This window comes from Amblyraja radiata, chromosome 15, assembly GCF_010909765.2.
Source record: "Amblyraja radiata isolate CabotCenter1 chromosome 15, sAmbRad1.1.pri, whole genome shotgun sequence".
Classification (NCBI taxonomy): domain Eukaryota; kingdom Metazoa; phylum Chordata; class Chondrichthyes; order Rajiformes; family Rajidae; genus Amblyraja; species Amblyraja radiata.
Genome location: NC_045970.1, coordinates 49,250,764 through 49,322,852, shown reverse-complemented (window position 1 = coordinate 49,322,852; position 72,089 = coordinate 49,250,764). Strand labels below are relative to the sequence as shown.

The 72,089-nt window shown below is 46.5% G+C and overlaps 3 protein-coding genes and 1 pseudogene across 3 annotated transcripts; 1 reads left to right on the top strand and 3 right to left on the bottom strand.

Moving 5' to 3' along the window:
- The window catches only part of LOC116981423, a 9,127-nt pseudogene extending 7,406 nt beyond the window's left edge, over positions 1-1,721 (top strand).
- A 15,710-nt stretch (positions 1,722-17,431) lies between these two features.
- On the bottom strand, positions 17,432-21,897 carry LOC116981421 (interferon-induced protein with tetratricopeptide repeats 5-like). Its single transcript, XM_033034476.1, has 2 exons — positions 20,510-21,897; positions 17,432-17,841 (listed from the first exon to the last, which is right to left on the bottom strand). The coding sequence occupies exon 1, from the start codon at positions 21,895-21,897 to the stop codon at positions 20,533-20,535; it is 1,365 nt and encodes a 454-aa protein (XP_032890367.1). The 3' UTR covers positions 17,432-17,841; positions 20,510-20,532.
- Positions 21,898-35,424: 13,527 nt separating this feature from the next.
- Positions 35,425-57,471, bottom strand: LOC116981366 (interferon-induced protein with tetratricopeptide repeats 5-like). The gene is made up of 3 exons (XM_033034377.1): positions 57,379-57,471; positions 49,030-50,487; positions 35,425-35,922 (listed from the first exon to the last, which is right to left on the bottom strand). Exons 1-2 carry the CDS (start codon positions 57,381-57,383, stop codon positions 49,053-49,055), a joined length of 1,440 nt encoding a protein of 479 aa, XP_032890268.1. The 5' UTR covers positions 57,384-57,471; the 3' UTR covers positions 35,425-35,922; positions 49,030-49,052.
- On the bottom strand, positions 37,660-44,124 carry LOC116981420 (interferon-induced protein with tetratricopeptide repeats 5-like). The gene is made up of 2 exons (XM_033034475.1): positions 44,120-44,124; positions 37,660-39,115 (listed from the first exon to the last, which is right to left on the bottom strand). The coding sequence occupies exons 1-2, from the start codon at positions 44,122-44,124 to the stop codon at positions 37,660-37,662; spliced, it is 1,461 nt and encodes a 486-aa protein (XP_032890366.1).
- Positions 57,472-72,089: the final 14,618 nt, after the last annotated feature.

The following is a 72,089-nucleotide window of genomic DNA, read 5'->3' as shown; positions in this document are numbered from 1 at the left end:
GATTCACCACTCTCTGTGTGAAAAATGTTTTTCTCATCAGTCAGAGTATAGAAGTTGGGAGGTCATGTTGCAGTTGTATAAGACGTTGGTGAGACCACATTTAGAATATTGTGTTCAGGTCTGGGCACCAAGTTACAGGATAGATATTGTCAAGCTTGAAAGGGTTCAGAAAAGGTTCACGAGGATGTTGCCAGGACTAGAGGGTGTGAGCTATAGGGAGAGGTTGTGTAGGCTGGGTCTCTACTGCATGGACGCAGGAGGATGAGGAGAGATCTTATCGGGGTATACAAAATCATGAGAGGAATAGATCGGGTAGATGCACAGAGTCGTTTGCCCAGAGTAGGGGAATCGAGGAGCAGGGGACATAGGTTCAAGGTGAAGGGGAAAAGAGTTAATAGGAATCTGAGGGGTAGCTTTTTCACACAAAGGGTGGTGGGTGTATGGAACATGCTGCCAGAGGAATTAGTTGAGGCTGGGACTATCCCATCGTTTACGAAACAGTTAGACAGGTACATGGATAGGACAGGTTTGGAGGGATATGGACCAAGCAGAGGCAAGTGGGACTAGTGTAGCTGGGACATTGTTGGGTGGTGTGGGTGACTTGGGCTGAAGGGCCCCACACTGTATCACTCCATGACTATGAATCTATGACTTATATTCAATGCTTGGACCTATGAAGGCAAGCATAGTATATGGTGACAGACACAAAAAGCTGAAGTAACTCAGTGGGTCAGGCAGCATCTCTGGAGAAAATGAATAGGTGACATTTCTGGTAAAGACCCTTCTTCAGAACTGAAACGTCACCTATTCCTTCTCTCCAGAGATGCTGCCTGACCCGCTGAGTCACCCCAGACTATTGTGTCTATCCTCGGTGTAAACCAGCATCTGCACTTTACTTCCTCATCTTACCGTACGCCTTCTTCAACACTCGATCTAATTGTGCGGCCACTTTCAGGGCGTTGTGGAGTTGGATGCCATGATTATTACAGAGTCTGACCAAGCTTGTGTGCGGTGCCTTAATGGAGACACTTGAATTGACATTTTGTTGATGATCTTCTGCAGGTTTGGTGCCCGTTTCTCTGACTGATCTACAGTGATCCCATCTCTCAACAAACCTTCACATTCAACCAAAGGTGGATCAGAGCTGCGTTGTGGAGGATGTGACGCCATTTCACGTGCGTCCGTTGCGATGGTCAGAATAGAGGCACCAGCAGTGATTTCCCAGCCCGTTACTCAATAGTCACAAATTCACCTGGACGTTAATTGTTTGTCCACTAAATTCTGGAGTTAAAAGTTTAGGATTAGGTTTATTGTTGTCACGTGTACTAAGATACACTGAAAAGCTTTGTTTTGCTTCCTATCCAAACGGATCAGAGAATACTGTACATAAGTACAGTCGTTAAACTCAAGTACAATAGATAGAGCAAAGGGGAGATTAGTTCAGTTTAGTTCATGGTCACGTGTACTGTTAAAGGTTTAGGATTAAGGTTTATGTTCATTATTGTCACGTATACCGGGGGACAATGCAGAGCTTTGTGTTGCATGCTATCGAAATATATCAGAGGCTTAAGGTGAGGTGGGGGGGGGGGAGTTAATGAGAACCTGAGGGGTGCAAAACTATAAAAGAGGGAGTTAGAACTGATTTTTGTGTGAGAAGCACCATCGATGATGTGCAATCTGATTTAGTTTCTAGGATATAATGCCGACAATTACGAGTTTCAACTTTTTTGTTGCAAGCGTTATGAACATTGGGGCACGTTTCATGATCAATATTGTTTAACATTCTGTAATATCAGAGTTTGTGCATTAAAGTAATGAATAAATCACTCATAAAATGCGACAATTCTAGTGCATCATTACGCGTCAACGGTGCAGTCTAAGTGGTTTTCTTGGTCCACACTAAGGTGAACAGGATCAGCTCCAGGGCATTCAAGGGGCTACACGGTTGGGTAGCGGTAATGTTGCTGCCTTACAGCACCAGAGGCCCGGGTTTGATCCTGACTACGGGTGCTGACTGTACGGAGTTTGTACGTTCTCTCAGTGACCGTGTGGGTTTTCTCTAGGTGCTCCGGTTTCCTCCCACACTCCAAAGTCATACAGGGTTGTAGGTTAATTGGCTTTAGTATGACGTAAAATTGTCCCTAGTGTGTAGGATAGTGTTAGTGCGCTAGGACTCGGTCGGCCGAAGGGCCTGTTTCCGCGCCGTATCTCTAAAGTCTAAAACTTGCACTTCAGCCTTGAGCCGATATTAATAAAGTTTACGCTTGTTCAATGGTTCTTTATTGTCACGTGTACCGAGGTACAGTGAAAACGTTTTTTTTGTATACAGCCCAGCAAGGTATTACTATATATAGAAGGCCAATCCTGGATTAAGTGCAAAGTGTACAGAAATAGTCGGAAAAATCGGAAAAAAATCAGAAAAAAATCATCAGCGTTTCCACTTTGGAAACGGCCAGTTCTCTGTTCTCCCTTCTGCCACTTCCGCTAGTGAATACAAAGTGACAAGTAAATGGATGAAGGGGTGCCAGTGGATGTAGTGTATCTAGACTTTCAGAAAGCCTTCGATAAGGTCCCGCACGGGAGACTGGTGACTAAAATTACAGCACATTGTATTGGGGGTAGGGTGTTGACATGGATAGAAAATTGGTTGGCAGACAGGAAGCAAAGAGTAGGAGTGAAAGGGATATATTTTCAGAATGGCAGGCAGTGGCGAGTGGAGTGCCGCAAGGCTCGGTGTTGGGGCCGCAACCAGCCCCAGCCCATGCTGAACGTTCCATCGTGTGATGTCACAATGCCCAATGCTCAAATACATTGTTGCCATAGTGACAGTACAGAGAAGGTTCACCAGACTGATTCCTGGAATGTCACGATTTTCATATGAAGAAAGACTGGATAGACTCGCCTTGTACTCGCTAGATTTTAGAAGATTGAGGGGGTATCTTATAGAAACGTATAAAATTCTTAAGGGGTTGGACAGGCTAGATGCAGGAAGATTGTTCCAGATGTTGGGGAAGACCAGAACAAGGGGTCACAGTTTAAGGATAAGGGGGAAATCCTTTAGGACAGAGATGAGAAAAACATTTTTTCACACAGAGAGTGGTGAATCTCTGGAATTCTCTGCCACAGAAGGTAGTTGAGGTCAGTTCATTGGCTATATTTAAGAGGGAGTTAGATGTGGCCCTTGTGGCTAAAGGGATCAGGGGGTATGGAGAGAAGGCAGGTACAGGATACTGAGTTGGATGATCAGCCATGATCATATTGAATGGTGGTGCAGGCTAGAAGGGCCGAATGGCCTACTCCTGCACTTAATTTCTATGTTTCTATGTTTCCCTCTCCTCACCCCTCGCCCACCTATCCCTCTCTCCCCCACCCCCCTTCCCACTCTACCACCACCCCCTTACCCCTACCCCTCTGTCCCTCTTTCACCACTCCCCCTACCCCTCCCTCCCCACTCTTCAACTTCTATCCCCTTACCCGATGCCTCTCCCTCCCCCACCCCTCTCTTTCCGCTCCATCCCCTCTCTCCCCACCCCTTCCCCTCTGTCCCTCTTCCAACCACTCCCCCGGCCCTCTTCTACCACTACGCCGCTACCCCTCTATCCCTCCCTCCCTCCCCCCCCCCACTCTTCCACTTCTCTCCCACTCTCTTCTCTCCCCCACTCCTCACCCCTCTCCATCCCTCTCTCCCCACCCCCTCCCCTTCCACTCTCTACCCCACCCCCTTCCCTCTCTCCCCCCACCCCCTTCACCCTATCCCTCTGTCCCATCTTCAGCACTCCCCTACCCCTCTCCTCCTCCCTCCCCACTCTTCCACTTCCTCTCCCCCTTCCCCTCCACTCTCCCTCCCCACTCTTTCCCCTCTCTCCCCCACCCCTCTCCCACTCCCTCCTCCCCATCTTCCCCATCCCCCCTCCCCCACATCTCTCTCCCCATCTCTCACCCCCTACCCCGCTCACATTTCCCTCCCAAATCTATCCCGTTTCCTCCTCCTCCTCTCCGCTCCCTCCCCGCTTCCCCCCCCCCCCCCCCCCCCCCCCCCCCGCAAACGCCGTTGGGGAAACAGACCCAACGGGTCTGCACTTGGTCTAGTTATATATTAAAACTCTCGCCCCATCCGTCCGACATCCGTCCGGCTGCCTTTCTGCCTTTCGATTCGTTCCCGCCGTGCGATGTCACAATGCCCGATGCTCTCAGACGTCCAATCGCGATGCCCGACACTCGCAGACGTCCAATCGGAATGGATCCATTTACATATACGGCTTTCGACCGCATTTCTTCCATTGATTCCCTGCAACTCCGAAACCGGACGCAGAATCGCCGACGTCTTTTCCATTTCGGTAGAGATTTCACTTTTCTTTCTAAGTGTCTGCTCCTCGTTACATTTCGTCGTGTTAAATTGCACGTTTTTAATCAAATCCTTCCCCCCCCCCCCCCCCAATATTTCAAAAATAAACTAGCTTCTCACCCATAGAATCAGCAACAGCCCCAGCCCCTGCTGAACGTTCCATCGTGTGATGTCACAATGCCCGATATTCACATATGTCCAATCGGAATGGAACCATTTACATATGCCTATGCAGGAGCCCCAGCCAATGGTGAACGTTCCATCGTGTGATGTCACAATGCCCAATGCTCAAAGACATCGTTGCCATAGTGACAGTACAGAGAAGTTTCACCAGACTGATTCCTGAGATGTCAGAACATTCATATGAGAAAAGGCTGGATAGACTCGGTTTGTACTCGCTAGATTTTAGAAGATTAAGGGGGTATCTTATAGAAACGTATAAAATTCTTAAGGGGTTGGACGGCCTAGATGCAGAAAGATTGTTCCGGATGTTGGTGTGAGATTCAAAATCAGTCACAAACTCTTCAGAGACAAAATCAAAGAAACAAGTTTTCCTTTATTACATTTCTGCGCAGAAAAGGGTGTCCCTCCTCTATCATCCTCTAGAGACACACAAAAATGGAGGTTGTATCTATCTTTTATACCTTTCTTCACTATGGTCAGTGCCTCATGTCTCCCCATTGAGCTTCGTCCAATCATAACATAAAGCCTACATTCCCACGAGAACATCCAGAAACGTCTCGGAACATCTCCTGATGTCAAAGGCTTCTGCTGGAGTTTTTATCTGTTACTTCTTTATCTAGAAGTTCCCTCTGTTCTGTATATTGTTACTTTCTTCTACCAGCAGTCTGGCTTCTGCTGACACCTTATTTCTTTCTAAGTTATATTTTTCAGAGTTCTAGTATAAATCAACCATCCCTATTAACCCTTCTCTCACAATCCACCATTTTTCTTTTTGCTACGCAACTCTTGATTTATACTATATCTTCCTTTTCTAGTGCTAGCAGCAGATTCTTCGCCTCCCTATCCTCCTCTCGCTAGTCATACTGTGTTCTGAAGGCCATCATGACGGTGCTGTTCTTTGTCAGGGCTGTCTCTATAAATCGCTGAGCCAGACCCCGTGCGCAGGGAATGATACAACATCCGAATAGGCACAAAGTCAATGGTTCCTTCCCTTCACGCTCAGTCCATGGGCTGATATTGTCCGGTGGGGCCTCCACAGGACCCTTAAATCGGCTTGCGTGTGTCCACCCTTTTTCTTTTTGTTCGTACTGCTGTCTCGGTGAATAATAACACAAGGTAGGGTCCAGTCCACCTAGGTTACAGCTTTTCTTCCTTCCATGATTTTACAAGATCCCAGTTCTCTGCTTTCACAGAATGGAGTGGCAAGTCGAGATCGGGACTCTGTGCCAGCAGCCCCTTGGTTTTTAATTCTGTAATAGAACGAGATACTGCCAGTAAATAGTTCCTTAAGAAAACATCACTACCCTCTATGTGTGGTGTTCCTTCTCTCTTTCCCCAAATATCTAACTCGTTCAACCTTTCTCTTATAATTATGCCTACCAAAATTATACACCATACTCCACAATTGACCTCACCAATACCTTGTACAATTTAACATTACAACCCAACTTCTATAAACAATGCTCTGATTTCAACTTCATTCCTCAATTCACAATCATTTACCATGTACGTCTAATTTGAATTGTCCTGCCAAGATGTATCACACTTATCAACATTAAATCCACCTGTCATGTTTCAACCCACTCTTCCAAATGACCTAAATCTCTCTGTACACTTTTAAAATCTACTTCATTATTCACAACACCACCTATCTTAGTATCATCTACATACTTCTTAATCTATCTTACCACACCAACATCCATTTTATTGATTCACATGACAAACAACAGTGGACCCAGCACACATCCCCGAGGTACCCCTCTAGTCATTGACCTCCAACCTGACAAACATCCATCCACCATTACTCTCCCTCATTTCCCATACAGCCACTTTTTAATCTATCTTGCTATTCCTTACTAACCTCTTCTTAACCAACCTTATTTCCTTATTGAACCTTGTCAAAGGCCTTACTGAAGTTCACCACTTTAACCTCATCAATTTCCCTAATAACCTCTTTTTTAAGGAAAAAAATCAAGATTAGTCAAATATCACAATCACAAATCCATGCTAATTCTTCCTAATCCTACCCTATTTATCCAAATCCCTATAATATTGCCTTTAGTATCCTTTCCATTATTTCCCACCACTGATGTCAAACAACGTTCTTGTTAAAACTCTACTCTTCTTTGTCCTCTTGTTCACTTACCTCAGGGCTATTATCTATTCGTACCTGCAGGACAGCCCTCATGTAATTATTGAAATTGTACTAGGTATCTCAACCTTCTAAACGAACATCGGTCGGTGATTTAGAAAACTCATACATACACCTTGTCTTCAGGTTTAAAGGGCCCTTCCTCCTGGTCCATCTCCGACAGCTTTTACTTTACCTGTTCATAAATAGACTTGTATATCATTATTAACTGTTTCATATACTTTTTTTTATTATTCGATCTGTAACTGTTCCAAACTCGGTCCCCTGCAGGGACTTCTCTATTGTGCCACCCACGGCTGGTTAGTTTGCATGCAACATTTCTTCAGTGCCAATGGAAGAGCATTACACAAATGTTCCATTTATTCTTTTCATCAAATGAAAACAATCCGTTGTCAAAGCTGATTTCTGTAGGTTTACCAAACCTCTTAATTACCTTATTCATCATAAACGACACTGTAGTGTTTATACCTAAATTGATTCAGACTTACCCTGGACATCTCTTCCAGATGCTGTTTCAGCTGCTTTGTCCGCATTTTAATTTAACTTCTTTGACATGTACTTTTTCCGTTTCACCATACAATTTCAACATATTTTCCAATCTAGTCTGAACTATATCCTGCCTTTCCCAAGGTCATCATCTGCTGTCTTATATTCTGAAGTATTTCTCTCTCTCTCTCTCTTTACTTGTGGAACAAACCAACAAATTGTCCACATCAGCAAATACCTTCTAAGGGTATAACCATATAACCATTACTGCACGGAAACAGGCCATCTCGATCCTTCTAGTCCGTACCGAACACGTATTCTCCCCTAGTCCCATATACCTGCACTGAGACCATAACCCTCCATTCCTTTTCCGTCCATATAACTATCCAATTTATTTTTAAATGATAAAATCGAACCTGCCTCCACCACCTTCACTGGAAGCTCATACCACACAGCTACCACTCTCTGAGTAAAGAAGTTCCCCCTCAACTTTCAACTCTGCCTTTCCCATCTAATTTAAAAAACCTACCTCATCCTAGCCTTTCTTGACATCCTTCCTTAAATCCCTTCCTCTCTCTTGGGGACCCCAGTCCTGTTAGGGCTTATCATCTCCAGATTAATTTCACTCCTGATAGGACTTTGAGGAAAAGTTCCCCAAGACATGTATTATTGACATGTAATTCTCTGGCCCCGCTTGGTTCCGTCATAAGACTCACTTGTGTCAGTTCATCACTTATTTCAGTCTTTTCAACCAGGGGCTTTGTTCATTGACATTGACCGCAGAGACCAACTGTTTACTGATTCTGCTTGACTTTAAGAAGAATGGCTTCCACCACAATAGTTCATAATATAACGTTCATCAACTGGTTGCCTTCTATTTCTTGCTCATTTTCAACTCTCCACCTTTTCATTCCCCTTTGTTCCTTGGGGTTCACCTTAAGTGGGTAACATTTGCTGAGGGGCCTGCATACCCTCGTTCATGACGGCATCCAACCAGAAGATGGCGCTGTGGCCGGTAGTCAGGCTGCAGTAACAGCAGCTGACCTAACGGTGGCGCTGTTGCCGGTAAGTTTGTGAGCGGCGGCCATGTTTGTAGTCTATTGCTGGTCATTGTAACAATTTACATAGTGGTTCCCACCACTTCACCAATGGTGCCTTCAAATCTTCCATGGCCAACAATCGTCCCACGTTCTCCTCCTCCAAAGCCCTAATCCATTTTTTTTCCTTTTTTAAAAAAAATTTAGCCCTCTCAGTTCATGGGTGCTCCAAGAGATAATCTGTCGTCTCTTACTTCTGTTTCTCTGTCTGTCTCTCTCTCTCTCTGTCTGTGTCTGTGTCTGTCTCTCTCTCTCTCTCTCTTTCTCGACGCTGAATAGATTCAGGACTGGACATGGCCCCTGCTTGGCCAGCCTTCACAAATGGGGCAGCAGCCCAACCCCACGGTGTGCTTGTGGCACTCCCTTACAACACATCATTGAAGCATGCCTTCAACAAAGACTCAAAGGAGGACTTGTCACCCTTCACACAGCAGATCAAGAGGCAACTGCTTGGCTAAAGGATTTTGCATTTGCTAAATAAATAAAATCTCTCTCTCTCTGTCTGGCTGTCTCTCTGTCTGTGTTTCTCAACTTGAATGTCTACCATAAAACAACATAAAAGCTGGTCATGTTTCATCAATTAACTTATTTCCAGTTAACTTTACTGACAAGAAATCTAAAAGAACATCAAGAAACGATTTTTACAACTTCTCTTTTTCAGGTTACCAGGATACAAAGAGTTAATTTTTGCAGCTTGTTCGCAATCCCCCACGGCCCAAACACAGTGGGAATTCCCACCTCTGCCACGGGGCGTCTGTGTTCAATTTTACAACTTGCTCATTTTAACCATTTGTTCCAAACCGGTTTTCAAACAAATCACTTTGTTTCATTCTTACTTCAAATAGATTATTCAATTTATATTTTCTACCTGCCTGCACTGTTGTCCCCGGCCTTTGCCGTCTTCTATCACATCCCCCTTTCGCGGCCTCTGCCGTCTTCTTATCTGCTACTTTCGGGAGTAACTCCTTTATCATCCTGTCTCAGGAATTTTCCTGTCTCTCAGGAATTGATCTAACTGTTCTCGTCAGACCTAATGAATCTTCAAGGAGGCAAACTCCCTATTGATCTAACTGTTTTCGTCAGACCTAATGAATCTTCAAGGAGGCAAACTCCCTTCCCCCTCAGGGTCCTCTCCTAGGTACCTCCCTCGGGTCTAATTTCTACCGAACTTCTTATCTTCCCCTTCTGCCCTTTGACTCCCCGTCTTGTTGGCCGGGTGATTTTCGTCCACCCCAGCCCCTGTCTTCTCTTTCCCTTGGTTATTTTGGCCCCCTCCGGCTCTGCATTTTCCGTGGACATCTCCTGCCCATATGCAGCTCTGCATTTTCCGTGGACATCTCCTGCCCATATGCAGCTCTGCATTTTCCCCAACTGACTATACCTTATCATTGTTGGCTTCTCCAACCCCTGGGTATTTCCTGCCCTCCAGGGTCCAGCATTTGCCCCAACGGACTATTGGGCAGAATGCGGGGATTTGGCCCACAGCCTTTTCCCCTCCCTTCTGGGTTTGCCTTGCAGCCCCCTGAATCCTTCAGGGCGTCAACCACAAGGTCTTTACAATCGTCCAGGAAGTACTTTATTAGTCATTGTTCCTACCTGGGTCTGTGCACAGAAATTGCTCGATTGACTTTTCGCGATTTCCAACCACTCCCACACTATCACTTGTTTCACGTGTCTCTCTGTGTGGTCCTGGATACTACTGCTCAAACAGCTGGCGGCAAGCAAGGAGTCTGAGACTGCTGAAATCAGCAGGGTGCACCTTCCCTTCGTCCGTCTACTCCCGTCAGCTGGCTGGAGTAATTGATCCCGGAACCGAGCCCCCATCTGTGAGTTTCAAAATCAGTCACAAACTCTTCAGAGACAAAATCAAAGAAACAAGTTTTCCTTTATTACATTTCTGCGCAGAAAAGGGTGTCCCTCCTCTATCATCCTCTAGAGACACACAAAAATGGAGGTTGTATCTATCTTTTATACCTTTCTTCACTATGGTCAGTGCCTCATGTCTCCCCATCGAGCTTCGTCCAATCATAACATAAAGCCCACATTCCCACGAGAACATCCAGAAACGTCTCGGAACATCTCCTGATGTCAAAGGCTTCTGCTGGAGTTTTTATCTGTTACTTCTTTATCTAGAAGTTCCCTCTGTTCTGTATATTGTTACTTTCTTCTACCAGCAGTCTGGCTTCTGCTGACACCTTATTTCTTTCTAAGTTATATTTTTCAGAGTTCTAGTATAAATCAACCATCCCTATTAACCCTTCTCTCACATTGGGGAAGACCAGAACAAGGGGTCAAAGTTTAAGGATAAGGGAGAAAGCTGAATAGCCGAAATCTTTTCCATTTTGGTAGAGATTTCACTTATCTTTCTAAGTATCCGCACCTCATTACATTTCGTCGTGTTTAAGTGCACGTTTTTAAACAAATCTTTCTCCCCCCCCCACCCCCAAATATTTCGAAACTAAACTGGCTTCTCACCCACAGAAGCTGCAGCAGCCCCAGCCCCTGCTGAACATTCCATCGTGTGATGTCACAATGCCCAATGCTCACATATGTCCAATCGGAATGGATTCATTTACATATGCCAAGGATAAGGGGTAAATCTTTTACGACCGAGATGAGAAAAACATTTTTCACACAGAGAGTGGTGAATCTCTGGAATTCACTGGCACAGAAGGTAGTTGAGGCCCGTTCATTGGCTGTATTTAAGAGGGAGTTAGATGTGGCCCTTGTGGCTAAAGGGATCAGGGGGTATGGAGAGAAGGCAGGTACAGGATACTGAGTTGGATGATCAGCCACGATCATATTGAATGGTGGTGCAGGCTCGAAGGGCCGAATGGCCTACTCCTGCACTTAATTTCAATGGTTCTATGTTTCCCTCTCGTCACCCCTCTCCCTCTCCCACCCATCCCTCTCTCCCCCACCCCCTTCCCTCTCTACGCCACCCCCTTCCCTCTCTCCACCCGCCCCCTTCCTCCTACCCCTCTGTCCCTCTTCCATCACTCCCCCTACCCCTCTCCACCTCCCTCCCCACTCTTCCACCTCTCCCCCTTCCCCCTTCACTCTCCCTCCCCACTCTTTCCCCTCTTTCCCCCACCCCTCTGCCCCACCCTCCCTACTCCCCTACCTCCCCATCCTCCCCCTCCCCCACATCTCTCTCCCCATCCCCCTCTCTCACCCCCTACCCCGCTCTCCTTTCCCTCCCAAATCTGTCCCGTTTCCTCCACCTCCTCTCCCCTCCCTCCCCTCTTCACACCCCCCCTCCCCCCACCTGTGTGTTTGGGAGGTGGTTAATGTGAGTTTGATGCCGCAGCCCCCCCTCACCCCCCCCCTGCAAAACGCCGTTGGGGAAACAGACCCAACGGGTCTGCACTTGGTCTAGTGTTTCTATAAAATACCCTCTCATCCTTCTAAATTCCAGTGAATTTAAGCCCAGTCGACCTGTTCTTTCATCAGATGTCCGTCCCGCCATCCTGGGAATTAACCTGGTGAACCTACGCTGCACTCCCTCAAGTTAGCAATACTGCTAAACGAAGGTGCGTTTCGAAGGTGGGAGGAGATGAGGAGGTGGAAAAGGGAAATACTTAGGGTGCAGATTCCTCTCTCGGGCGGCACGGTGGCACAGCGGGTGGAGCTGCTGCCTCACAGCACCAGAGGCCTGGGTTCGACCCTGACTCTGGCGGCTGTCCGTGTGGAGTTTGCATGTTCTCCCTGTGACCGCATGGCTTTCCTCCGGGTTCATCCCACATTCCAACAACGAGCAGGTTTGTAGGTTAATTGGCTTCTGTAAATTCCCCAAATGTGTAGATAATGTGAAAGTGGGATGACATCGAACGATCGGTGGTCTCCATGGTATCGATGGGCCGAAGGGCCTGTTTCCAGGCTGTGTCTCTAGACCTAAGGCCCCATCCTCACCCCCTGCTTCCAACCAGAGATGACTCCCCTGGTCACCCTCATGCTCCTAGTAATCTCATGGAACATCATTGGCTTCTAACTAATTTTTCCTTCCAAGGAAATTTCATGCCACCTTTTTTAACCTAAATACTCTTCTCTAGCCTCTCCTTCCTCAAGCTGCTCACTGGACCGCTGTTGCCCATGACTTTGGAGATACAGTGCAGAAACAGGCTCTTCGGCCCACCGAGTCCGTGACGACCAGCATCCCCGTACACCAGCACTATCCAACACACACTAGGGACAATTTACAATTTTACCAAAGCCAATTAACCTACAAACCTGTATGTCTGTCGTGTGGGAAACCTATTGCATCTGGAGTTCCCACTGTGGGCTCCTGTGCATCGGCGAGACCAAGCGTAGACTCGGTGACCATCTACATAAGTTCTAGGAGCAGAATTAGGCCATTCGGTCCATCAAGTCTCCGCCATTCCATCAAGTCTGATCTATGTTTTTTGCTGAAGCGGCACGGTGGCGCAGCGGTAGAGTTGCTGCCTCACAGCGCCAGAGACCCGGGTTCGATCCTGACCACGGGTGCTCACTGTACGGAGTTTGTACGTTCTCCCCGTGACCTGTGTGGGTTTTCTCCGGTTGCTCCAGTTTCCTCCCACACTCCAAAGACGTACAGGTTGTAGGTTAATTGGCTTCAGTAAAAATGTAAATTGTCCCTAATATGTGTGCAGGATAGTGTTAGTGCGCTGGGACCGCTTGTCCGCGTGGGCTCGGTGGGCCGAAGGGCCTGTTTCGGTGCTGTATCTCTAAACTGAACTAAACTAAACGTACGCTTGGTCTGCCAAGGCCTACTGGATCTCTGGTTACTAATTGATTTAACTCCCCTCCCCATTCCCACACTGACCTTTCTGCCCTGGGCCTCCCCCATTGCCACAGTGAGAGCACAAGCAAACTGGAGGAAGAACACCTCATATTCCACTTGGGTAACTTACAAAAGTAATGGTACGAACAATGACTTGTCCAACTTTAGGTAACTCTATGAATCCTCCCCCACCCCCACGCAACCTCCACCACTTTCTTCCCCCCTTCTCCCTCTCCTGTGCCTCACAGACTCCCACCAATCTCCCTGTGTCTCCCTCGCACTCTCCACTGCACAGAAAGCTACTAGGACTTTGAAAATGGAGCCAAAACCTGGCGAACTCTGGTGTATGGTCTCAGTGGACTATTTCTGTACACTTTGTACTTAAATATAGTAATACTTTGCTGGGCTGTATGCAAAATTAGAATCTCACTGCACCTCATGTATGCAAAAATCTAATTTCACTGCAACACGTGAAAATACCACTGAAGTAGGGTAAACATTATTATCAGCGCTAAAGGCTGGAGTGCAGGTTTTAGACTTTAGACTTGAAAGTTTTTGAGCTGACACTGTTCACCGTAGAGTGGACCAAGAATACGACTTAGCCTCCAGCATTGACGCGGAATGATGCACCAAAGTGGTTGCATTTTATTACTGCTTTATTTATTATTTTAATGCTTTAGCTCTGATATTACAGCATGTTGTACAATATTGATCAGAAATGGTGGCGCAGCGGTAGAGTTACTGACTTACAGTGCCAGAGACCCGGGTTCGATCCCGATTACTGGTGCTGTCTGGAAGGAGTTATGCCCCTGTCCCACTTAGGAAACCTGAACGGAAACCTCTAGAGACTTTGCGACCCACCCAAGGTTTCCGTGTGGTTCCCGCAGGTTGCTGGTGGTTGCCGGAGGATGCAGGTAGTGGGAGCAGATCGGGAGACTGACAAAAACCTCCGGGAACCGCATGGAAACATTGTAATCATGTATTGTCTTTCCGCTGACTGGTTACCACGCAACAAAAGCTTTTCAATGCACCTCGCTACACGTGACAATAAACTAAACTGAACTAATCTCCCCTTTGCTCTATCTATTGTACTTGAGTTTAACGTCTGTACTTATGTACAGTATTCTCTGGTCTGTTTGGATAGGAAGCAAAACAAAGCTTTTCAGTGTATCTTAGTACACGTGACAACAATAAACTTAATCCTTATCCTTTTACCCCAGAATTTAGTGGACAAACAATTAACGTCCAGGTGAATTTTTGACCATTGGGTAACGGGCTGGGAAATCACTGCTGGTGCCTCTATTCTGACCATCGTATCGGACGCACGTGAAATGGCGTCACATCCTCCACAACGCAGCTCTGATCCACCTCTGGTTGAATGTGATGGTTTGTTGAGAGATGGGATCACTGTAGATCAGTCAGAGAAACGGGCACCAAACCTGCAGAAGATCATCAACAAAATGTCAATTCAAGTGTCTCCATTAAGGCACCGCACACAAGCTTGGTCAGACTCTGTAATAATCATGGCATCCAACTCCACAACGCCCTGAAAGTGGCCGCACAAGTAGATCGAGTGGTGAAGAAGGCGTACGGTAAGATGAGGAAGGAAAGTGCAGATGCTGGTTTACACCGAGGATAGACACAAAAGTCTGGGGTGACTCAGCGGGTCAGGCAGCATCTCTGGAGAGAAGGAATAGGCGACGTTTGGGGTCTGAAGAAGGGTCTTGGTCCTGAAATGTCACCTATTCCTTTTCTCTAGAGATGCTGCCTGACCCACTGAATTACTCCAGTTTTTTGTGTCCGTCACCGTATACCGTATACTATGCTTGCCTTCATAGGTCCATAGATGTCATAGAGTATGTCATAGAGTCACGATGCAGCTTTATTGGACTTTGGTTATTTGGAGTTAATTTGGAGTATCACATGTAGTTCAGGGCGCCCCATTGCTGTAATGTTAAAACAAATGTAGGTCCCTTGCAGTCAGAAACGGGTGAGTTGATCATGGGGAACAAGGATATGGCGGACCAATTGAATAACTACTTTGGTTCCGTCTTCACTAAGGAAGACATAAATAATCTGCCGGAAATAGCAGGGGACCGCGGGTCAAAGGAGTTGGAGGAATTGAGTGAAATCCAGGTTAGCCGGGAAGTGGTGTTGGGTAAATTAAATGGATTAAAGGCCGATAAATCCCCAGGGCCAGATAGGCTGCATCCCAGAGTACTTAAGGAAGTAGCTCCAGAAATAGTGGATGCATTAGTAATAATCTTTCAAAACTCTTTAGATTCTGGAGTAGTTCCTGAGGATTGGCGGGTAGCAAACGTAACCCCACTTTTTAAGAAGGGAGGGAGAGAGAAAACGGGGAATTACAGACCAGTTAGTCTAACATCGGTAGTGGGGAAACTGCTAGAGTCAGTTATTAAAGATGGGATAGCAGCACATTTGGAAAGTGGTGAAATCATTGGACAAAGTCAGCATGGATTTACAAAAGGTAAATCATGTCTGACGAATCTTATAGAATTTTTCGAGGATGTAACTAGTAGCGTGGATAGGGGAGAACCAGTGGATGTGGTGTATCTGGACTTCCAGAAGGCTTTCGACAAGGTCCCACATAAGAGATTAGTTTACAAACTTAAAGCACACGGCATTGGGGGTTCAGTATTGATGTGGATAGAGAACTGGCTGACAAACAGGAAGCAAAGAGTAGGAGTAAATGGGTCCTTTTCACAATGGCAGGCAGTGACTAGTGGGGTACCGCAAGGCTCAGTGCGCATCCCCGTACACCAGCACTATCCAACACACACTAGGGGCAATTTACAATTTTACCAAAGCCAATTAACCTACAAACCTGTATGTCTGTCGTGTGGGAAACCTATTGCATCTGGAGTTCCCACTGTGGGCTCCTGTGCATCGGCGAGACCAAGCGTAGACTCGGTGACCATCTACATAAGTTCTAGGAGCAGAATTAGGCCATTCGGTCCATCAAGTCTCCGCCATTCCATCAAGTCTGATCTATGTTTTTTGCTGAAGCGGTACGGTGGCGCAGCGGTAGAGTTGCTGCCTCACAGCGCCAGAGACCCGGGTTCGATCCTGACCACGGGTGCTCGCTGTACGGAGTTTGTACGTTCTCCCAGTGACCTGTGTGGGTTTTCTCCGGTTGCTCCAGTTTCCTCCCACACTCCAAAGACGTACAGGTTGTAGGTTAATTGGCTTCAGTAAAAATGTAAATTGTCCCTAATATGTGTGCAGGATAGTGCTAGTGCGCTGGGACCGCTTGTCCGCGTGGACTCGGTGGGCCGAAGGGCCTGTTTCGGTGCTGTATCTCTAAACTGAACTAAACTAAACGTACGCTTGGTCTGCCAAGGCCTACTGGATCTCTGGTTACTAATTGATTTAACTCCCCTCCCCATTCCCACACTGACCTTTCTGCCCTGGGCCTCCCCCATTGCCACAGTGAGAGCACAAGCAAACTGGAGGAAGAACACCTTAAATTCCACTTGGGTAACTTACAAAAGTAATGGTACGAACAATGACTTGTCCAACTTTAGGTAACTCTATGAATCCTCCCCCACCCCCACGCAACCTCCACCACTTTCTTCCCCCCTTCTCCCTCTCCTGTGCCTCACAGACTCCTACCAATCTCCCTGTGTCTCCCTCGCACTCTCCACTGCACAGAAAGCTACTAGGACTTTGAAAATGGAGCCAAAACCTGGCGAACTCTGGTGTATGGTCTCAGTGGACTATTTCTGTACACTTTGTACTTAAATATAGTAATACTTTGCTGGGCTGTATGCAAAATTAGAATCTCACTGCACCTCATGTATGCAAAAATCTAATTTCACTGCAACACGTGAAAATACCACTGAAGTAGGGTAAACATTATTATCAGCGCTAAAGGCTGGAGTGCAGGTTTTAGACTTTAGACTTGAAAGTTTTTGAGCTGACACTGTTCACCGTAGAGTGGACCAAGAATACGACTTAGCCTCCAGCATTGACGCGGAATGATGCACCAAAGTGGTTGCATTTTATTACGGCTTTATTTATTATTTTAATGCTTTAGCTCTGATATTACAGCATGTTGTACAATATTGATCAGAAATGGTGGCGCAGCGGTAGAGTTACTGACTTACAGTGCCAGAGACCCGGGTTCGATCCCGATTACTGGTGCTGTCTGGAAGGAGTTATGCCCCTGTCCCACTTAGGAAACCTGAACGGAAACCTCTAGAGACTTTGCGACCCACCCAAGGTTTCCGTGTGGTTCCCGCAGGTTGCTGGTGGTTGCCGGAGGATGCAGGTAGTGGGAGCAGATCGGGAGACTGACAAAAACCTCCGGGAACCGCACGGAAACATTGTAATCATGTATTGTCTTTCCGCTGACTGGTTACCACGCAACAAAAGCTTTTCAATGCACCTCGCTACACGTGACAATAAACTAAACTGAACTAATCTCCCCTTTGCTCTATCTATTGTACTTGAGTTTAACGTCTGTACTTATGTACAGTATTCTCTGGTCTGTTTGGATAGGAAGCAAAACAAAGCTTTTCAGTGTATCTTAGTACACGTGACAACAATAAACTTAATCCTTATCCTTTTACCCCAGAATTTAGTGGACAAACAATTAACGTCCAGGTGAATTTTTGACCATTGGGTAACGGGCTGGGAAATCACTGCTGGTGCCTCTATTCTGACCATCGTATCGGACGCACGTGAAATGGCGTCACATCCTCCACAACGCAGCTCTGATCCACCTCTGGTTGAATGTGAAGGTTTGTTGAGAGATGGGAACACTGTAGATCAGTCAGAGAAACGGGCACCAAACCTGCAGAAGATCATCAACAAAATGTCAATTCAAGTGTCTCCATTAAGGCACCGCACACAAGCTTGGTCAGACTCTGTAATAATCATGGCATCCAACTCCACAACGCCCTGAAAGTGGCCGCACAAGTAGATCGAGTGGTGAAGAAGGCGTACGGTAAGATGAGGAAGGAAAGTGCAGATGCTGGTTTACACCGAGGATAGACACAAAAGTCTGGGGTGACTCAGCGGTTCAGGCAGCATCTCTGGAGAGAAGGAATAGGCGACGTTTGGGGTCTGAAGAAGGGTCTTGGTCCTGAAATGTCACCTATTCCTTTTCTCTAGAGATGCTGCCTGACCCACTGAATTACTCCAGTTTTTTGTGTCCGTCACCGTATACCGTATACTATGCTTGCCTTCATAGGTCCATAGATGTCATAGAGTATGTCATAGAGTCACGATGCAGCTTTATTGGACTTTGGTTATTTGGAGTTAATTTGGAGTATCACATGTAGTTCAGGGCGCCCCATTGCTGTAATGTTAAAACAAATGTAGGTCCCTTGCAGTCAGAAACAGGTGAGTTGATCATGGGGAACAAGGATATGGCGGACCAATTGAATAACTACTTTGGTTCCGTCTTCACTAAGGAAGACATAAATAATCTGCCGGAAATAGCAGGGGACCGCGGGTCAAAGGAGTTGGAGGAATTGAGTGAAATCCAGGTTAGCCGGGAAGTGGTGTTGGGTAAATTAAATGGATTAAAGGCCGATAAATCCCCAGGGCCAGATAGGCTGCATCCCAGAGTACTTAAGGAAGTAGCTCCAGAAATAGTGGATGCATTAGTAATAATCTTTCAAAACTCTTTAGATTCTGGAGTAGTTCCTGAGGATTGGCGGGTAGCAAACGTAACCCCACTTTTTAAGAAGGGAGGGAGAGAGAAAACGGGGAATTACAGACCAGTTAGTCTAACATCGGTAGTGGGGAAACTGCTAGAGTCAGTTATTAAAGATGGGATAGCAGCACATTTGGAAAGTGGTGAAATCATTGGACAAAGTCAGCATGGATTTACAAAAGGTAAATCATGTCTGACGAATCTTATAGAATTTTTCGAGGATGTAACTAGTAGCGTGGATAGGGGAGAACCAGTGGATGTGGTGTATCTGGACTTCCAGAAGGCTTTCGACAAGGTCCCACATAAGAGATTAGTTTACAAACTTAAAGCACACGGCATTGGGGGTTCAGTATTGATGTGGATAGAGAACTGGCTGACAAACAGGAAGCAAAGAGTAGGAGTAAATGGGTCCTTTTCACAATGGCAGGCAGTGACTAGTGGGGTACCGCAAGGGCCAGTGCTGGGACCCCAGCTATTTACAATATATATTAATGATCTGGATGAGGGAATTGAAGGCAATATCTCCAAGTTTGCGGATGACACTAAGCTGGGGGGCAGTGTTAGCTGTTAGGAGGATGCTAGGAGACTGCAAGGTGACTTGGATAGGCTGGGTGAGTGGGCAAATGTTTGGCAGATGCAGTATAATGTGGATAAATGTGAGGTTATCCATTTTGGTGGCAAAAACAGGAAAGCAGACTATTATCTAAATGGTGGCCGACTAGGAAAAGGGGAGATGCAGCGAGACCTGGGTGTCATGGTACACCAGTCATTGAAAGTGGGCATGCAGGTGCAGCAGGCAGTGAAGAAAGCGAATGGTATGTTAGCTTTCATAGCAAAAGGATTTGAGTATAGGAGCAGGGAGGTTCTACTGCAGTTGTACAGGGTCTTGGTGAGACCACACCTGGAGTATTGCGTACAGTTTTGGTCTCCAAATCTGAGGAAGGACATTATTGCCATAGAGGGAGTGCAGAGAAGGTTCACCAGACTGATTCCTGGGATGTCAGGACTGTCTTATGAAGAAAGACTGGATAGACTTGGTTTATACTCTCTAGAATTAAGGAGATTGAGAGGGGATCTTATAGAAACTTACAAAATTCTTAAGGGGTTGGACAGGCTAGATGCAGGAAGATTGCTCCCGATGTTGGGGAAGTCCAGGACAAGGGGTCACAGCTTAAGGATAAGGGGGAAATCCTTTAAAACCGAGATGAGAAGAACTTTTTTCACACAGAGAGTGGTGAATCTCTGGAACTCCCTGCCACAGAGGGTAGTCGAGGCCAGTTCATTGGCTATATTTAAGAGGGAGTTAGATGTGGCCCTTGTGGCTAAGGGGATCAGAGGGTATGGAGAGAAGGCAGGTACGGGATACTGAGTTGGATGATCAGCCATGATCATATTGAATGGCGGTGCAGGCTCGAAGGGCCGAATGGCCTACTCCTGCACCTAATTTCTATGTTTCTATGTTTCTATGTAAGGATGTGGAGGCTTTGGAAAGGGTGCAGAGGAGGTTCCTGGACTAGAGGGTATTAGCTACAGGAGATGTGCGGGGCATGTTTTTTTTACACAGAGGGCTGTGTGCGCCCGGAACTTGCTGCCGTGAGTGGTGGTTGAGGCACGATTGTGGCATTTGACAGACTTTTGAATTGGCCGATGGATATACAGGGAATGGAGACAGATAGGATTTGGTCTTGGCATCGTGTTCTGCACAGACACCGTGGGCCGAAGGGCCTGTTCCTGCGCTGTACTGTGTTACGTTCTATGTTCTAGTGAGGAATGGTTGAGGAAGGACCTTTCTCGCCCTTACCTCCTGGTCCTGGTATCTCCAGCCTAAGTAGAAGGGCGCAATTCACGAAGAGCGCGGAGATATTCTTCGTTGCCACGATCCCACTGCAAAGCCTTTTCATAGCATTCAACAGCTTCAGAATTCTCCCCGGCTTCTCGGTGAAGAAACCCCAGGATACCCCAGGCTCTGCTGTTGTACGGGTTCCTGGTAATTTGCCTTCTTGCAATCTTCTCCAACTTAATGCAACAAGTTTTACAATATTTCGTTCCGCGCTGGATTTTAAGGCCTTCCATAAAATGGTGGATGGCGTTTGATTCAGATTTGGTGTGATACAGTTCATATAATCCAAGCTGTATCTCTATTGCCTGCTTATTATCTGGAGTGACATCCTCTAATCTCCGGAGGTCGTTGTATATCTTCACTGCCCTGTCTGATTCACCATTCATTAAGCAGATCCCGGCAAAATCCAGCTGTGCAAGAATAAACGATGGCTTCAGTTGAAATGCCGTTCCAAAATGGTGCTTGCAATGGCCGATCAACTCAGCCTCCATGCCTGGGTCTCGACTGCCTTGATTTTTACGCAGAGCCATTAGTTTTTCCCTGTAACAGATACCCATTTGATGGTGCAAGAAGGAAGAGTGCGGAGTGAATTCTAAGGCTTTCTTCAACAGCCCTATCGCTTTATCAACATCGTGCTGTATCCTGTAAAACTTTGCTGCATAGCGGAGCATAAATGGAGAATCTGGGCTTGTCCGCAACGCTTCATCAACCAATTCATTCGCTTCTGCCTTTTGCTGTAACTCTTGGAGCCTGAGGGCCAGCATCACCCTGGCCACAGATTCACCCGGATCGAGCTCCAGCACCCGTCTCAGCTGTCTCACCGACTGGCTCACTTCGGGGTTTTCCGGGATCGCGGAAAATAATTCTAGACGGTACAGAGCGGTGGCGTAGCCCATGTTCCACTCCGTGTTGTCGGGATCTTCCTCCAGAGTCTTGGCGAAACATTCCTTCGCCTCCTCGTAGCACTGAGAGCGGGAGCTCAGCAAAGACCACCCCTTCTCCCCCCACACCTCGGGCACCATTGCCGTGACGTGCGGGCCCTGTGTGAGGGGGCCACACATCACCTCCAGCTTGTCGAGGTAGGACTGGGCCTCGCTGAGTTGTCCCATGTGGTAATGCAACCAGGCCCGGTTGCCATGGGTGACGATGCTCCTCCTCTCAAATCCATCCCCGTGGATCTTCCTCAGACGTCTCTCCGCGTCCTCTAAGTTACGGAGAGCTTCTTTGCAGTTGTCCTGCAGGTAGTTGATGTAAACCAGCTGGTTTTGCGGCACGCCTTGGTGATTCCCGCCGATGATAATCGAATCCTGCAACCTCTGCTTCACGTCGTCCAGGTCACTATCGTACATCTTTGGGCCCCACGTGAAATGGCACTGAAGCTGGCCGAGCTTCACCAACAAGGACTCCCTCAGTGTGTCGCTGCAAGAGAGCACAAGGTGATCAATGGGACAACACACAAAAAACTGGAGTAGCTTTGTGGGTCAGGCATAATCAAGGACATGTCACACCGTGGTCACTCCCTCTCCTACCTTCACCCAACGGGCAAGAGGCACAGAAGTGTGAAAACGCACACCTCCAGATTCAGGGACAGTTCCTTCCAAACTTATCAGGCAATTTGTGAATACTGTAGCGAGTGTTTTAACTTACATTTGAATGCAACATTTACGCTTTAAATTGGATTAGGTATGAATAAGGTTAAGCTAAATTACTTTCCTAATTACATTCCACAGTCGAACCAGGCTCCGATCAACAGGTGCAGCACATGAATGACCTTAGTATATTCATGTATGGAAATCAGATTATAATTCATGCTGTTATGCAAAGATATAGAGAAAAAACCTATAGAAACAAGGCAAGAATTGTCTGACTTCCATCACTGTTCTGCACAAATAAATTAATCAACTTTACTCTTTGACTATAGAAACAAAACAAAATCAATGAAATTAAGTTCTGTATGTAAAACATATATATGGAAACAGGCCCTTCGGCCCAGCATGTCCACACTGAACAGCAATCTACCATACACCAGTTCTATCCTGCACTCCAGTGACCAATGATGGAAATGGGGGGGGGGGTACGCAGGGGTACGGCGTTCCCCTAGTTTTCAACTTCCTACTCAGGTTTACTGAGCACTGCAGAAAGATTCGAGCCATTTCTCACTTCATTCAACTCAGACGAAAACGATTTGTTAACTGCCACTGTTAGCACTTGTTAACAGCCAGCAGTTAACAGTGGTTATACAATTTGTCATTGATACATTGATCCACATTCCTCAGTAAATGTAATTGTGTTTAAACACCGTGTTCCTTTGAATAAAATTCAAGGGAGAATTTCTTAAACTCACTGTCAGGGCTACCGGACCGTGAGCACGGGCTCAGGTAAAGTCATGTTATTTCATTTTTCCATGTTATATTATTTGCCTCTCTGCCTCTGTGCCTCTCTGCTGTTCTCCCCTCCCCCCGCTCTCCCCTCTCCGCCCACTCTCCCCGCTCTCGAAAACTCGATTCTGTATTTTTGGAGGTATTTTGGAGAAACGAGATGCATAAAATATCAGGGTTCAGGTATACAAACCTTCAAAAGCAAATGCTATGCTACATTTTCAAATGGGAAATAATGCTTAAGAAGCCAATAGAAAATTTGTATAAATCATTGGTTGTGCATTGAATAATGTGTTCAATTTTTCTGGAACGATATGTCCTTCAGCTAACAAAAATAATGAATAATTAGTCTGAGTTTGTCAATTAGTTAATGGTGCAGTAATGCTTGGCTAGCAGTCACCGTTGAATGGTATTTGATAAACTAGTTAAGAGGGAGAAGGATGAGTCAGAAAACAAGGCTCTAAATTTAAGTAAACTTTGGGAAAGTGAGGCAGAAGAATAGACTATGCAGAGCATTGACAAACAATGTGAAATGTTCCAAGATCTTCTTGGTAATAGACCTGTACATTTTGAATTGAATTGAAATTATTTGTCATTCAAAAATGAAAGCAAAGAAATGAATGTTATCCCTCACAACTAAGTTCAGGTAGACATTAACATGGATAAGGGAGAGCCAATGGATGTAGTGTACCTGGACTTTCAGAAAGCCTTTGCTAAGGTCCCACACAGTGGGCAAAATCAGAGCACATGGTGTTGGGGATAAGGTATTGACATGGATAGAAATGGGTTGCAGACAGGAAACAAAGAGTAGGAATTAACAGTTCCCTTTCAGAATGGCAGATAGTGACTAGTGCGGTGCCTCAAGGTGCTGGGACCGCAGCTATTCACAATATATATTAATGATTTAGATGAAGGAATTAAAAGTAACATTAGCAAATTTGCAGATGACACAAAGCTGGACGGCAGCGTGAACTGTGAAGAGGATGTTATGAGGATGCAGGGTGACGTGGATAGGTTGGGTGAGTGGGAAGATGCTTGGTAGATGCAGTATAATGTGGATAAATGTGAGGTTATCCACTTTAGTGGCAAGAACAAGAGGCAGATTATCATCTGAATGGCAGGTAGACACAAAATGCTGGAGTAACTCAGCGGGTCAGGCAGCATCTCTGGAGCAAAGGAATTCCCCTCCCCCCCCGTCTCTTCCCCCCACCCCCTGGGAATGTGGGCCGGCCCAGGTGCTCTGTGTCCAGCTGGGGTCCGGGGGAGGTGAGGGTCAGTGACACGGGGGTCGGGCACCGCAGCGGTGCCTTAGCCCGAGATTCATCTCCGGAGGTGGCACCGACACCCCAACAAACCCGGTCCGCTCCTGGCTCTGGGCCGGGGTTAAAACTCCATGGGGTGTGGACAGAGCGGCCGACGGACACAGAGCCGCCGGAGGTGAGGGTGGGAGGTGTGAGCGGTGCCTCAGGGGTCGGTGCTGGGACCACCGCCGTGTCTCACTTATCACACCACCTGCACGGGAATGTGTAGTTTAGTTTAGTGTCTAAACCCCTGCACGGGCCGGTAGTTTGACACCCCTGCTTTAAACTGATGCCCTATAGTTCTTGAATCACATTTCCCACCTTATATATTCCCCTCGTGGTTTTTACTCACCTCTAAAACAATTTCTGCTTTATTTTGAATTTGCAGCACCTGCAGATTTTGGTTCCATGAATGTTAAATGGAATAATTAGACTGCAGTTACATTGCCATTTAAATAGCGTGCGATGGGCTTAAGACAATCAAATTGCTCGTTCTTTACGGGAAACCCGCCGACAGAAAACTATTCTCATTGGTGAGTGTGGAGGAGATCTGGAAACCTTGGGCGAATTGAAATGATCGTGACTTTCTTTATTGAATCTTTTTTTTATAATATATATTTTTGAGCGTGAGAAGTTCTGTGATCGGCGTGAGAGCGTGAGAATTTAGTGATATGCGTGAGTCTCACGCTCAATGCCTAACGGGCGGCGGGGTGGTGCGGCGGTAGAGCTATTGCCTTGAAGCATCAGAGACCCTGGTTCGATCCTGAGTACGGGTGCTTGTCTATAGGTTCTCCCCGTGACCTGCGTGAGTTTCCTCCAAGATCTTCGGTTTCCTCCCACACCCCAAAGACGTACAGGTTTGTAGGTTAATTGGCTTGGTATCAATGTAAATTGTCCCCAATGTGTGCAGGATAGTGTTAATGTGCGGGGATCGCTGGTCGGGGCGATATAAAAGTTTTCAGTCTTTAGAGATACAGCGCTGTTTCCGCGCTGTATCTCTAAAGACTGAAAACTTTTATAGGCCATTCTCACGGGGCGACTTGATGCAAGAGTTAACCAGAGTTGAACATCATGGGAACCTCGTGCGATAACCGTACGGCATTCGTGGACCACCGTGGACCACCGTGGCGCTAACGGCAGGTACTCGTGTAACTTGGTGACTCGGGAGAAAATTCAAGCTTGAATTTCTCCAAGAGTGACTTGTACACTTGTGGTTGAACATTGCAACATTATATGCACGTAGTGGCCAGTGCGATATCCGTAATAACTCTTGTGTTTACCGTGGGAATTCCTGCGAACGGTGAACCCGGAAGCTGGACAGAGGGGACAGAAGGTGAGTAAAAATTGTCTTCTGTGGGATTGAATTTAAAAAATAAAGATTTGCATCCGCATATGGACATCAACTTATTCATGAGTTATGTTAAGAAAATAACTATAATCTTTAAAAGGGACTTTACTGAAAGGTCCCGCATTTTTATGGTCCTTGAGAAATTTTTCACATGTACTTCTTTGAGAGATACAGCTCGGAGTCCTCGCCGACTAGCGATCGATGCCTTTCCGAAGCAGGGTCCGGAACGCGACCAATCAATGTTCTCCAGAGACCCGTGTAAAGGAGTGAACTGCACATGCTGGTTTAAACCGAAGACAGACACAAAAAGCTGGAGTAACTCAGCGAGTCAAGCAGCATCTCTGGAGAAAAATAGGTGATGTTTCGGGACGAGACATCTTCAGACTCAATTCCGATTAGGATGTCTGAAGAAGGGTTCCGATTCGAATCGCCACCTATTCTTTTTCTCCAGAGATGCTGCCTGACCTGCTGACTTACTCCAGCTTTTTATGTTTTTCTTCCCAGATCTGACTTACCTGCTGAGTTACACCAACATTTTGTGTCCTTTTGTGCATATTAACCAGCATCTGCAGGTCATTTAGACATTACCTAACTTCAGATTTTAGAGATATAGCGCGGAAACAGGCCCTTCGGCCCACCGAGTCCGCGCTGACCACCTATTCTTATACACTCCAGGGACAATTTTACAATGTTACCGAAGCCGATTAATTTACAAACCTGTTAGCTCTGGAGTGTGAGAGGAAACCGGTGCACCCATGGTCAGGATCGAACCCCGGTATCTGGGGCTGTGAGGCAGCAACTCTACCACTGTGCCGCATGTAGTCAGATTTAATAAATTGCTGGTGTTGCTTCCAAAGACAGAGGCACTGATAATATTAGATCAGAATTGCATCTTTCCGCTAATAGAGTCAATTATTAGTCAATTAATAATAGAATCAATTATTGTTGGTGACATTTCACCTACGAATATCAGACTATTTTCGCAGAGGTAAGGGCCAATTAGGCATAGCAAAAGGTATGAACACTTTTAAACATTTTTTCCCGACTATTTTGTCAAATGCAAATACAGGGAGAATGATCAAAGTGCTCACATGGCTCACTCTGTTAGAAGCGTTCTGAGTTTAAATGTTCCGTGTATTCCTTCTTAAAGTATACATTTTTGTGTGGCCAGGGGTGCGATTGAGAACAGCTGGGAAAGGGCGGAGGGGGCGTCACGAATAACAGCGATTCCCTGGCCATATTATGGCCCATTCCCCAACCGTAACATTAATCAAGCTCTGTCTAACTCCGCCTTCACACCACCCCCCTGTGACATGGGTTAGTCATCGCTGGGCGGGCTGTGGGCCGAATGGCCTGCCAACGGGAGTCAGAGACTTGACACTGAGATCCATTGTGCAGGAAGGAACTGCGGATGCTGGTTTTTACCGAAGATAGACACAAACGCCACCTGTTCATTTTCTCCAATAATGTTGCCTGACCCATTGAGTTACTCCAACATTTTGTGTCTGTGTTCACTATGAACATTGAATTATTTAATTTTAGGTAACTGACACTCTCTCTGGGCCAGAGACAGTGGGCGGTGTTTTAATAGTCCACTGGGTGGGCTGAGTCCACATAGTTCACTCCATGAAGGTTTATTAACTCGTGCAATCTCTCGTAGCATACATTACATGCATATGCTATACCATAACATTCCCCCTTTTTCCAAAAGAGAAAAATGTACAGATGTAGAATATGCTCGCTTTTTTTTTTCAAGTAAAAATTCCTTTCCATTTCATTATCTAACTTTCGTAAACTTGGCCAACACACATGTAACCGCTTTGCTTGTGTGGATGGTGCACAGCCGCGCCTCTCTTGCCGCACGGCTGTCTGATTCTGTGGACAGCAGCAGCATTCGGTGAAAGCTTGCAGATGTGACTCGGCAGTCTCGGCACTCTTGCAGACTCTTGCAGATGTCGATACGTCCGCTGAGAGCGAGCTTGCAGCAAACGTTCCCCGTCTGCGAGTCGCTATTGCCAAGCACGGTCTTCTCACGGAGCAAGCTGTCCATCATACACTGGCAGCAATTACAGGACATCGCTGGTGTTCTCAGGCTAGCGAGGAACGATTCAAAGTTCTCACCTGCTTCTTGCTGTCTCTTGCTGAAGAAGTATCGCTCATAAGTCTCATTCTTCTCGCCAATGGCGTAGCTCTCGAACGCGTGAATGATCTCGGCCAGTTCATGGCTCTCCTCGTCGTTGGCGAACACGAAACTGTCGTAAATCTCCAGTCCTGACGGGCCAATTGTATGGAGCAACAATGCCTCCAAGGACCACTGTAAATTGGAGGAGCAACACCTCATATTTCGCTTGGGCAGTTTGCACCCCAGCGGTATGAGCCAAAGATCTTATAGCGGAGATCTTTGGTATGAGCATTGATTTCTCTAATTTCAGGTAGTCCTTACTTTCTCCTCCCCTTCTCAGCTCTCTCTCAGCCCACTGGCTCCACCTCTTCCTTTCTTCTTCCCGCCCCCTCACATCAGTCTGAAGAAGGGTTTCAACCCGAAACGTTGCCTATTTCCTTCGCTCCATAAATGCTGCCTCACCCGCTGAGTTTCTCCAGCATTATTGTCAACTTATGTTAGATTTACAGACAAGTGAAGGCAAACATTCACTTCCATTTTTAATCCTTACACGTGCAAATTATAACCACGTCTCAAGAGTTAAGATTAGGATTAATAATACCAATAATAATGACAATGATGTCAGGGACCAGAGGGCACAGACTCAGAATAAAACGACAGCCCTTTAGAAAGGAGATGAGGAGGAATTTCTTTAGCCAGAGGGTGGTGAATCTAAATTCATTGCCACAGGCGGCTGTGGAGGCCAAGTCAATAGATATTTTTAAGGCAGAGAGAGATAGATTCTTGATTAGTACAGGTGTCAGGGGTTATGGGGAGAAGGCAGGACAATGGGATTGAGAGGGAAAGATAGATCAGCCATGATCAAATGGTGGTGTAACCTTGATGGGCTGAATGGCCTAATTTTGATCCTATAACTTGAACATCAATTCATAACAGCTGCAAAGGGCACGTTTTGGGGTCATTTTAAAGTGGGAATTAACAGGTACGTGATTAGTACGGGTGTGAGGGGATATGGGGAGAAGGCAGGTGAATGGGGAAAGGGAGGGAAAGAGAGATCAGCCATCATTGAATGATGGAATAGACTCGATGGGCTGAATGGCCTAATGCTGCTCTTCTGACTTGTGAACATTATGAAAATCGTAGAAGGACTGGAGATTTCCTGTCCATTTCAAAGTCCAGCGGCGACAAAAAAAATGTTGCGACACTTGAAAAAGTGGGAGCAGACAGTTCACTCCCTGAAAATGGAAATGAAACTGAAACTGAAACAATCAAGTCTTACCTTTCCTCTGTACAGCCGAGTTGTGCAACTGAAAAACCTTGGTTCAAATCCAAAACCAGTGAGGTTAGGCTTACAGACAAGTGCGGGCAAACATTCACTTCAAATTTTAATCCTTACATGTGCAAATTATAACCACGTCTCAAGAGTTAAGATTAGGATTTATCAATCAATATCAATATCAATATTTTATTACATGTCATTTGAACCTCAGTGAGGCTCAAACGAAACTCCGTTTCCACAGCCATACAAACAAAGACAATTTCCTACAGACATACACACAATTCAATTTACAAAAACATCCATCACAGTGAACCCACTGTGATGGAAGGCAAAGTCTTTTCTCTCCCCTGTTCTCCATTTCTCTCCCGATGTCGAGCCCCAGGCGGGCGATGATAAGTCCCACGGCCATTTTAGGCCGCGCGGGGCGATGTACGGCCCCGCTCCCGGTCTAAAGCGGCCTTTTCACGGGGCGACTTGACGCAAGAGTTAACCGGAGTTTAACATCGTGGGAACCTCGTGCGATAACAGTACGGCATTCGTGGACCACCGTGGACCACCGTAGCGCTAACGGCAGGTCATCGTGTAACTTGGTCACTCGGGAGAAAATTCAAGAAAGTTTGAATTTCTCCAAGATTGACTTGTACACTTGTGGTTGAGTATTGCAACATTATATGGACGTAGTGGCCAGTGCGATATCCGTAATAAGTCTTGCGGGTACCGTGGGAACCCCTGCGAACGGTGAACCCGGAAGCTGGACAGAGGGGACAGAAGGTGAGTAAAAATTATCTTCTGTGGGATTGAATTTAAAAAATAAATAAAAATAAAGATTTGCATCCGCATATGGACATCAACTTATTCATGAGTTATGTTAATGAGATTCAAGAAAATAACTATAATCTTTAAAAGGGACTTTAAAAGGGACTTTACTGAAAGGTTACGCATTTTTATGGTCCGTGAGAAATTTTTCACATGTACTTCTTTGAGAGATACAGGTCGGAGTCCTCGGGTCCAGGGGTCCGGAACGCTACCAATCAATGTTGTACAGAGACCCGTGTAAGGAGTGAACTGCACATGCTGGTTTAAACCGAAGACAGACACAAAAAGCTGGAGTAACTCAGCGAGTCAAGCAGCATCTCTGGAGAAAAAAAGCTGATGTTTCGGGACGAGACACATCTTCAGACTCAATTCCGATTAGGCTGTCTGAAGAAGGGTTCCGATTCGAATCGTCACCTATTCTTTTTCTCCAGAGATGCTGCCTGACCCGCTGACTTACTCCAGCTTTTTATGTTTTTCTTCCCAGATGGTGCTGGTGGTGACCAGAAAGTTGTAAGATAGACTTGTATAAGAATCGCCTGAGGCCAAGTAGCGGAGGGTGATTGCTATGCGCAACCCTGGTTCCAGTGCTTTTCTCATTACAGTGTCAGTCTTCTTCAGCAGAGGTCCCAAATTATTCTTTAACTCATTAAAGAGCTCGGGTGAAATTCTGACAAAGTTTTTGAATGCACTTGTATCCTCTTCGCACAGCACATTAAGCAGTTGCTCCTATTGTCCAAATTGAGCTCTCCGTTGAAAGATGGGCTTCACCCAGTGAGACTTCCTCTTAATTCTCTTTTTAATTAATCTCTCCCTTCTGCCTTCAAGCAAGCGTTTTCGATGCACATAGTGGGCAGCTGCATGCAGCGCGTCAATGAAAAAAACCAACATCCTGTACTCGAAATTACTTAGTATAGGCATGTCTCCAAATGAGCCGATTCAACCAAGGGAGGATATATATAGTGTGTGAAAAAAAAAGTTACATCATTTGTGTCACGTGTAGTTCACGATGTTCATTCAAGATTTAACGTGAAAGCTCGAGAAACGGACAAGTCACTCGCACAAATAACAGAAATGCCGAGTACCCTGGGAACTCATTATCTACCCCACGACCTCTTCACTCTGGTGACATCTTGCGTCAACTTGCCCCGTGAAAAAGCCCCATAAATGTCACAAAGTTGGAACCCCCGGCGGGCGCTGGAATGTCCCACGGCCATGAAGCCGCGCGGGGCGATGTACGGCCCTGCTCCGCATCGTTCCAACCCCGCAACACGAGCTAGAGAAGTCACGTTGCGGGAGCTCCGGAAAGCGGTCTCTCCACCCGGACCCGCGAGCTCCCGACACCCCGACAGTCCACCGGACCTGCGGCTGCAGCTGGAGCCTCCGAGCTACGTGGTCGGGCCGCAGCAGCGAGTCACCACCGCTCCCCACGCACCGATGCCGGCCAGCCCCACGATGGTAAGTCCGCAGCTCCGCAGGCTCGGTGACTGGAGCCCCCAGGTCGTTCAGGCTGGAGGCCGCTCCACGGTGCTAGGCCCCAACGACAACGGACACCCGACAGGAAAAAGGTCGAGTCTCACGTACAGGGAAGAGATTTTAAAAAGTTTCCCCCTTCCCCCCCCCCCCCCCCCCCCCCCCCACATATACACAGTTAAAAACACTGTTAAAAAACACAAACAGCTACATTTACCTAGACAAAAATATTTACAATATATATTAATGATTTGGACGAAGGAATTGAATGCAACATCTCCAAGTTTGCGGATGACACGAAGCTGGGGGGGGCAGTGTTAGCTGTGAGGATGATGCTAGGAGGCTGCAAGGTGACTTGGATAGGCTGGGTGAGTGGGCAAATGCATGGCAGATGCAGTATAATGTGGATAAATGTGAGGTTATCCACTTTGGTGGCAAAACAGGAAAGTAGACTATTGTCTGAATGGTGGCCGATTAGGAAAAGGGGAGATGCAACGAGACCTGGGTGTCATGGTACACCAGTCATTGAAAGTAGGCATGCAGGTGCAGCAGGCAGTGAAGAAAGCGAATGGTATGTTAGCATTCACAGCAAAAGGATTTGAGTATAAGAGCAGGGAAGTTCTACTGCAGTTGTACAGGGTCTTGGTCGGACCACACCTGGAGTATTGCGTACAGTTTTGGTCTCCTAATTTGAGGAAAGACATTCTTGCCATAGAGGGACTACAGAGAAGGTTCACCAGACTGATTCCTGGGATGTCCGGACTTTCATATGAAGAAAGACTGGATAGACTCGGCTTGTACTCGCTAGAATTTAGAAGATTGAGGGGGGATCTTATAGAAACTTACAAAATTCTTAAGGGGTTGTACAGGCTAGATGCAGGAACATTGTTCCCGATGTTGGGGAAGTCCAGAACAAGGGGTCACAGTTTAAGGATAAGGGGGAAATCCTTTAGGACCGAGATGAGGAAAACATCTTTCACACAGAGAGTGGTGAATCTCTGGAATTCTCTGCCGCAGAAGGTAGTTGAGGCCAGTTCTTTGGCGATATTTAAGAGGGAGTTAGATGCGGCCCTTGTGGCTAAAGTGATCAGGAGAGAAGGCAGGTACAGGATACCAAGTTGGATGATCAGCCATGATCATATTGAATGGCGGTGCAGGCTCAAAGGGCCGAATGGCCTACTCCTGCACCTATTTTCTATGTTTCTATGTTTCTATGATTAAAATTAATAATAATAATAATAATAACAATGATGTGGTGGAGGAATGTCTTAAGCCAGAGGGTGTTGAATCTGTGGAATTCAAAGGCCAAGTTTTAGGGTCAAGTTTTGAGGTACTTGATTAGTACGGGTGTGAGGGGTTATGGGGAGAAGGCAGGAGAACGGCAAAGAGAGGGAAAGATAGATCAGCCATGATTGAATGATGGAGTAGACTCGATGAGCCGAATGGCCTAATGCTGCTCTTATGACTTATGAACCTTATGAAAATCGTAGAAGGACTGGAGATTTCCTGTCTTCCAGTCAAGGTTCATAAATCATAGGAGCAGCATTAGGCCATTCGGCCCATCGAGTCTGCTCTGCCATTCGATCATGCCTTCACCCCGTGACCTTTGACTCCTTTACTAATCAAGTTGAAGAGTTGCAATCCTGGATTAAGTGCAAAGTGTATAGAAATAATCCACCCAGACCATAAACAAGAGTCGCCAGGTTTTGGCGCCATTTTCAAAGTCCAAGTTACTTGAGGTGCAGCTGGCCATGAAGGCCCGTTGTCCTGGCGATGTTGCAGGGTGGGCCTGGTCAAGGGAAGGTGTAGGAGTTCTCCACCGCTGCTCCACCGCTCTGTGTCGCTGTGGGCCGCCTCCGTTCCGTGCGCTCCGTCTCCTGTTGCAAAGCTGCAATTTTCATGTAGCTCTTCCCAATTTAGTTCACGGTCTTCCTCGCTCACACCTCCCCTTGATCAACGAAGACCAAAGGAGCAGCTCTACTAGAAACATAGAAAATAGGTGCCGGAGTAGGCCTTTCGGCCCTTCAAGCCAGCACCGCCATTCAATATGATCACGGCTGATCATCCAAAATCAATACCCCGTTACTGCTTTCTCCACATATCCATTGATTCCGTTAGCCCAAAGAGCTAAATCCAACTCTCTCTTGAAAACATCCAGTGAATTGACCTCCACTGCCTTCTGTGGCAGATAATTCCACAGAATCACAACTCTCTGGGTGCAAACGTTTTTTCCTCATCTCAGTCCAAAATGGCTTACAATTATTCTTAAACTGTGAACCCTGGTTCTGGACTCCCCCAACATCGGGAACATTTTTCCTCCATCTAGCCTGTCCAATCCCTTAAGAATCGTATGTTTCTATTAGATTCCCTCTCATTCTTCTAAATTCCAGTGAATATAAGCCCAGTCGACCTGTTCTTTCATCAGATGTCCGTCCCGCCATCCTGGGAATTAACCTGGTGAACCTACGCTGCACTCCCTCAAGTTAGCAATACTGCTAAACAAAGGAGCGTTTCGAAGGCGGTAGGAGACGAGGAGGTGGAAAAGGGAAATACTTTGGGTACAGATTCCTCTCTCGGGCGGCACGGTGGTGCGGCGGGTAGAGCTGCTGCCTCACAGCACCAGCACTTGGGTTCGACCCTGACTCTGGGGGCTGTCCGCGTGGAGTTTGCACGTTCTCCCATTGACCGCATGAGTTTTCTCCCGTTGCTCCGGTTTCCTCCCACATGCCAAAGACGTGACTGTAACTGCCCCACATCGGCAGTTAGTTAAATTCTAAACCTCACGTTTTTTGGTTCCTACCTGTAATAATAGCGTTCTTAAGGGCGGAACTAATTTGCCGACTTAGTTTCCGTGGGGCACGGTTGTTGGCGCACCTTGCAGGGCAGCAAAGAACAAGGAAGCAACACAAAGGGGCTACACCGCCAAAATAAGTTAAATGTTAAATAAGCAAGCTCATAAAGAAAGACAGAAGCCATGACTAAGAAGAAACCAAGAAATACCTCTTAAGTAGTAAGCAGTGGACGAGGAATGTTGTTCATTTGCTTGGTTAGTGTGGTGTTGTGTTGCTGTATGGACGTACATGCATGTATTTTGTAAACTGCATTTATATTGTTGTTTGTTACCTCTTTTTTGGCCCAGTTCTCACGGGTTGGTTGGAGCCGAAAATAAACCTCGTATTTAACCACGACCTCGGGCCTCGTGTACTACTTGGGAGCTACAGTGACAATAAAGAACCGTTGAACCATTGAAGAAGGTCAAACTTTATTAACAGCGGCGCAAGGCTGGTGTTCAAGTTATAGATTTTAGATTGAGAGATACGATGCGGAAACAGGCCCTTCAGCGATCAGCGATCCCTACACACTAGGGAATATTTTGCAACTTACCAAAGCCAAATAACCTTCAACCCTTTACGTCTTTGGAGCGTGGGAGGAAACCGGAGCACTCGGTTAAAACCCACGCGGTCGCCCCTTGAATCCCCTGGAGCTGAACCTGTTCACCTTAGTGTGGAACAAGAAAACCACTTAGACTGCACCGCTGACGCGTAATGATGCACTAGAATTGTCGCATTTTATGAGTGATTTATTCATTACTTTAATGCATAAACTCTGATATTACAGAATGTTAAACAATATTGATTATGAAACGTGCCCCAATGTTCACAAAGCTACAAACAGAAATTGCAAATGTTGAAACGCTTAATTGTCGGCATTATATCCTAGACACTAAATCAGATTGCACATCATCGATGGTGCTTCTCACACAAAAATCCGTTCTAACTCCCTCTTTTATAGTTTTGCTCTCTGTATCTCCACTTTAGTCTATCTATTGTACTTGAGTTTGACAGCTGCATTCATGTATAGTATTATAGAGTCATGCAGTCATACGGTGGGGAAGCAGGCCTATCGGCCCAACTTAGCCACGCCGAACAACATGCCCCATCTAAACTAGCCCCACATGCCTGCGTTTGGCCCACATTCCTCTAAACATACCCTACCCATGTACCTGTCTAAATCTTTCTTCAACGTTGTGATAGTACCTGCCTCAACTACCTCTTCCGGCATCTCGTTCCATACACCCACCACACATGGTGGAAAAAAGTTAACCCTCAGGTTCTCATTAACTCCCCCCACCCCCCCCCCCCCCACCTCACCTTTAGCCTCTGATATATTTCGATAGCATGCAACACAAAGCTCTGCATTGTCCCCCGGTATACGTGACAATAATGAACATAAACCTTAATCCTAAACCTTTAACAGTACACGTGACCATGAACTAAACTAAACTAATCTCCCCTTTGCTCTATCTATTGTACTTGAGTTTAACGGCTGTACTTATGTACAGTATTCTCTGATCTGTTTGGATAGGAAGCAAAACAAAGCTTTTCAGTGTATCTTAGTACACGTGACAACAATAAACTTAATCCTAAACTTTTAACTCCAGAATTTAGTGGACAAACAATTAACGTCCAGGTGAATTTGTGACCATTGAGTAGCGGGCTGGGAAATCACTGCTGGTGCCTCTATTCTGACCATCGCATCGGACGCACGTGAAATGGCGTCACGTCCTCCACAACGCAGCTCTGATCCACCTCTGGTTGAATGTGAAGGTTTGTTGAGAGATGGGATCACTGTAGATCAGTCAGAGAAACGGGCACCAAACCTGCAGAAGATCATCAACAAAACGTCAATTCAAGTGTCTCCATTAAGGCACCGCACACAAGCTTGGTCAGACTCTGTAATAATCATGGCATCCAACTCCACAACGCCCTGAAAGTGGCCGCACAAGTAGATCGAGTGGTGAAGAAGGCGTACGGTAAGATGAGGAAGGAAAGTGCAGATGCTGGTTTACACCGAGGATAGACACAAAAGTCTGGGGTGACTCAGCGGGTCAGGCGGCATCTCTGGAGGGAAGCAATAGGTGACGTTTGGGGTCTGAAGAAGGGTCTTTACCCGAAATGTCACCTATTCCTTTTCTCCGGCAATACTGCCTAACCCGCTTAGTTACTCCAGCTATTTGTGTCTGTCACCGTATACTATGCTTGCCTTCATAGGTCCATGCATTGAGTATAAGTCATAGAGTGATACAGTGTGGGAACAGGTCCTTCGGCCCAACTTGCCCATACCGGCCAACAATGTCCCAGCTACACAAGTCCCACTTGCCTGCGCTTGGTCCATATCCCTCCAAACCTGTCCTATCCATGTACCTGTCTAACTGCTTCTTAAACAATGGGATAGTGCCAGCCTCAATTACCTCCTCTGGCAGCATGTTCCATACACCCACCACCCTTTGTGTGAAAAAGTTACCCCTCAGATTCCTATTAAATCTTTTCCACTTCTCCTTGAACCTACGTCCTCTGCTCCTCGATTCCCCTACTCTGGGCTAAAGACTCTGTGCATCTACCCGATCTATTCCTCGCATGATTTTGTACACCCCGATAAGATCTCTCCTCATCCTCCTGCGCTGCATGGAGTAGAGACCCAGCCTACTCAACCTCTCCCTATAGCTCACACCCTCAGGTCCTGGCAACATCCTCATGAATCTTTTCTGACCCCTTTCAAGCTTGACAATATCTTTCCTGTAACTTGGTGCCCAGACCTGAACACATTATTCTAAATGCGGTCTCACCAACGTCTTATATAACTGCAACATGACCTCCCAACTTCTAGACTCAATACTCTGACTGATGAAGGCCAAAGTGCCAAAAGCCTTTTTGACCACCTTATCTACTTGCGACTCGACCTTCAAGGAACCGTGCACCTGTATTCTGAGATACCTCTGCTCTACAACACTACCCAGAGGCCTATGATTTACTGTGTAGGTCCTGCCCTTGTTCGACGTCCCAAAACGCAACACCTTACACTTCTCTGTATTAAATTCCATCAACCATTCCTCCGCCCACCTGGCCAATCGATCAAGATCCTGCTGCAATTTTTCACAACGATCTTCACTATCTGCAAAACCACTAACTTTTGTATCAGTCAGGGAGGCATGATGCAGCTTTATCAGACTTTGGTTATTTGGAGTTAATTTGGAGTATCACATGTAGTTCAGGGCGCCCCATTGCTGTAAGGATGTGGAGGCTTTGGAAAGGGTGCAGAGGAGGTTCCTGGACTAGAGGGTATTAGCTACAGGAGATGTGCGGGGCATGTTATTTTTACACAGAGGGCTGTGTGCGCCCGAAACTTGCTTCCGTGAGTGGTGGTTGAGGCACGATTGTGGCATTTGACAGACTTTTAGATGGGCCGATGGATATACAGGTGGCAGATAGGATTTGGTCTTGGCATCGTGTTCTGCACAGACACCGTGGGCCGAAGGGCCTGTTCCTGCTCTGTACTGTGTTACGTTCTATGTTCTAGTGAGGAATGGTTGAGGAAGGACCTTTCTCGCCCTTACCTCCTAGTCCTGGTATCTCCAGCCTAAGTAGAGGGGTGGCAATTCACGAAGAGCGCTGAGATATTCTTTGTTGCCACGATCAAACCGCAAGGCCTTTTCATAGCATTCAACAGCTTCAGAATTCTCCCTGGCTTCTCGGTGAAGAAACCCCAGGATACCCCAGGCTCTGCTGTTGTCCGGGTTCCTGTTAATTTGCCTTCTTGCAATCTGCTCCAACTTAGTGTAACAAAGTTTCCATTGTTTCGTGCCGCGCCGGATTTTAAGGCCTTCCATAAAATGGTGGATGGCGTTTGCTTCAGATTTGGTGTGATACAGTTGATATAATCCAAGCTGTAACTCTATTGCCTGCTTATTATCTGGAGTAACATCCTCTAATCTCTGGAGGTTGTTGTATATCTCCACTGCCCTGTCTGATTCACCATTCATTAAGCAGATCCCGGCAAAATCCAGCTGTGCAAGAATAAACAATGGCTCCAGTTGAAATGCCGTTCCAAAATGGTGCTTGCAATCGTCGATCAACACAGCCTCCACGCCTGGGTCTCGACTGCCTTGATTTCTACGCAGAGCCATTAGCTTTTCTCTGCAACACATACCCATTTGATGGTGCAAGAAGGAAGAGCGCGGAGTGAATTCTAAGCCTTTCTTCAACAGCCCTATCGCTTTATCAACATCGTGCTGTATTCTGTAAAACTTTGCTGCATAGCGGAGCACAAATGGAGAATCTGGGCTTGTCCGCAACGCTTCTTCAACCAATTCATTCGCTTCTGCCTTTTGCTGGAACTCTTGGAGCCTGAGGGCCAGCATCACCCTGGCCACAGATTCACCCGGATCGAGCTCCAGCACCCGTCTCAGCTGTCTCACCGACTGACTCACTTCGGGGTTTTCCGGGATCGCGGAAATCGATTCCAGACGGTACAGAGCGGTGGCGTAGCCCATGTTCCACTCCGTGTTGTCGGGATCTTCCTCCAGAGTCTTGGCGAAACATTCCTTCGCCTCCTCGTAGCACTGAGAGCGGGAACTCAGCAAAGACCACCCCTTCTCCCCCCACACCTCGGGCACCATTGCCGTGACGTGCGGGCCCTGTGTGAGGGGGCCACACATCACCTCCAGCTTGTCGAGGTAGGACTGGGCCTCGCTGAGTTGCCCCATGTGGTAATGCAACCAGGCCCGGTTGCCATGGGTGACGATGCTCCTCCTCTCAAATCCAGCCCCATGGATCTCCCTCAGACGTCTCTCCGCCTCCTCTAAGTCACGGAGAGCTTCTTCGCAGTTGCCCTGCAGGTAGTTGATGTAAGCCAAGTGGTTGTGCGGCACGCCTTGGTGCTTCCCGCCGATGATAATCGAATCCTGCAACTTCTGCTTCACGTCGTCCAGGTCGACGATGTCCATCTGTGGGCCCCACGTGAAGTGGCACTGAAGCTGGCCGAGCTTCACCAACAAGGACTTCCTCAGTGTGTCGCTGCAAGAGAGCACAAGGTGATCAATGGGACAACAGACAAATAGCTGGAGTAGCTCAGTGGGTCAGGCATAATCAAGGACGTGTCGCTCCCTGGTCAATCCCTCTCCTACCCTCACCCAACGGGCAAGAGGCACAGAAGTGTGAAAACGCACACCTCCAGATTCAGGGACAGTTTCTTCCAAGATACACAAAAATACTGGAGAAACTCAGCGTGTGCAGCAGCGTCTATGGAGCGAAGGAAATAGGTAACGTTTCGGGCCGAAACCCTTCCGAATCGTTACCTATTTTCTTCACTCCATAGATGCTGCTGCACCCGCTGAGTTTCTCCAGCATTTTTGTGTACCTTCGATTTTCCAGCATCTGCAGTTCCTTCTTGAACAGTTTCTTCAAGCTGTTATCAGGCAACTGAACCATCCTATCACCAACTAGAGAGAGGTCCTGACCTTCCAGCTACCTCATCGATCTATCTATGATCGGACTTTACTTTGGAGTAAACGTTACTCCCTTTATCCTGGATCTGTGCATTGTGGACAGCTTGATTGTAATCATGTATAGTCATTCTGCTGAATGAATAGCACAAAGCAAAAAAAGCTCAGGTTTTAGCTGCATTTCAGCTCCACCCTCCTGATCTTAGGTTTCCCGGTACGGAGGAGGAGGTTCGGTCGGCTATTCAGTGATGGGAGGAAGGGGGACCTCCATGTCAGTTTGCCCCTGGACATGGCCAAGATGGCCGTCCGGCCAAGATGGCCGCTCACATGCCCCGGCAATGGACAGTCGAGGGTTCTGCCTGAGTCAACCGCCTGCCCCACTTCCGGGCCTACGTCCAGGACTCGTGAGGCCTTCCGTGAGCACTGATTGCCATGAAGGAGTGAAGGAGGGGTTAGGTGCATCGTGGATAAGAATGACAACACTGTAATGATAACAATGCCTGTCTGTACGGAGTTTGTACGTTCTCCCCATGACCTGCGTAGGTTTAATGCGAGATCTCCAGTTTCCTCCCACACTCCAAAGACTTGCAGGCTTGTAATTGTAGGCTGACAGTTTTGTTTAGTTTAGTTTAGTTTAGAGATACAATGTGGAAACAGGCCCTTCGGCCCACCGACTCTGCACAGACCCCGGTGCGATCCCCGCACACTAACACTATCCTACACACATTAGGGTCAATTTACATATGTACCAAGCCAATTAACCTACATATCTGTACGTCTTTGGAGTGTGGGAGGAAACCGAAGATCTTGTAGAAAACCCACGCGTGTCATGGGTTGAACGAACAAACTCCGTACAGTCAGCACCCGTAGTCGGGATCGAACCCAGTTCTCCGGCGCTTCAAGTACTGTAAGGCGGCAACCCCACTGCTGTGCCACCGTGGCCGCCCAGGCTTGGTATAATTGTAAATTGTCCCTAGTGTGTGTAGGATGGTGTACAAGCGCAGGGATCACTGGTCGGTGTGGACTTGGTGGGCCGAAGGTCCTGTTTCCACGCTGTATCTCTAAACTAAACTAAACATTAACAATAAGATAAAATATCTAGGGCATATTATTACAGAACAAATGACAGATGAGGAGGATATTTATAGGCAACGACGCATGCTGTATGTACAGGCAAATATTCTCTTGCGTAAATTTGGTGCGTGTGCAGATGTGGTGAAGATGTCGCTATTTAGAGCATACTGCACACACCTCTACACTGCGCACCTGTGGTCGAACTATTTAAAGACAAGTATGCAGAGACTAAAGGTGGCATATAACGATGCCATGAGAACACTGCTAAGGCAACCTAGATGGTGTAGTGCCAGTAATATGTTTGTGGCTGCAGGAGTCAGTACTTTAGAAGCTATCCTAAGACACCACATGTATAAATTCATTTGCAGGATAAATGACTCTAAAAATGTGCTTATTGTGGCCTTGACAAACATAAGGGTTAGCACTACATGCTACAAATCCCAGTTGTAGAGACACTGGTATCGTTGTCTCGTTATAGGACATTGATCATCTTTTAATCTGGATTTTTAACTTAAGTATTGTGGGTTTTTGTTAAATATAAATTATGATGTTTTTATGTGATATACCATGATTTCATATATATTTATGATATTTGATATGCAATGCATTTTTTATGTAATGTTGCCCCTTGTCTGGACCTTGAGTCAATAATAAAGTTTATTATATTATTATTATTATTATTATTGTAGGTTATACAGCAGCTTTTGGTCAAGAAATTCTTCCTTAATGTGTAGGAAGGAACAGCGGATGCTGGATTAAAACCAAAGACAGACACAAAAAGCTGGAGTAACTCAGCGGCTCAGGCAGCATCTCTGGGGAAAAGGAAGAGGTGACGATGCTCTGCTTTGCTTCCAGTACCTCGTGCTAGTGAGGGAAGGAACAGGGAGATAGGGGAGCTGAATGTGTGGCTGAGGAGTTGGTGCAGGGGGCAGGGATTTAGATTTCTAGATCACTGGGATCTCTTCTGGGGCAGGGGTGACCTGGACAACAGAGACGGGTTGCACCTTAATTGGAGGGGGACCGCATTCTGGCAGGCAGCTTTGCTAGTGCTGTACGGGTGGGTTTAAACAATACAGTGGTGGGGTGGAGACAACAACGTGGAAGTGCATGCGTGCAGCCAACGGGAAAGAGAGTGTAGAAAGGTCACGTTAAACTAACAGGGCAGGGGGGTGGGAACCAATGTAATAGACAATAGGTGCAGAAGGCCATTCGGCCCTTCGAGCCAACACTGCCATTCAATGTGATCATGGCTGATCATCCACAATCATTATCCCATTCCTGCCATCTCCCCCGACTCCGCTATCTTTCAGAACCCTATCTAGCTCTCTCTTGAAAGTATCCAGAGAACTGGGCTACACCGCCCGCCGAGGCAGAGAATTCCACAAACTCACAACTCTCTTTGAGAAAAAGTGTTTCCTCGTCTCCGTTCTAAATGTCTTATCCCTTATTCTTAAACAGTGGCTCCTGGTTCTGGACTCCCCCAACATCGGGAACATGTTTCCTGCCTCTAGTGTGTCCAAATCCTATATAATCCTCTATGTTTCTATAAGATACCCTCTCATCCTTCTAAATTCCAGTGAATACAAGCCCAGTTCTGCCATCCCGGGAATTAACCTGGTGAACCAACACTGCACTCACTCAAAAGCAAGAATGTCCTTCCTCAAGTTAGGAGACCAAAATTGCACACAATACACAAGGTGTGGCCTCCAACTGGCCAACATGCTGGAGTTGATTATTAAAAATGTTATAACAGCGCATTTGGAAAACAGTGACAGGAGTGCAACGTCGGTTCACCAGGTTAATCCCCGGGATGGCGGGACTGACATATGATGAAAGAATGGGTTAACTGGGCTTGTATTTACTGGAATTTAGAAGGATGAGAGGATATCTTATAGAAACATATACAATTATTAAAGGATTGGACAGGCTAGATGCAAGAAAAATGTTCCCGATGTTGGGGGAGTCCAGAACCAGGGGTCACAGTTTAGGAATAAGGGTAGGTCATTTAGGACTAAGATGAGGAAAAACCTATTCACGCAGAGAGTAGTGAATCTGACAGAAGACAGTGGACGCCAATTCAATGGATGTTTTCAAGAGAGAGTTAGGTTTAGCTCTTAAGGCTAACGGAATGATCATATTGAATGGCGGTGCTGTCTCGAAGAGCTGAATGGCCTACTCCTGCACCTATTTTCTAGGTTTCTATGAGACCCTTCTTCAGACCTGACAGTCAGGGGGGTGGTGAGGAGGGTCTTCCTTCACTCAACCCAATATCAGTCTAGTTTCTGTAAGCTTTCATCACACTTTACTGCTTCCTGTGCCGCATCCTCTGTCTCAAGTTCTGTCTTTGGCACGGTGATCAGAACTTACACCAGAGCTCCCGATGTACTTTGACCAGAGATTGACGCAAATGCACCCGTGATCACCACCCCACCCCATCTTGTCAGCTTCTGTTTGTCACTTAGATCATCCCCTTGGAGATTGCACGTACAAACTCCCTGTACGTTCGCCCCATGACAACATGTTTTTTTCCCTGGGTGCTCCGGTTTCCCCTCCCACACTCCAAAGACGTACAGGTTTGTAGGTTAATTGTAAGAAATGGAATCTACAGACCATTCTTAATGGGGAAAGTAGTGGGCAGAAAGGCACGTCATGCGTGGTTTGAACAGCAAAAACTTGTAGTTTACAATGCCAAAATTGAAAAGTTGAGGAAAAACAAGGTGTACAGTTGCTTATTGGTTACAATCTGAGGAGTATGATGATGCTACTGATTATGATATGCCAATGTAACAGCTAGAAACTGTTCTTCTCCATAAAGACTAGGTCTATTGCTAGAAATTGTAATTTATTTACCTATCTGTTACGGACTTACAGCATATAATACAATAATATTAAAGTTCTGATCTTGAGAATATCACATTTTTGAATTTTCAAGGCAGTCTAGGTGTTTTTACTATTTCCATCACAACGGTCAATTTTGTAATTAGCTACAATTAGGTAATTAACTAATTAGATGCTTTAATTTCAGGTCATCCAAGTAAGATGTTTTATATTTGTTTCAGAATGCTTCAATCTATAATAACTGAACATTTCATTCAGTTCTCTTAATTTTTAAGGAAGGTTATGGGCTTTTGACTGTCCTCGGTCACAGCTTTTGTGTTGTCAATGGAAAAGCAATAGGGAACAAGATGCTAATTTCCAAGTATGAAAATGGCAATAACATTTTTAATACTGAAGATATGAAAGTGAATTAGGTGTCAAATTAAACTTCTTTTTATGCTTTATCTGATGGGATAAATTGCAGAGTTGATTTTTTAAATCTCAAAATTTTGTAACATTGCTAGTTAATGTGCGGGGATCGCTGGTCGGGGCGGACTAGGTGAGCCGCGCTGTATCTCTAAAGACTGAAAACTAAGCTTCTCTACTCATCCACCTAATGTCGGCGTCAGTGCCTGAGAAGGTCCTGATCTCCGATATCACTGAGCAGAGTGAAGATGTCCCTTACCTCATGCTGCTGTTCAGGATTCCGTCTTCCTTCCAAGAACTGGCTGGACCAGAGACAGTGGGCGGTGTTTTTATAGTCCACTGGATGGGCTGAGTCCAAATAGTTCACTCCCTGAAAGTGGAAATGAAACTGAAACTGGAAACAGGCACAATCAAGTCTTACCTATCCCCTGTGCAGCCTAGTTGTGAAACGCCCCACTTTGACTGTAGAAACAAGATAAAAATAATGCCACATATTCAACCAAGTATATGGTTCAATTAAATTAAGATATATACGTAAAACATATATATGGAAACAGGCCCTTTGGCCCACCAAGTCCACACTGACCAGCAATCTACCAGACACCAGTTCTATCCTGCATGCCAGGGACAATTTACAGAAGCCAATTAACCTACAAACCTACACTTTCGGATGTGGGAGAAACCGGAATAGCCGGAGAAAACCCATGTGGTCATAGGGCGAATGTACAAATTCTGTACAGACAGCACCCGTAGCAGGGCTGCCAACATTGGGTGAGAGTTGGGAGTGAGAAATTTGCGAGAGACCAAGCCCGAGGGAGCATCGCGACCGGGGGGGGGGGGGGGGGGTAGCGGGGGGGGGGGGGGGGGGGGGGGGGGGGGGGGGGGGGGGAGGTGGAAATTGCTCCCCAAAGTGGGAGCAATTTGGCTTAAATGGTAATTTTAAGCCCATTTAGAGTTAGTTATGCAACATGTACATGGCTGGCACAATTTGTCCATGATGATTAAGATGGCATTCTGCGTGCCCAGGGACTGGCTGCCGTTCCCAGATCAGCTCGCGTCCCAGGGACTGGCCGCAGTTCTCAGGTCGGCTCGCCTGCCCCGACCCCGCAAAAACGAATTGAAAAAAAACCCCGCGGTTTTCTGGTCACGGGCCGAAAACCCGTATATTGCATATTGGGAACAGTTTGCAAAAGATCTAAACACACTACTGAGGACTCCTCGTATTTATACTTAATTTATGGCCATTCTGAAACACCCCCCCCCCCCCCCCAGGTTTTACAACTGATTCACCTGGTTAGTTCCATCTCCGGCTGCTTGGTTGGATGTACAGTCGGCAGCTGCACATCCAACCAAGAGAAGAGACGCGACGTCACTCACAGCCGCCAACTGACGCGCTTCCCCGGGCCGCACAGATCCCTGGCACGCGGCGCTAAGGGACAAATTGCGCAGGGACTGAACTCAGCGTGAGAACTCGGTCGTGAGCGTGAGGGCGTGAGAAATTGCGCCAGGGCGTGAGTTTCACGCCGAAAGCGTGAGAGTTGGCAGCCCTGCCCATAGTCAGGATCAAATCTGGGTCTGTGGTGCTGCAAGGCAGCAACTCTACCGCTGCACCACCGTGCCACCCCGTTAAATGATTTTTTCTGTAATATATTTATTATGGTGTCACGTCAATAAAGATGAACACATGATTCTGATTTCTGCCCTTAGTTGGATAACACACATCTCCAGTCATTGTGTTTTAGATGGCACAATGGGCTAAGTGTTCGGCTGGCAACCGGAAGGTAGCTGGTTCGAATCCCGCTTGGAGTGCATACTGTGGTTGTGTCCTTGGGCAAGACACTTCACCCACCTTTGACTGTGTGTGTCCTTGGGCAAGACACTTCACCCACCTTTGCCTGTGTGTGTGGATGTAATTATGTGAAGCACTTTGGGGTCAATGCAAGTTGACTAAAAATGTACTATATAAATAAAGAAATTTAATTTAATTTAATTTAATTTTAAATTTAATTTACATCTATATGGCTGGTTTTCAACCTCTTCAGTCTGAAGGTCTCGACCCGAAACATCACCCATTCTTTCTCTCCAGAGATGCTGCCTGTCCCGCTGAGTTACTCCGGCTTTTTGTGTTTATCTTCAGTTTAAACCAGCATCTGCAGTTCCTGCCTACACACTTTGTTAAGCAAAACAGGTCATATTTTCATATTATTATTCACCTCAATGAAGTATTTTCTTCACCTCCGTGGCTACAGAGAATACAATCCCAGTTATCAAATCTTTCTTCAAAGTGAAAAAAAGATTCCAGACCCGCCAACATCTTCAAAAATCGCCCCTGGATCCTCTCCAGAGCAATTGCACCCTTTCTACAATGTGTCATAGTCTTACAGCATGGAAATAGGCCCTTCATCCCAACTTGTCCATGCAGATCGAGATGCCCCATCTAAACTAGTCCCATTTATCCGCATTTGGCCCATATCCCTTTAATAATAATAATAATAAATTTTATTTAATGGGCGCCTTTCATACATCTCAAGGACACCTTACATAGTAATCGGAATAAAAACATATAATCGGAATAAAACAAGTAATTAAAGACATCACAGTGACACAAATTAAAAACAGAATTCAATCCAAAAACAGAAAATCAAAAACACAGTGTGTGTGTTAGTGTGTGTTAGGTTGTGTGTGAGAGTGTGTGTGAGGGTGTGTGAGAAGGTGTGTGAGAGTGTGTGTGAGAGTGTGTCAGTGTATGTGAGTGTATGAGGGTGTGTGTGTGTGTGTACCAGTTTTTGTGAAGGTGTGTGTGAGGGTGTGATAGTGTGTGTCAGTATGTATGAGAGTGTGTATCTGTGTGTGTGAGGATGTGTGAGGGTGTGTGTGAGAGTGTGTCAGTGTGTGTGAGGGTGTGTGTGAGAGTGTGTCAGTGTGTGTGAGGGTGTGTGTGAGGGTGTGTGTGAGGGTGTGTCAGTGTGTGTGAGGGTGTGTGTGAGGGTGTGTGTGAGGGTGTGTCAGTGTGTGTGAGGGTGTGTGTGAGAGTGTGTCAGTGTGTGTGAGGGTGTGTGTGAGAGTGTGTCAGTGTGTGTGAGGGTGTGTGTGAGAGTGTGTCAGTGTGTGTGAGGGTGTGTGTGAGGGTGTGTCTGTGTGTGTGAGAATGTGTGTGAGAGTGTATGTGTGTGGGTGTGTGTCTGTATGTGTGAGGGTGTGTGAGAGAGTATGTGAGGGTGTGTGTGCCAGGGTGCATGTGAGGATGTGTGTCAGTGAAGCGGCGACAACACCCAGAGTGTGCGGAAATTCGGAGACTTGGCGACGTCCCTCTCACCCCCCCCCCCCCCCCCCCCCCCCCCCCCCCCTGACTCTGGGGTCGGGCATTGGAGCAGAGCCTTAGCCCAAGATTCATCCCCGCGGCTCCGAAGTCCAATAAAGCTGCATCATGACTCCCTGACTGATACAAAAGTTAGTGGTTTTGCAGATAGTGAATTTGGTTGTGAAAGATTGCAGCAGGATCTGGATCGATTGGCCAGGCAGGCGGAGGAATGGTTGATGGAATTTAATACAGACAAGTGTGAGGTGTTGCATTTTGGGATGTTGTACAAGGGCAGGACTTACACAATAAATGGTAGGCTTCTGGGTAGTGATGTAGAGCAGAGGGATCTCAGAGTACAGGTGCCTAGAAGGTCGAGTCGCAGGTAGATAAGGTGGTCAAAAAGACTTTTGGCACTTCGGCCTTCATCAGTCAGAGTATTGAGTTTAGGAGTTGGGAGGTCATGTTGCAGTTGTATAAGACGTTGGTGAGCCCGCATTTAGAATATTGTGTTCAGATCTGGGCATATCAGGAAAGATATTGTCAAGCATGAAAGGGGTCAGAAAAGATTTACGAGAGTGTTGCCAGGACTAGAGAGAGTGAGCTATAGGGAGAGGTTGAGTAGGCTGGGTCTCTACTCCATGGAGTGCAGGAGGATGAGGGGTGACTAAGAGATGTACAAAATCATGTGAGGAATAGATCAGGTAGATGCACAGTCTCTTGCCCAGAGTTGGGGAATCGAGGAGCAGAGGACATAGGTTTAAGGAGAAGGAGAAAAGATTTAATAGGAATCTGAGGGGTAACATTTTCACACAAAGGGTGGTAGGTGTATGAACAAGCTGCCAGAGGAGGTAATTTTAGGCCACGCGGGGCGATGTACGGCCCTGCTCCAAGTCTAAATGTCACGAAGTTGGAGCCCCCGGCAGGCGCTGGAATGTCCCACGGCCATGAAGCCTACTCAACCTCTCCCTATAGCTCACACCCTGTAGTCCTGGCAACATCCTTGTAAACCTTTTCTGACCCCTTTCAAGCTTGACAATATATTTCCTGTAACTTGGTGCCCAGACCTAAACACAATACTCTAAATGCGGTCTCACCAACGTCTTATATAACTGCAACATGACCTCCCAACTTTTATACTCAATACTCTGACTGATGAAGGCCAAAGTGCCAAAAGCCTTTTTGACCACCTTATCTACCTGTGACTCGACCTTCAAGGAACCATGCACCTGTACTCTGAGATCCCTCTGCTCTACAACACTACCCAGAGGCCTAACATTTACTGTGTAGGTCCTGCCCTTGTTCGACGTCCCAAAACGCAACACCTCACACTTCTCTGTATTAAATTCCATCAACCATTCCTCCGCCCACCTGGCTAATCGATCAAGATCCTGCTGCAATCTTTCACAACCATCTTCACTATCTGCAAAACCACTAAATTTTGTATCAGTCAGAGAGTCATGATGCAGCTTTATCAGACTTTGGTTATTTGGAGTTAATTTGGAGTATCACATGTAGTTCAGGGCGCCCCATTGCTGTAAGGATGTGGAGGCTTTGGAAAGGGTGCAGAGGAGGTTCAAGTACTAGAGGGTATTAGCTACAGGAGATGTGCGGGGCATGTTATTTTTACACAGAGGGCTGTGTGTGCCCGGAACTTGCTGCCGTGAGTGGTGGTTGAGGCACGATTGTGGCATTCGACAGACTTTTGGATGGGCCGATGGATATACAGGGAATGGAGGCAGATAGGATTTGGTCTTGGCATCGTGTTCTGCATAGACACCGTGGGCCGAAGGGCCTGTTCCTGTGCTGTACTGTGTTACGTTCTATGTTCTAGTGAGGAATGGTTGAGGAAGGACCTTTCTCGCCCTTACCTCCTGGTCCTGGTATCTCCAGCCTAAGTAGAAGGGCGCAATTCACGAAGAGCGCTGAGATATTCTTCGTTGCCACGATCAAACCGCAAGGCCTTTTCATAGCATTCAACAGCTTCAGAATTCTCCCCGGCTTCTCGGTGAAGAAACCCCAGGATACCCCAGGCTCTGCTGTTGTACGGGTTCCTGTTAATTTGCCTTCTTGCAATCTGCTCCAACTTAGTGTAACAAATTTTCCAATATTTCGTGCCGCGCTGGATTTTAAGGCCTTCCATAAAATGGTGGATGGCGTTTGATTTAGATTTGGTGTGATACAGTTCATATAATCCAAGCTGTATCTCTATTGCCTGCTTATTATCTGGAGTGATATTCTCTAATCTCCGGAGGATGTTGTATATCTTCACCGCCCTGTCTGATTCACCATTCATTAAGCAGATCCCGGCAAAATCCAGCTGTGCAAGAATAAACGATGGCTTCAGTTCAAATGCCGTTCCAAAATGGTACTTGCAATGGCCGATCAACTCAGCCTCCACGCCAGGGCCTCCAATGCCTTGATTTTTACGCAGAGCCATTAGCTTTTCCCTGTAACAGACACCCATTTGATGGTGCAAGAAGGAAGAGTGCGGAGTGAATTCTAAGCCTTTCTTCAACAGCTCCATCGCTTTATCAACATTACGCTGTTTCCTGTAAAACTTTGCTGCATAGCGGAGCACAAATGGAGAATCTGGGCTTGTCCGCAACGCTTCTTCAACCAATTCATTCGCTTCTGCCTTTTGCTGGAACTCTTGGAGCCTGAGGGCCAGCATCTCCCTGGCCACAGATTCACCCGGATCGAGCTCCAGCACCCGTCTCAGCTGTCTCACCGACTGACTCACTTCGGGTTTTTTCAGGATCCCGGAAAACAATTCCAGACGGTACAGAGCGGTGGCGTAGCCCATGTTCCACTCCGTGTTGTCGGGATCTTCCTCCAGAGCCCTGGTGAAACATTCCTTCGCCTCCTCGTAGCACTGAGAGTGGGAGCTCAGCAAAGACCACCCCTTCTCCCCCCACACCTCGGGCACCATTGCCGTGACGTGCGGGCCCTGTGTGAGGGGGCCACACATCACCTCCAGCTTGTCGAGGTAGGACTGGGCCTCGCTGAGTTGCCCCATGTGGTAATGCAACCAGGCCCGGTTGCCATGGGTGACGATGATCCTCCTCTCAAATCCATCCCCGTGGATCTCCCTCAGACGTCCCTCCGCCTCCTCTAAGTCACGGAGAGCTTCTTCGCAGTTGCCCTGCAGGTAGTTGATGTAAGCCAGCTGGTTGTGCGGCACGCCTTGGTGATTCCCGCCGATGATAATCGAATCCTGCAACCTCTGCTTCACGTCGTCCAGGTCACTGTCGTCCATGTGTGGGCCCCACGTGAAGTGGCACTGAAGCTGGCCGAGCTTCACCAACAAGGACTCCCTCAGTGTGTCGCTGCAAGAGAGCACAAGGTGATCAATGGGACAACACACAAAAAGCTGGAGTAACTCAGTGGGTCAGGCATAATCAAGGATGAGTCGCACCCTGGTCACTCCCTTTCCTACCCTCACCCAACAGGCAAGAGGCACAGAAGTGTGAAAACGCACACCTCCAGATTCAGTGACAGTTCCTTCCAAGCAACTAAACCATCCTATCACCAACTAGAGAGAGGACCTGACCTTCCAGCTACCTCATTGGTCTATAGAAACATAGAAACATAGAAAATAGGTGCAGGAGTAGGCCATTCGGCCCTTCGAGCCTGCACCGCCATTCAATATGATCATGGCTGATCATCCAACTCAGTATCCTGTGCCTGCCTTCTCTCCATACCCCCTGATCCGTTTAGCCACAAGGGCCACATCTAACTCCCTCTTAAATATAGCCAATGACCTGGCCTCAACTACCTTCTGTGGCAGAAAATTCCAGAGATTCACCACTTTTTGTGATGTTTTTCTCACCTCGGTCCTAAAAGATTTCCCCCTTATCATTAAACTGTGACCCCTTGTTCTGGACTTCCCCAACATCGGGAACAATCTTCCTGCATCTAGCCTGTACAACCCCTTAAGAATTTTGTAAGTTTCTATAAGATCCCCCCTCAATCTTCTAAATTCTCGCGAGTACAAACCGAGTCTATCCAGTCTTTCTTCATATGAAAGTCCTGACATCCCAGGAATCAGTCTGGTGAACCTTCTCTGTATTCCCTCTATGGCAAGAATGTCTTTCCTCAGATTAGGAGACCAAAACTGTACGCAATACTCCATGTGTGGTCTCACCAAGACCCTGTACAACTGCAGTAGAACCTACCTGCTCCTATACTCAAATCCTTTTGCTTGGAATGCTAACATACCATTCGCCTTCTTCACTGCCTGCTGCACCTGCATGCCTACTTTTAATGACTGGTGTACCATGACACCCAGGTCTCGTTGCATCTCCCCCTTTCCTAATCGGCCACCATTCAGATTATAGTCTATTTTCCTGTTTTTGCCACCAAAGTGGATAACCTCACATTTATCCACATTATACTGCATCTGCCATGCATTTGCCCACTCACCCAACCTATCCAAGTCACCTTGCAGCCTCCTATCATCCTCCACACAGCTAACACTGCCCCTCAGCTTCGTGTCATCCGCAAACTTGGAGATGTTGCATTCAATTCCCTCGTCCAAATCATTAATATATATCGTAAATAGCTGGGGTCGCAGCACTGAGCCTTGCGGTACCCCACTAGTCACCGCCTGCCATTGTGAAAAGGACCCGTTTACTCCTACTCTTTGCTTCCTGTCTGCCAGCCAGTACTCTATCCACATCAATACTGAACTCCCAATACCGTGTGCTTTAAGTTTGTATACTAATCTCTTATGTGGGACCTTGTCGAAAGCCTTCTGAAAGTCCAGATATAACACCTCCACTGGTTCTCCCTCATCCACTCTACTAGTTACATCCTCGAAAAATTCTATAAGATTCGTCAGACATGAGTTACCTTTCATAAATCCATGCTGACTGTCCAATGATATCACCACTTTCCAAATGTGCTGCTATCCCATCTTTAATAACTGATTCTAGCAGTTTCCCCACTACCGACGTTAGACTAACTGGTCTGTAATTCCCCGTTTTCTTTCTCCCTCCTTTTTTAAAAAGTGGGGTTACATTAGCTACCCTCCAATCCTCAGGAACTACTCCAGAATCTAAAGAGTTTTGAAAAATTATCGATAATGCATCCACTATTTCTGGGGCTACTTCCTTAAGTACTCTGGGATGCAGCCTATCTGGCCCTGGGGATTTATCGGCCTTTAATCCATTCAATTTACCTAACAACACTTCCCGGCTGGATTTCACTCAGTTCCTCCATCTCATTTGAACCCCGGTCCCCTGCTATTTCCGGCAGATTTTTTATGTCTTCCTTAGTGAAGACAGAACCAAAGTAGTTATTCAATTGGTCTGCCATGTACTTGTTCCCCATGATCAATTCACCTGTTTCTGACTGCAAGGGACCTACATTTGTTTTAACTAATCTTTTTCTCTTCACATATCTATAAAAGCTTTGCAGTCAGTTTTTATGTTCCCTGCCAGTTTTCTTTCATAATCTATTTTCTCTTTCCTAATTAAGCCCTTTGTCCTCTGCTGGACTCTGAATTTCTCCCAGTCCTCTGGTAGGCTGCTTTTTCTGGCTAATTTGTACGCTTCATCTTTTGTTTTGATACTATCCCTGATTTCTCTTGTTATCCACGGATGCACTACCTTCCCTGATTTATTATTTTGCCAAACTGGGATGAACAATTGTTATAGTTCATCCATGCAGTCTTTAAATGCCTTCCATTGCATATCCACCGTCAACCCATTAAGAATCAATTGCCAATCTATCTTAGCCAATTCACGTCTCATACCCTCAAAGTTACCTTTCTTTAAGTTCAGGACCCTTGTTTCTGAACTAACAATGTCACTCTCCATCCTAATGAAGAACTCAACCATATTATGGTCACTCTTGCCCAAGGGGCCACGCACAACAAGACTGCTAACTAACCCTTCCTCATTACTCAATACCCAATCTAGAATAGCCTGCTCTCTCGTTGGTTCCTCTACATGTTGGTTTAGAAAACTATCCCGCATACATTCCAAGAAATCCTCTTCCTCAGCACCCTTGCCAATTTGATTCACCCAATCTATATGTAGATTGAAGTCACCCTTTATAACTGTTTTACCTTTGTTGCACGCATTTCTAATTTCCTGTTTGATGCCATCCCCAACTCCACTACTACTGTTAGGTGGCCTGTACATAACTCCCACTAGTGTTTTCTGCCCCTTAGTGTTTCGCAGCTCTACCCATATCGATTCCACATCCTCCAAGCTAATGTCCTTCCTTTCTATTGCGTTAATCTGCTCTCTAACCAGCAACGCTACTCCACCTCCTTTCCCTTTCTGTCTATCCCTCCTGAATATTGAATATCCCTGGATGTTCAGCTCCCAGCCTTGGTCACCCTGGAGCCATGTCTCCGTGATCCCAACTATATCATAGTCATTAATAGCTATCTGCACATTCAACTCATCCGCCTTATTACGAATGCTCCTTGCATTGAGACACAAAGCCTTCAGGCTTGTTTTTACAACACTCTTACCCCTTATACAATTATGTTGAAAAGTGGCCCTTTTTGATTTTTTCTCTGGATTTGTCTGCCTGCCACGTTTTATTTTCACCTTGCTACCTATTGCTTCTACCCTCATTTTACACCTCTCTGTCTCTACGCTCACACATTTAAGAAACCCTTTCCCTTTAACTCCATCCTGAACTATCCTATTCGACACCCTACCCCCCTTATTCAGTTTAAAACCACTCGTGTAGCAGTGGCAATCCTGCCTGCCAGAATGCTGGTCCCCCACCTGTTAAGATGCAATCCGTCCCTTTTGTACAGTACATCCCTATCTTTTATCGGACTTTATCTTGGACTAAACGTTACTCCCTTTATCATGAATCTGTGTACTGTGGACAGCTTGATTGTAATCATGTATAGTCATTCTGCTGACTCGGGGGCGGAAATCCCGGGGGGCCAGGGGGGACATGTCCCCCCCCCCCTATTTTGGGAGACGGGGGACGAACCCCCCCCCCATTTTTTGTAATCCGGATTTTAAAATCCGGAGAAATCTCTGCTTTCCGCGAGACAGTGGGGGTGGGACTGCTGATCGAGGGCGCCGATTGGACGAGAGAGGCGTCGGTCAGCAGGCAATGGGGATGGGACTGAGGATAGGGTGCGGTGATTGGAGGAGGGAGACGTGCCAAAACACTCTTGGCACCGACCTGTGCCTCATCCGCAGCCAGGATCGATCCCGGCTCACCTGTGCTGCCCGTCCCCACCTGAATGCCCCCTCCCCCCCAAGCCCGGGGGTGGCCAGAGACGTTGGGAGTCAGATGGGCGCGGTGCCCCCAGGCTCACAGCCAGCGCAGAGAAGCAGCGCTAAACCCAGCTCAACTCTGCCTGTCCCACCAGGTTAACCTACAGCCCTGCCTGGACTTGTGGGAAATATCGGCCAGGTTTACAGCCAGCACGGAGAAGCAGCGCTGGCGTCCCGTCAGTCCAGGCAGGGCTGCAGGTTAACCCGGCGAGACAGGCAGAGTTGAGCTGCATTTAGCGCTTGATTGAGCCCCGTGCGTGTGTGTGAGTGTGCGCATGCGCACGTGGCCGCCAAAAAATTGTGTCCCCCGGTCCCCTCCATATTTTGATAGCGATTCCTGTGCCTGTGCTGACTGAATAGCACAAGGCAAAAAAAGCTCCTCAAGTTTTAGCTGCATTTCAGCCCCACGCTCCTGATCTTAGGTTGCCCGGAACAGAATAGGGAGGTTGTTTGGTCGGTTGTTCAGTGGTGGGTGAAAGGGGGACCTCCCTGTCGGTTTGCCGCTGGGCCTGCCGAAGATGGCCGCCGACCAAGATGCTGCCACTCACAGGTCCCAGCAATGGACAGTTGAGGGTTCTGCCTGTCGACCACCTGCCCCTCTTTCGGGCGTGCGTTGCGTTCACGGGGACGTGTGAGGCCTTCCCTGAACGCTGATTGGTGCGAGGGGGGATTATAGACAATAGACAATAGACAATAGGTGCGGGTGTAGGCCATTCGGCCCTTCGAACCAGCACCGCCATTCAATGTGATCATGGCTGATCATCCCCAATCTGTACCCCGTTCCTGCCTTCTCCCCATATCCCCTGACTGCGCTTTTTTTAAGAGCCCTATCTAGCTCTCTCTTGAAAGCATCCAAAGAACCTGCCTCCACCGCCCTCTGAGGCAGAGAATTCCTCAGACTCTGTCCAAGTCACCCTGCATTCTCATAGCATCCTCCTCACAGTTCACACTGCCACCCAGCTTTGTGTCATCTGCAAATTTGCTAATGTTACTTTGAATCCCTTCATCCAAATCATTGATGTATATTGCAAATAGCTGCGGTCCCAGCACCGAACCTTGCGGTACCCCACTAGTCACTGCCTGCCATTCTGAAAGGGACCCGTTAATCCCTACTCTTTGTTGCCTGTCTGCCAACCACTTCTCTATCCATGTCAGCACTCTACCCCCAATACCATGTGCCCTGATTTTGCCCACTAATCTCCTAAGTGGGACCTTATCAAGTGCTTTCTGAAAGTCCAGGTACACTACATCCACTGGTTCTCCCTTGTCCATTTTCCTCGTTACACCTTCAAAAAATTCCAAAAGATTAGTCAAGCATGATTTCTCCTTCGTAAATTCATGCTGACTCGGACCGATCCTGTTACTGCTATCCAAATGTTTGGCTATTTCATCTTTTATAATTGACTCCAGCATCATCCCCACCACCGATGTTAGGCTAACTGATCTACAATTCCCTGTTTTCTCTCTCCTGCCTTTCTTAAAAAGTGGGATAACATTAGCTACCCTCCAATCCACAGGAACTGATCCTGAGTCTATAGAACATTGGAAAATTATCACCAATGCATCCACGATTTCTAGAGCCACTTCCTTAAGTACCCTGGGATGCAGACCATCAGGCCCTGGGGATTTATCAGCCTTCAGTCCCATCAGTCTACCCAACACCATTTCTTGCCTAATGTGGATTTCCTTCAGTTCCTCCGTCACCCTAGGTCCTCTGGCCACTACTATAAGTGGATAGGTGCATCGTGGATAAGAATGACAACACTGTAATGATAACAATGCTTGTCTGTATGGAGTTTGCACGTTCTCCCCATAACATGCGTAGGTTTTCTCCGAGAACTGTAAATAGTCCCTTGCGTGTAGAATAGTGGAGTGTATGAGGTGGTCGCTGGTCACCGTGGAAGGACTTGTTTCTGCGCTGTATCTCTACACTATCCTAATTTAGAATTAATCGTAAGTTCATAAATCATAGAGCAGAATTAGGCCATTTGACAGAATTAGGGCATCGAATCCACTCCGCCATTCAATCATGCCTGATCTATCTTTCCCCTCAGTGCCATTCTCCTGCCTTTTCCCCATAAACCGGCTAAACCTGTCCTGTACCTGTCCAAATGATTTTTAAACGCCGCGATAGAACTTGCTTCAACTACCTCCTCCGGCAGCTCGTTCCATGCACCTACCACCCTTTCTGTAAAAAAGGTGCCCCTCGGGTCCCTATTAAACCCCCCCCCTCACCTTAAACGTATGTCCTCTGGTTCTTGATTCACCTATTCTGGGTAAAAAAAGACTCTATGCATTAATCCCTTATATTCCTCTCATGATTTTGAACACCTCTATAAGATCACCCCTCATCCTCCTGCACTCCAAGGAATAAAGACCCAGCCTGCTCAACCTCTCCCTATAGCTCAAACCCTCGAGTCCTGGCAACACCCTGATAGATCTTCTCTACACCCTTTCCAGCTTGACAACATCTTTACTATAACACGTTGATCAAAATTGAACACGATACTCTAAATGTGGCTCGACCACTGTCTTATATAAGTGTAACATGACCTCTCAACTCCTAACGGGTGGCGGGTTGGCGCAGCGGTAGAGCTATTACCTTTCAGCACCAGAGACCCGGGTTCGATCCTGACTACGGGCGCTTGTCTGTACGTTCTCCCCGTGACCTGCGTGAGTTTCCTCCGAGATCTTCGGTTTCCTCCCACACCCCAGAGACGTACAGGTTTGTAGGTTAATTGGCTGGGTATCAATGTAAATTGTCCCCAGTGTGTACAGGATAGTGTTAATGTGCGGGGATCGCTGGTCGGGTGGACTAGGTGAGCCGGAGGTGCTGTTTCCGCGCTGTATCTCTAAAGACTGAAAACTAAGCTTCTCCACTCATCCGCCTAATGTCGGCGTGAGTGCCTTGAGAAGGTCCTGATTTCCGATATCTCTGTGCAGAGTGAAGATGTCCCTTACCTCATGCTGCTGTTCAGGATTCCGTCTTCCTTCCGAGAACTGGCTGGACCAGAGACAGTGTGCAGTGTTTTTATAGTCCACTGGGTGGGCTGAGTCCAGATAGTTCATCCCCATGCTCGAAATTAAAAGTAGAAAAGTTTATCAGCCTTGAACACATTTAATGATTCATTGTCACTCCTATTTTATTTGCGGAGTTCCGACGATTCCTCTTAAAAACATTTTAAATCGATGACCCCTTATTCGAAAGCTATGTCTCCTATTTAGAAATATAGTCATGGAGTCCTTACAGCACAGATCAGACCCTTCAGCCCCATCTCCTCGATGCTAACCAAGCTGCCTTAACAAGCTAGATCCATCTGCAGCCCCTGGCTAACATCTCCCCCAAACCTTTCCTATCTGTCTACCTGCCGGTACTGATTGGGGATGATTAGCCGTGATCACATTGAATCACGGTACTGGCTTGAAGGGCCGAATGGCCTACTCCTGAACCTATTGTCTATTGCCCTTGTGTGGTTAAAAAGTAATGTGTGTACCCATCTGTGCTGTATCTTCTGACAGATATTCATCCATTTCCATGTACCTCCCACTTTCTTCATGTACAAGATGATTATTGGGTCCCTTTTACTCTCATTACTCTCTCACCTTGAACCTTGAAGTTTAGGTTATTTTAAACTGTAGACTTTACTTTAGACTTCTGAGATGCGTTGTGGAAACATGCGCAGCAAGTCAGTGCCGACCAGCGATCACCCGTGATCTATCTTCATCCTTCACACTAGGGACAATTTACCCTTTTACCCAAGCCAATTAATCTACTAATAGCCTTGCCAACTGTCCCGTATTAGCCGGGACATCCCGTATATTGGGCTAAGTCGGTTTGTCCCGTACGGGACCGCCCTTGTCCAGTATTTGACTGCTACTACTCGGGTCGAGGGGACTGTCGGGTCGGAGCGCCACGTCCGGCCCCGCCTCACCCGTCCCGACATAGTGCAGCCCATGGAGTGCAGCAGCAGCGCCTCGCCCGTGGCCCCGTCGACCGGCAGCCTGGCCATCTGTCCGACCTTCATACCTTCGCTGACCGCCGACACCACCACCCTTCCTTCTCATGGCCGATCATGAGTTGGTTGGGGTGCCGGACTTTGCAAAACTCCTCAGCTGGCCCGCCAGCTGGGCTTTGTGTGCAGTCCAGCACCTGGGCCAACTCATCATTCACCCAGCCACGGCCGAGTCGGTCAACGAATTGCCGTCGGGAATTTGTCCCGTATTTTGACCTGTTGTCCCTTATTTGGGAGTGAGAAAGTTGGCAACCCTACCTACTAACCTGAACGTCGTCGGAGTAAGGGAGGAAACCGGAGATCCCAGAAAAAAAACCCACGCTGGTCACCGGGAGAACGTGCAAACTCCGTACAGACAAGCACCCCTAGTCGGGTTCGAACCCGGGTCTCTGTCGTTGTGAGGCAGCAACTCCATCTCTGCACCACCGTGCCACCAACCTCTGCCAGGTGTCAGGGGTTCTGGGGAGAAGGCAGGAGAATGGGGTTAGGAGTAGAGAGATGGATCGGAGTAGACGTGATGGGCCGAATGGCCTAATGCTACTCAGATCACTTATGAACATGAAGTTATGAACTGCCCGAGTGAAAAAGACTGTGGATGTTCACCTTATCAATGCCCCTTAGGATTTTATATGTCTCCAGATGAACACCCCCCCAGTTTCCTCTGCTCTACTGAACAAAAAGACCAAGTCTTCACACCCTCTTTTTATAACTCTGAGTTTATCTGACTTCAATGTTATATCCGGACTTCACTGGACTTCAAAAATGACACAAGTTGTTAGAGTAACTCAATAGGTTAGGCAGCATCTGTGGAGAACATGGAAAGTCTTATGATGTGCCCCGACATTACGTATCCATGTTCTCCAAAGATGCAGCCTGACCAGTTGAGTTCCTCCAGCATTTTGTGTCTTTTCCTGACAATTAAACTCCCTTGACTTGGAATAATGGTACAACGGCGCCCTCTGCTGGTCAGAATAGTTTTGTGTTCTTTGCTCAATTGCACTAAATGTGGTGCCCTTTCTCATGTATCTGTGTTCTGTGGAATAGGTGGTTATTTCCATACACAAAACATCCACATCTATTGTTCACCCGTTCACACTAGTTCTAGGTTTGACGAAAATAAACTCACATTGAATTTAAGTAAAACAAAATTCATAATATTTGGAAATCGATCAACCAACACAGAGAAAAAGCTCATGATAAATGGCACAGAAATAGAAAGAGTATCTGAAATAAAATTTCTTGGAGTATTAATTGACAACAAATTAACTTGGAAACCTCACATAAATTATATTAAAGCCAAAATATCCAAATATAACCATATAACCATATAACAATTACAGCACGGAAACAGGCCATCTCGACCCTTCTAGTCCGTGCCGAACACATAATCTCCCCTAGTCCCATATACCTGCGCTCAGACCATAACCCTCCATTCCTTTCCCATCCATATAACTATCCAATTTATTTTTAAATGATAAAAATGAACCTGCCTCCACCACCTTCACTGGAAGCTCATTCCACACAGCTACCACTCTCTGAGTAAAGAAGTTCCCCCTCATGTTACCCCTAAACATCAGTCCCTTAATTCTCAAGTCATGTCCCCTTGTTTGAATCTTCCCTACTCTCAGTGGGAAAAGCTTTTCCACGTCAACTCTGTCTATCCCTCTCATCATTTTAAAAACCTCTATCAAGTCCCCCCTTAACCTTCTGCGCTCCAAAGAATAAAGCCCTAACTTGTTCAACCTTTCTCTGTAACTTAGTTGCTGAAACCCAGGCAACATTCTAGTAAATCTCCTCTGTACTCTCTCTATTTTGTTGACTAATCAATTGCAATAATGAATAAAGCCAGAGACCTACTAAATCAAGCCTCCCTGTATATGTTGTACTGCTCCCTCATACTCCCATACATGATCTACTGTGTGGAGGTATGGGGGAACACATACAAAACAAATACACATCCAATCTTCATTCTCCAAAAAAGAGCAATACGAATTATACATAAAACCACCTACAGACAATCAACAAAACCATTATTTATCAGACTAAAAATATTAAAATTTCAAGATCTGACAGATTATAAAACTATCCAAATTATGTTCAAAGCAGCTAATCAGCAATTGCCTTGTAATATCCAGGGGTTGTTCCAACGGAGAGAAAGCAAACACAACCTGAGAGGAACCTATATATTCGAAAAACCGGCAATAAGAACTAATGCAAAACTCCATTGTGTTACAGCAAAGGGTGTTAGTCTCTGGAATAACTGCCATGATGAGCTGAAAAAATGTAAGACTCTATTCAAACTAAAAACAATCTTCAGAAACAAAAGATTGAATGGTTATGAGCTGGACCAGTGATTTTCTTTTCTGTTTGGTTATTTCTTGTTTGTGGACTGTTCAACAGATTTTGGGTCCATTTGTTCCCATTATTTTGTTTTTCCATGAAAATGTATAGAAAATAAGAGGGGGTAGGACCAGAAAAGTTTTCGAACTTCTTCATACCCCTTTTGAACATGAACGATATTATTTGTATTATTTGAGTTACTTATTTGTTTGTTTTACTTTGTGTTTCATTTATTTTTTATTGCTTACAAGTTTATTTGTGTTTGTATTTTTTAACATGTTCAATAAAATTTAAAAAATAATTTAAAAAAAATAAAAAAATAAATGTTATCTCACATTTGCATCCCTTTCTTACACGCTCGTCCCAATGAGTCCACGCCGACCATTGATCAACCGTTCACACTAATGCCCCTGTCCCACTTAGGAAACCTGAACGGAAACCTCTGGAGACTTTGCGCGCCACCCAAGGTTTCCGTGCAGTTCCCGGAGGTTCCCGGAGGATTTTGTCAGTCTCCCTACCTGCTTCCACTACCTGCAACCTCCGGCAACCACCTGCAATCTCCGGGAACCTCACGGAAACCTTGGGTGGGGCGCAAAGTCTCCAGAGGTTTCTGTTCAGGTTTCCTAAGTGGGACAGGGGCTTAACTCGACTCGACTAGTTCACACTTGACTCCATTCAAGGACCCAAGCAGTCATTCCAGGTGCGACAGAGGTTCACCTGCATCTCCTCCAACCTTATCTATTGCATCCACTGCTCTAGATGTCAGCTGATCTACATCGGTGAGACCAAGCAGTAGGCTTGGCGATCGTTTCGCCGAATAACTCTGCTCGGTCCGCATGAACCCACCTGATGTCCCTGTGGCTCAGCACTTCAACTTCCCCTCCCATTCCAAATCCGACCTTTCTGTCCTAGGTCTCCTCCATGGCCAGAGTGAGCACCAACGGAAATTGGAGGAGCAGCACCTCATATTCCGCTTGGGCAGTCTGCACCCTTGCGGCATAAACATAGAATTCTCCAATTTCCGTTAGCCCTTGCTGTCTCCTCCCCTTCTCAGCTCTCCTTCAGCCGTCGGGCTCCTCCTCTTCCTTTCTCCTTTTTTCTCTACGCCCCCCCCCCCCCCCCCACCCAACATCAGTCTGAAGAAGGGTTTTGGCCCGAAACGTTGCGTATTTCCTTCGCTCCATAGATGTTGCTGCACCCGCTGAGTTTCTCCAGCACTTTTGTCCACACTAGTTCTATGTTGTCCGCTCCCCGCCCACTAGGGGGCAATCTACAGAGGCCAATTAACCCACAATCCCGCACGTCTTCGGGAATCCGTAGGAAACCGGAGCACCCGGAGGAAACCCACTTTGTCACGGGGAGAACGTACAAGGCCCACACAGACAGTTAGCGCTGTGAGGCAGCAGCTCGACCAGCGTAGCTCTACAGTAGAAAAATGTGGTTTATTTGCGAGGATGATCAGAGAGTAGAGGCGACTAAATGTACATTTGTGGGGGGTCCAGAGACATCTTTAGGATAGTGCAAGAGCGGGGAGAAGGGATAAAGGGGAGATTTTTTAGATTAGTTTAGAGATACAGCGCAGAAACAGGCCCTTCGGCCCATCGATCAGCCCGTACACTAGCACTACCCCACATGCCAGGGACTATTTACAATTATTACTGAAGCCCGTCAAACTACAAACCTGCAGGTCTTTAGAGTGTAGGAGGAAACCGGATCATCCGGGGAAAACCCACGCAAGTCACGGGGAGAATGTACAAACACCGCACAGACAAGCACCCGTAGTTGGGATCGAACCCGGGCCTCTGGCATTCCGAGGCATCAAGTCTACCGCTGCACTATCTTGCCAGAAGATTATTGAAGCGCTGAACCAGGGGTCACAGTTTAAGAATAAGGGGTCGGCCATTTAGGACTGAAATGAGGAAAAACCTTTTCACCCAGAGAGTTGTGAATCTGTGGAATTTTATGCCACAGAAGGCGGTGGAGGCCAATTCACTGGATGTATTCAAGAGAGAGTTAGTTTTAGCTCTTAGGGCTAACGGAATCAAGGGATATGGGGAGAAAACAGGAACGGGGTAGTGAATTTGGATGATCAGCCATGATCATATTGAATGACGGTACTGGCTCAAAGGGCCGAATGGCCGACTCCTGCATCTATTTTCAATGTTTCCATGTTTCTACCCCTCCTGCTGTTAACAAACAAAGAACTCAAAACTATTCTGACCAGCAGTGGGCGCCGTTGTTCCATTATTCCAAGTCAAGGGAGTTTAATTGTCAGGAAAAGACACAAAGTGCAGGAGGAACTCAGCTGGTCAGGCTGCATCTCTGGAGAACATGGATACGTAATGTCGGGACACATCTTAAGACTATCTATGTTCTCCACATATGCTGCCTAACCTATTGAGTTACTTCAGCAACTTGTGTCATTTTTGGAGCAGAGGTTCTAGGAGTAGAACTACACCATTCGGCCCGTCTAGCCCACTCCGCCATTCAATCATGGCTGGTCAGTCTCTCCCTCTCAGCCCCATTCTCCTGCCTTCTCCCCATAACCCCTGACACCCATACTAATCAAGAATCTGTCAATCTCTGCCTTAAAAATATCCACCGACTTGGCCTCCACAGCCATCTGTGACAATGCATTCCACAGATTCACCACCCTCTGGCTAAATAAATTCCTCCTCATCTCCTTACTAAAGAACCATCCTTTAATTCTGACACTGTGGCCTCTGGTCCTAGACTCTCCCACTGGTGGAAACATCCTCTCCACATCCACTCTATCCAGGCCTTTCACTATTCGGTAAGTTTCAATGAGGTCTCCCCTCATCCTTCTAAGCTCCAGCAAGTACTTGCCCAGTATAGATACATATGGAGGATTGTGAGCAGTTTCAGCCCACATACATACATACATACATACATACATACATACATACATACATACATACATAATAATATAATATATCTTTTATTGTCATTGCACGTCAGTGCAACGAGATTTAGTGTGCAGCTCCACTGATGTCCAGGAAAGGTAAATAAATACAATACATAAATAAACAAGCTGAATTGATTGACGTGACCATCTGAGGGAGACTGTCCAAAGGGGGTGGGTGCATACATACATACATACATACATACATACATACATACATACATACATACATACATACATACATACATACATACATACATACATACATACATATATACATACATACATACATGTAAAACAGATAAACAATAATTGTGTAAATAGAAAAAAAACAATGTTACCAAGTCTATGTAGTTCGGAGTTGATTTGGAAATTGTAGTGTTCCATTATTGTTCCAGAACAAGGGGTCACAGTTTAAGGATAAGGGGGAAATCTTTTAGGACCGAGATGAGAAAAACATTTTTCACACAAAGAGTGGTGAATCTCTGCAATTCTCTGCCACAGAAGGCAGTTGAAGCCAGTTCATTGGCTATGCGAAATGCGAAATTGGCTATGCGAGATGCGAAATGATTTAAAAGGAGTGAACTGGGACATTTTGTTTTATGGGAAGGATGTGGAAGAGAAATGGAGGACATTTAAAGGGGAAATTTTAAGAGTACAGAATCTTTATGTTCCTGTTCGGTTGAAAGGAAACAGTAAAAATTGGAAAGAGCGCTGGTTTTCAAGGGAAATTGGACATCTTGTTCGGAAAAAGAGGGAGATCTACAATAATTATAGGCAGCATGAAGTAAATGAGGTGCTTGAGGAATATAAGGAATGTAAAAAGAATCTTAAGAAAGAAATTAGAAAAGCTAAAAGAAGATATGAGGTTGCTTTGGCAAGTAAGGTGAAAGTAAATCCAAAGGGTTTCTACAGCTATATTAATAGCAAAAGGATAACGAGGGATAAAATTGGAGAGACAGAGTGGACAGCTATCTGCAGAGCCAAAAGAGGGGGGGGAGATATTGAACAATTTCTTTTCTTCGGTATTCACCAAGGAGAAGGATATTGAATTATGTGAGGTAAGGGAAACTAGTAGAGTAGGTATGCATACTATGAGTTTCAAAGTAAAAGAAGTACTGACACTTTTGAAAAATATAAAAGTGAATAAGTCTCCAGGTCCTGACAGGATATTCCCTAGGACATTGAGGGAAGTTAGTGTAGAAATAGCCGGGGCTATGACAGAAATATTTCAAATGTCATTAGAAACGGGAATAGTCCCCGAGGATTGGCGTACTGCGCATGTTGTTCCATTGTTTAAAAAGGGTTCTAAGAGTAAACCTAGCAATTATAGACCTGATAGTTTGACTTCAGTGGTGGGCAAATTAATGGAAAAGATACTTAGAGATAATATATATAAGCATCTGGATAAACAGGGTCTGATTAGGAACAGTCAACATGAATTTGTGCCTGGAAGGTCATGTTTGACTAATCTTCTTGAATTTTTTGAAGAGGTTACTAGGGAAATTGACGAGGGTAAAGCAGTGGATGTTGTCTATATGGACTTTAGTAAAGGCCTTTGACAAGGTTCCTCATGGAAGGTTGGTTAAGAAGGTTCAACTGTTGGGTATAAATGCAGGAGTAGCAAGATGGATTCACAGTGGCTGAATGGGAGAAGCCAGAGGGTAATGGTGGATGGCTGTTTGTCGGGTTGGAGGCAGGTGACTAGTGGGGTGCCTCAGGGATCTGTGTTGGGTCCTTTGTTGTTTGTCATGTACATCAATGATCTGGATGAAGGGGTGGTAAATTGGATTAGTAAGTATGCAGATGATACCAAGATAGGGGGTGTTGTGGATAATGAAGAGGATTTCCAAAGTCTACAGAGTGATTTAGGCCATTTGGAAGAATGGGCTGAAAGATGGCAGATGGAGTTTAATGCTGATAAACTGTGATGTGCTACACCTTGGCAGGACAAATCAAATAGGACGTACATGGTAAATGGTAGGGAATTGAAGAATACAGTTGAACAGAGGGATCTGGGAATAACCGTGCATAGTTCCTTGAAGGTGGAATCTCATATAGATAGGGTGGTAAAGAAAGCTTTTGGTATGCTAGCCTTTATAAATCAGAGCATTGAGTATAGAAGCTGGGATGTAATGTTAAAATTGTACAAGGCATTGGTGAGACCAAATCTGGAGTATGGTGTACAATCTTGGTCGCCCAATTATAGGAAGGATGTCAACAAAATATAGAGAGTACAGAGGAGATTTACTAGAATGTTGCCTGGGTTTCAACAACTAGTTACAGAGAAAGGTTGAATAAGTTAGGTCTTTATTCTCTGGAGCGCAGAAGGTTAAGGGGGGACTTGATAGAGGTCTTTAAAATGATGAGAGGGATAGACAGAGTTGATGTGGACAAGCTTTTCCCTTTGAGAATAGGGAAGATTCAAACAAGAGGACATGACTTCAGAATTAAGGGACAGAAGTTTAGGGGTAACATGAGGGGGAACTTCTTTACTCAGAGAGTGGTAGCGGTGTGGAATGAGCTTCCAGTGGAAGTGGTGGAGGCAGGTTCGTTGGTATCATTTAAAAATAAATTGGATAGGCATATGGATGAGAAGGGAATGGAGGGTTATGGTATGAGTGCAGGCAGGTGGGATTAAGGGAAAAAAGTTGTTCGGCACGGACTTGTAGGGCCGAGATGGCCTGTTTCCGTGCTGTAATTGTTATATGGTTATATGTTATTGTTATATGGTTATATTTAAGAGGGAGTTAGATGTGGCCCATGTGGCTAAAGGTATCAGGGGGTATGGAGAGATAGTGAGTTGGATGATCAGCCATGATCATATTGAATGGTGGTGCAGGCTCGAAGGGCTGAATGGCCTACTCCTGCACCTAGTTTCTATGTTTCTATGTTTCTATAGCCTGATGGCTGTAGGGAAAAAAGCTGATCCTGAACCTGGACGTTACGATTTTCAGGCTCCTGTACCTTCCTCCCGATGGCAGGAGTGAAATGAGTGCGTGGCCAGGGTGGTGTGGGTCTCTGATGATGCTGGCTGCATTTTTGAGGCAGTGACTTCAGTCAATCCCTTTGATGGTGGTGGGGGGTGGGGTCTCAGTACCTGTGAAGCAGAGGGGAAGCAGCTGTTCCTGAGTCTGGTGGTGCACACTTTCTTCTGCCCGAGGGGAGCGCGGAGAAGAAGGAACGGCTTTCCACACATCACACAGTTATTCCCCAACACCTCCGCACTGCAAGATAACCACCTGTTTGCCAGGCTGGGGCCAGATTTGGTTCCTGTGTTGGACTTGGGACTCGGTATCGGTATTTCCCCCAAAAGCTTCTCTGTAATCCCAGCCCTGCCCTTCGTGACGGTCTCTTCCTCTTTCACCTCATTTCTAATCTGTGTGTGTGTGTGTTTTTCCACAATTGATAATGTCTTTGATTCACAGTGTCATAGAGTGATACAGCGTGGAAATAGGCCCTTCGGCCCAACTTGTCCACACCGACCAACGTGCCCCCATCTACACTAGTCCCACCTGCCTGCGTTTGGCCCATAGCCCTCTAAACCTGTCCCATCCAGTGTACTGTACCTGTCTAAATGTTCCTTAAACGTTGTGACATTCCCTGCCTCAACTACCTCCTCCAGGCAGCTTGCTCCGTATTACTATAACTCTTTGTGTGAAAAAGTTACCCTTCAGATTCCGATTAAATTGGATGATCAGCCATGATCATATTGAATGGCGGTGCAGGCTCGAAGGGCCGAATGGCCTACTCCTTCACCTATTTTCTATGTTTCTATGTTTCCCCCGTCACCTTAAACTTATGTCCTCTGATTTTCGAGAATCACAGACTAGGCAGGTTTGGAGGGATATGGACCAAATGCTGGCAGGTGAGACTAGTGTAGCTGGGACATGTTGGCCAGTGTGGGCAAGTTGGGCCAAAGGACCTGTTTGGAAACATAGCAACATAGAAAATAGGTGCAGGAGGAGGCCATTCAGGCCCTTTGAGACAGCACCGCCATTCATTGTGATCATGGCTGATCGTCCCCAATCGACCCGTGCCTGCCTCTCCCCATATCCCTTGATTCCACTAGCCCCTAGAGCTCTATCTAACTCTCTCTATCTAACTCTCTCTCCATCCAGTGATTTGGCCTCCACTGCCCTCTGTGGCAGGGAATTCCACAAATTCATAACTCTCTGGGTGAAAACGTTTTTTTTCACCTCAGTCTAAAATTGCCTCCCCTTTATTCTAAGACTGTGGCCCCTGGTTCTGGACTCGCCCAACATTGGGAACATTTTTCCTGCAACTAGCTTGACCAGTCCTTTTATAATTTTATATGTTTCTATAAGATCCCCCTCATCCATCTAAACTCCAGTGAATACAAGCCTAGTCTTTTCAATCTTTCCTCATATGACAGTCCCGCCATCCCAGGGATCAATCTCTTGAACCCACGCTGCACTGCCTCAATCACAAGGATATCCTTCCTCAAATTAGGAGACCAAAACTGTACACAATACTCCAGATGTGGTCTTACCAGAGCTCTATACAACTGCAGAAGAACCTCTTTATTCCTATACTGAAATCCTCTGGTTATGAAGGCCAACATTCCATTAGCTTTCTTCACTGCCTGCTGTACCTGCAAGCCAACTTTCAGTGACCGGTGTACAAGGACACCCAGGTCTCGCTGCACCTCCCACTTACCTAACCTAACCCCATTGAGATAATAATTTGCCCCCTTGTTTTTGCCGGCAAAGTGGATAACCTCACATTTATCTATATTATACTGCATCTGCCACGCATCTGCCCACTCATTCAACCTGTCCAGGTCACCCTGCAACCTCCTAACATCCTCTTCACAGTTCAAACTGCCATCCAGCTTTGTGTCATCTGCAAACTTGCTAATGTTGTCCAAAATCAGTACCTCATATTTCGCTTGGGCAGCTTACCGCCTAGTGTATAAATGATGATTTCTCTAACTTCCAAGTAATCTCGTTTTCTCGTTTTCAAGTAATCTCATTTTCACCCAACAAACATCTAACAACGGCCTGTTTCCTTTATCATTATTACTTTTTTGCATATCTTTCATTCATTTTTCTTTATCTCTCTACATCATCGTCAATATCCCTCGCTTCTCTTTCCCCCGACTCTCAGTCTGAAGAAGGGTTCGAACCTAAACATCACCCATTCCTTCTCTCCAGAGATGCTGCCTGTCCCGCTGAGTTACCCCAGCTTTTTGTGTCTATCTTCGGTTTAAACCAGCATCTGCAGCTCCTTCTTACACGCACTATCTACCTCATTTGTGACCCTCGGACTATCCTTGATCGGTCTTTTCTGGCTTTACCTTTTATTATGTTTTAACAGGCAGATTCTCAATGAGTTACGTGTGTGTGTGTGTGTGTGTGTGTGTGTGTGTGTGTGTGTGTGTGTGTGTGTGTGTGTATGTGTGTGTGTGTGTGTGTGTGTGTGTGTGTGTGTGTGTGTGTGTGAGAGAGTATGTGTGTGAGTGCATGCGTGCGTGCCTGCATTTGTGTGTGTGTGTGTGCGCATGCGTGTACGCATTTTTGTGTGTGAGTACGTGTGTGTGTGTGTGTGCAATATCGCTCGCTTTTCTTTCCCCTGACTCTCAGTCTGAAGAGGTGTCTCCAAGCGAAACGTCACCTAATCCTTCTCTCCAGAGATGCTGCCTGTCCCGCTGAGTTACTATTATCAGTCGTTATCTTGGGGTGGGGGTTTGCTGGGAAATCACTGTGTGATGTGCAGAAAGCCAATCCTTCTTCTTCCTGCTTTTGAGGTTCAATATGTCAATGAATAGTCTCTTGAAGTTCTGCAGGTGTACAGTAGAGAGCATATCGATTGGTCGCATCACGGGCTGGTTCGGCAACTCGAGCGCCCAGGATCAAAGAAGATTTTCAAAAAGTGGTGAATGCTACCCGGTCCATCGCGGGTACTGACCTCCCCACCATCGAAGGGATCTCCAGGAGCCGCTGCCTTAGAAAGGCAGCCACCATCACTTGAGACCCACACCATGCTGGCCACGCTCTCATCTCACTCCTGCCATTGGCAAGAAGGTACAGGAGCCTGAAAACTGTAACGTCCAGGTTCACGAGAAGCTTCTTCCCTACAGCCATCGATCTATTAAACACTACAACCTCTGAAAAGGCCCCAGAACGGAGCCACAGCATGGAAACAAGCCCTTTGGCCCACCTAGCCCATGCCGACCATCGATCACCCGTTCACACTAGTTCCAGGTAACCCCACGTTCCTTGTTGATGAGCATGGTCGAGTTGTTTGCTCAGACGAAGGGAAAGAATTGGAGGAAAGTAAACACCTAAACTGAAACAGACACTCCAGCACTTTGTGTCTATCTCCAGTAGAAACAAGGAACTGCAGATGCTGGTTAATACACGAAAAAGACACAAAGTGCTGGAGTAGCTCAGCGGGTAAAGCAGCATCTCTGGAGAAAACGGATAGGTGACGTTTTGGGTCTGGACCATTATGCCTGAAAGAAGAAGGGTCCCAACCTGAGACATTGCCTTTCCATTTTCTCCAGAGATGCTGCCTGTCCCGCTGAGTTATTCCAGCGCTTAGTATCTTTTTGTTTTGTATTCCAGCATCTACGGTTTAGGAAACGGGCCCTTCAGCCCATCGACAGTCGATCACCCTGACGCGAGTTTGATATTATTCCACTTTCGCATCCTACACACTAGGGGGAGCAATTTACAGAAGCCAATTAACCTAAACCACATGTCTTTGGAGTGTGGGAGGAAACCAGAGCACCCGGAGAAAATAGGAAGGCACGGTGGCGCAGCGGTATAGTTGCTGCCTTACAGCGCTTGCAGCGTCGGAGACCCGGGTTCGATCCTGACTACGGCTGCTGTCTGTTTGGAGTTAGTACGTTCTCCCCGTGACCCGCGTGGGTTTTCTCTGGGAACTTCCATTTCCTCCCACACTCGAAAGACGTGCAGGTTTGTAGGTTAATTGGTTTGGTATAAGTGTAAATTGTCTCTAGTGTGTGTGGGATAGTGTTATTGTGCGGGGATCGCTGGTGGGGGCTGACTCGATGGGCCGAAGGGCCTGTTTCCGCGACGTACCTCTAAACTAAACTAAACTAAACTAAACTAAAAACCCACAGGGAGAACATGCAAACTCCACACAGAGGTCAGACTCCATGCGGAGGTCAGATTCGAATCCGCCCAATTTTTGCTGAAAGATAAATCAAACAAAATAATCTTAAATAAATCTGCCAGTAGCCCTTATTCAAACGGAAAAGGACTTAAATAGAACTTTATGCAAAGAAAAAAAAGAGGGAAAAAAAGTAAGATGAGTCACAAAGCAAAATGTAAAAAGTTATGGATTTCCCACTGACGGGAAACTACCCTTTGTATGAAAGTGAAGTGGTTCTGAGTAAAAATTATCAGAACATCTTTGGATCTTATCAGTCAAGTTCACACACTTGTGTTACTAAATGGATCAGCCGCGGTCTCAGAGTTCATTTTAAAGTACCATACTTAATTGAAGTTTGCTATTTAAAAGTTCCCTTTGTTTCACACATCACGGACTACTGGTTTTAATCTTATCGAGTCCATAATCACAAGATTAGTCATTGTTCAGCCAAAGCTGGTTACACTTCTCGGCATCTGCATATAATTGCGCTTCTTGTGCTTCTTGTGCGTGGCGGTGGAAAGATTGGTGGAAACAGGGCCGCGACGTGAATTCTCTTTCCTTGACCCCACTGATTTTAATAAGCACCTACAGCGATGGCTGCTCCGCTGGCAGTCTGTTCCTTTTTTTCATTATTTTTGTTGTTTTTCGTGTTGATAAAAGTTTGCTTTAATGTTCTTCGGTTTGTTTTATGTGGGGGAGGGGGGAGGGGGGAGGGGTTAAACTTTTTTTCAAGTTCTTACCTTGCCGGAGATGTGATTAATTTTTGGATCACATTCTCCGACGCGCTCTGCGGCCTTCCATCGATGAAGCTGACTTTGAGGCCTATCGCGGGGCGCAGACTTAACATCGGAGCGGATCCCTTGCCTGGGATCGCTCCCACCGCGACCACCACGGACTTTACCATCAAGAGTTCGCAGTCTCGGGTGAGGCCGAGTCGGGAGCCCCAGCGTCGCGGAAGGTTCGACCAGCCCCGACGCGAGGTTCGATCGCCCGGCGCGGGGGAGCTGACATCCCCCCCGATGCTGGAGCTGATCGCCTCGAGGGGCCCAACGCCACCGGCTACATGAGTCAAGATCGTCCGGTCAACGGGGGCTCGAGGCCCATGACCGAGGAAGAACTAAGGGAAGGGACTTGAACGTTATTTCGCCTTCCATCACAGTGAGGAATGTGTAGGAAGGAGTCACTGTGGTGGATGTTCGTGTTAAATGTGTTTTTGAGTGATTTGGTGCTTTTAATTGTATGACTGACCTGGC

What these genes read in the sequence shown, in the direction of transcription:
- LOC116981421 (XM_033034476.1), bottom strand. Translation starts at nt 21,897, where the DNA reads ATGTACGATAGTGACCTGGACGACGTGAAGCAGAGGTTGCAGGATTCG.